This window comes from Larimichthys crocea, chromosome XXI (assembly GCF_000972845.2).
Source record: "Larimichthys crocea isolate SSNF chromosome XXI, L_crocea_2.0, whole genome shotgun sequence".
NCBI lineage: Eukaryota > Metazoa > Chordata > Actinopteri > Sciaenidae > Larimichthys > Larimichthys crocea.
Window position 1 is genome coordinate 17310074 of NC_040031.1, and position 72089 is coordinate 17382162.

The 72089-nt window shown below is 39.5% G+C and overlaps 3 protein-coding genes across 7 annotated transcripts; all 3 read right to left on the bottom strand.

Annotated features, from left to right (window-relative positions):
- Positions 1-1796: 1796 nt before the first annotated feature.
- On the bottom strand, positions 1797-13378 carry blm (BLM RecQ like helicase). 4 transcript variants are annotated; one of them, XM_027272942.1, is made up of 22 exons: positions 12997-13378; positions 10738-11507; positions 10510-10624; positions 9852-9955; positions 9613-9727; positions 9271-9519; positions 8876-9240; positions 8555-8731; positions 8332-8450; positions 8110-8223; positions 7902-8000; positions 7660-7808; positions 7441-7547; positions 7029-7189; positions 6716-6911; positions 6412-6602; positions 6162-6306; positions 5861-6060; positions 5562-5754; positions 5354-5476; positions 5084-5285; positions 1797-4982 (listed from the first exon to the last, which is right to left on the bottom strand). In XM_027272942.1, exons 1-22 carry the CDS (start codon positions 13092-13094, stop codon positions 4793-4795), a joined length of 4182 nt encoding a protein of 1393 aa, XP_027128743.1. In that variant the 5' UTR covers positions 13095-13378; the 3' UTR covers positions 1797-4792. The 4 variants fall into 4 exon arrangements, with proteins under 4 accessions (XP_027128743.1, XP_019127855.2, XP_010727693.3 ...); XM_019272310.2 differs by having other exon boundaries at positions 8876-9519; positions 10738-11356; positions 11447-11507; positions 12997-13376; XM_010729391.3 differs by having other exon boundaries at positions 5084-5282; positions 8876-9519.
- A 649-nt stretch (positions 13379-14027) lies between these two features.
- LOC104917829 (pro-cathepsin H) lies at positions 14028-17673 on the bottom strand. 2 transcript variants are annotated; one of them, XM_019272305.2, is made up of 13 exons: positions 17525-17673; positions 17127-17288; positions 16931-16962; positions 16626-16731; positions 16461-16531; positions 16260-16364; positions 15977-16063; positions 15818-15873; positions 15646-15727; positions 15473-15541; positions 15283-15389; positions 14653-14778; positions 14028-14567 (listed from the first exon to the last, which is right to left on the bottom strand). In XM_019272305.2, the coding sequence occupies exons 2-13, from the start codon at positions 17194-17196 to the stop codon at positions 14498-14500; spliced, it is 981 nt and encodes a 326-aa protein (XP_019127850.2). In that variant the 5' UTR covers positions 17197-17288; positions 17525-17673; the 3' UTR covers positions 14028-14497. The 2 variants fall into 2 exon arrangements, with proteins under 2 accessions (XP_019127850.2, XP_019127849.2); XM_019272304.2 differs by lacking the exon at positions 17525-17673 and having other exon boundaries at positions 17127-17405.
- Positions 17674-18704: 1031 nt separating this feature from the next.
- Positions 18705-41036, bottom strand: rasgrf1 (Ras protein specific guanine nucleotide releasing factor 1). Its single transcript, XM_019272303.2, has 27 exons — positions 40246-41036; positions 36897-37003; positions 36452-36599; positions 34716-34808; positions 34381-34634; positions 33194-33273; positions 32897-33090; positions 31386-31495; positions 31026-31144; positions 30313-30473; positions 28562-28625; positions 28139-28281; positions 27947-28029; positions 27611-27859; positions 25795-26165; positions 25580-25699; positions 24566-24736; positions 24269-24375; positions 22841-22953; positions 22675-22735; positions 22359-22462; positions 22175-22259; positions 21892-22089; positions 21720-21799; positions 21513-21630; positions 21358-21426; positions 18705-20545 (listed from the first exon to the last, which is right to left on the bottom strand). The coding sequence occupies exons 1-27, from the start codon at positions 40519-40521 to the stop codon at positions 20453-20455; spliced, it is 3771 nt and encodes a 1256-aa protein (XP_019127848.1). The 5' UTR covers positions 40522-41036; the 3' UTR covers positions 18705-20452.
- Between the last annotated feature and the right edge of the window lie 31053 nt (positions 41037-72089).

Consider the following 72089-nt stretch of genomic DNA (forward strand, 5'->3'; position numbering starts at 1 on the left):
TTCAAATAACACAAAGGAAAAAAATTAAAACTGAAATCTAAGAACTGAAGAATTTTAAACAGTTCCTTTTAAAGGAACAGAAGATTTTGTTGCAACGGATGAACGTTGCCTTCATTTATTATTTATTGCTTTTAAACATGTATTTGCATAAGAAAATGAGAAGATGATGATTGAAACGGTAATGAAGGAAGTTGATTTGTTATTAATAATAAAGATGGGAGTGAGTTACGTTAGAGTTGATAGGCCTACTGCTGTGAAGTATATGAGAGGCAAAGTAGTGTAATATCTTTTGATTCATCCCCATCGGAGGTTAACTAGACAAACAGCAGGTTCAGCTCATCAGGAAAAACAGAACAATCTGAAGGGAATGATAGTGAAGGAAACAGAGAGCAGACAGGGTGAGTACCAAATGCCTTTTTTTTTGAGAAGATGTCCATGACTCTTGGCAGATTTCAATTTTGTGGATTGTTTTAAGACACAATTACACAGTATACAATAGTGTACAAAGTAAACTGGTGAAGATCAAAGTTGTTTTATAACATTTTATAAGGATACAGTACAATAAACCAGTACCAATAGTGTTATGTGACCCAGTAGTGTCAGATGCGGTTAGAGAAATATTCATGACAAGCAAAGATTCACCGGCACCAATAGATGATAGTCTAGATAGATGTGCAATGGTTTTAATAATTAAGTACTTTTGAATGTGCTCATTTGTTCAGTTCTTCTGTTATTTCTCCAATTATTATTTGATTTACATTTTTTTTCATCAAGTTGAAATTCGATGAATTTCAATAATTTCTTTGTATGAAGAGTTTATGATTTATTTTGGTTTCATATCAACCTTGCTCTTAGGTTTATGTATCATACTATATGATTATTATTAGAGTAAGAATAATGATGTACTTTTTGTACAAATTAGTTTGTTTCCTAATATATATTGACAGGTTTTTCATGTATATTTTAACAGAACTGAAATGTTATTTTGTTATTGAAGATTAAATTATACCTTTTTTAGCGCTGTGTTTCAAGTAAGGTCAGAAGCATTTATGGAAATGTGGAAGGGGGGACTAAAAAACAAGGTTTTTATCCAGATCCACTTAACACATCACTCATCACTCCACCAGCAGTGAATCAGCCTTCAGTGTGTGAGCTATTCTAATGATGATTATAAACATGTAATTATACAGATCTGGAGATGTCATTATACCATTACAAATACCAAATAATCAAAAAAACAACAACAACACATTTTCACGTTTCATAACATCTTTATCTCTTTTACTTGAAGAGTTTGGAGAGGTGACTGTGAGCCTGACCGATACTGGATCGACACTAAAAACATAACGCTTGTTCTTCACACTGAAATTCATTTCAAAATATGTGAAACAAAACTAGAGTTGAAATGATTAGTAAATCAATTGATAGAGAATGCATTGGCAGCTATTTTGGTAATTAATTAATCGTCATATTTTGAGCAAATATTTTCTTGCTGGAGAAACGGAAAGCTTGTGTGAGGATTTTACGCTTTTCTCTGTTTTATATAATTGTAAATTGAATATCTTTGGGTTTTTACTGTCGCTCAGATAACAAAAAAGCTATTTTGAATACAGGTTCTGAGACATTATAATGGGCACTATTTTTCTGACAGTGACTTAATTAATCTAGAGAATAATAGGCAGACTAATTGATAAAAGGAAATTAGGAATGAACATTTAAATGGGACTGGAAACAAAACCTCTTTGGTGGAGGTAACAATGGAGTCTGCATGTCAGACTAGTTTATGTAATGTTTCTGAGATACCTCATGCACTTTTTTTTTCTGAATTATGTGTCTAAGTTTCGTCCCTTGATTTCTGATCAGCCAAATCAGAAGTATATACCAACATATCGTGTCATAAACCAATATTAGCAAATAATATCTGCCCTTAGATTTGTCGGTCAGGCTCGAGACTCTTCTGCCTCACAGCTCCAGGGAGCAATAACTGTCATGGCTGCTGGATTCTGGGTAAAATCTGTTTTTTGTATTGCGTGTCTACCTCCTGTACCAAGTGCAGGTGTAAGTGTTAGTATGTCTGTATGTAGGAATGGAAACAAGATTTAAGGGGATTGCAGTGGAGGTCTAGACAGAGAGTATTAAGAAGTCAAGTTTTTCATCTTTTTTTAAGGACTTACAGGAAGGAAAAGAGAAAGGCATGAAAAGAGAGAAAGAGGTAGAGAAGACTGAGGGATAAGACTTTCGAGAGAGGTTCAAGTGATCAGTCTGCTTCTTTGAAAGTGAGATTTAAAAAAGAAAATTGGGAATGGAAGAGACTCTAATGGCTGTACAGGGTTGCTTGTTTTTGGCCTGCTTTTTCAAATGCCACACACTCATACCAGCACCTGCAGCTGCTCCACTGAAGGCCCGATGGTGCTACTTTCTTTGTTTGCTCCTGTGTAATCCGAGCGTGTCAGTCCTTGGCTAAATTGTAGTCCTGACCACAGAGTAGCATGAACTTTGCCGTTGTGGCTGGATCCACTCCTGTAGCTCATTATCTTTCACAAACCGCAGTTATCTGTGGCGTAGGGAGCAGCACCGACATCTCCCAGCACAATGCTGGAGGGAAAATCAAATCATTAGAGCTACGTTGGCAAAAAAAAAACCTGTCGGTGTAGGACCTTATTTATATCACATGAATCATTTTTAACTCGGATACATCCAATAAATAATAGATGCAAAGATGAAGCACATTTTTTCTTAACATGGGTGGAGCAGGGTGGGTGGGTAGACTTTTTCTTTGTGTGTACATTCATACGTCATATTTATTACTTCTTTACTGACATAAAGGTCAACATGACCGACCAGTCCAGCCAGGCTGGAGTTGTTAGCAGGACATCTTTTAAAGGTCAGTCTGCAAAGGTGTTTCTCATACATCTATCAGCATTATGTAGCTTCAGTGGTCTCTCTGAACATGCAACAATTAAAAAACAAACAAACAAGGCAGCATTATTCAAGGAGCAATAATCAGCTGTGAGAGCAAAAGGACGTGATTTACAGACTTGTGTATGAAAATCCAACGATGAATAAATCAAATATATCTTTTCTGTTTCTAGAAAACCACTTACCAAATTGCTGTTGTGCTGACTCTAACAATGATGTGACCACTGAGACACTTAGTTACTGTTTTCATTCATTTATTAATAACATTTTATAGACATCCATTTTCCTTAGAGACCTCTTGTGTGGATGTTTGTTCTGCTGTTTTCTTTGCTGTTTCGTTGTTAAGTGACAGATTGTCCCCTGTGCCTGGATCCTAACTCTGCAGTTTACCAAAGTCGCAAAGATGAAAGAATGGAGAACGAAAGACACAACATCTGTAACAACTGACCTACAGACTACTCCATCCTTAAATCTCCCAGGCCGAGAGGGAAAAACATCTCTGTCTGAAACTGTTTGTAATGTACACTGGACGGCCCCGAAATCTCTGTCTTAATTTGTCTCTACGGGTGTATTTCCTGTTACAAACCTGACTTTAATTTTACATTTCAGTTTGCTGTGTCATGCTTACATATTTTGCAGTTCTTTTACCTCATGGGAGATGGCTACAGTTTTTGGCCAGATGTGTGACTTTTGATGAACGAGTAGTTTATAAATCAAAAACAGCTGCCAGTCCCTAAAAAGCAGACATTAAGGTATGACCATGCAAATATGATGTGCTGCACTGGAAGATGACACATCAATTCTTGTTTCAATTTATTAAACTGGGCAGGACACAATAACAGAAACACCCACGTGGTAAAATGTAACAAAGGTGGTGTCTAAAGAGGTGTTCTTGTTATTTTGTCTACTCCCCGTTTCCCCACATTTCATCCAGTATCCTATGAAAAAAGTCTTAAAATCCAATATATGTATGACATAATCAGGGGTTTCAAAGATTGCCGTTAGCTGTCTTTCAAACATTAAGAAAAAAAAAGGTTTTGTTGCTATTTATGTGATGAAAAACAATTGCATAACCAATTTAAATGATCAAACTTGGAGTAAATTTTATGCAATTAGCTACCCAAATTTTGTTCCTGGCCAAAATCCCAGTCACATTAATGTGGGTGATGCATGTAGAACTGAGGGGTTGGTGGATGAAAGTAGTCAGGACCGAAGATCTGCTTTTTGCTCCTCTGTCAGCTCCAAGTACACAGACCCTCACACAACCATGCATACACGTCAATAAGTGAATATGCATATCCATGTCTGGTGGTGTGTCATGTAGTCTGCATCGTTCTAGCCTGGGATTAAAGATTGCTGTTTAATTACGTTATATATACAAGTATATATATATATATAAATCCATGTGCCAAATCCAGTTCTTGTCAGTTCAGTCTGATCCATTCCGAACCCATGTTTGTACTGTAGGTAACCTTCTGTACAAGTCAGTATAAAATATTGTTTCTCTCCAATAGTCCCTTGTAACTGGTGCCATTAAATAAAAACTATTCAAACTTGAAATAAACATTGAATAAAAATGTGATGTGGCTCCCTGTGGCTTTGTGGTACAACATGAATACAGTTCAAAGGTTGTTCCTGAATGTAGAGCAGCTGAAACAATAATCATCGATAGAATTTCAAATTTTTGTCTTTAATATACAAAATCAAAAATGTACATCACATTGGTAAAGTAAACATTTTACAATTTACAACCAGTGTACAAACAATCATATTAATCTGGACAGACACCATGACAACAACTGTACAGAATATAAATATTCAATTTGCTATCATCAACTGGACTGACAATGTAGTGAAATAAGTTTGCTCAGCCCTAACTCAAATGTGAAAAGGCTGGCTTTAAGAAGGGTCGCTGGTTGGTTTGAGGGGTCGGGACAGTCAGGAAGCCCGGCCTCCGGCCTGCTGGAGCATCTCCTGCTGAGCTCCTGGACCCCCGACCTGCAGCTTTTGATCCACCTCTGGAGTTAGAGGACGACCACGATTTATTGCTGCTGTAGCCACGACTAAATCCACAACACCACAGGAAGACAGAAAAAAAAGAGGAAATAAGCTTTTAGCTTTGAAGAGAAACTACACAACGAGATGATACAGAGACACTACATACCCTTTAGAGCTGGAACTTGTGTTGTTATATCCTTTTCTCTTCTTGGAATATTTGAAGAACGGAGCTTTCTTTCTCTTTTGTCCCTGCGCAGCCTGATTATGGAAATAGGTAGAAGACTCTGTGTTGTCCTCGTCATCTTCCCATGTGCGGCCTCTTGTCGTGTCTATCCACTTGCCTCCACCATTGTCAACCTGCTCCTCTGCTATAGAGGCAATGTAGGTTAAATACCCTAATGCACAGACTTAAAAAAGGTTATTCAAAAGCTCTTACCAGGCAGCTGCCACTGAGAGTATTTCTCCAACACCTGAATGACTTCAGCTCCATACTTCTCCAGTTTGTCTTCCGTCACACCATCAATCTGTAGCAGGACTTCAGGGTCAGGAGAAAGCTTCTCTGTTCATGTCAAAAAAAAGGTTTGACAAGTTAAAATATGAGCTGTCTTTTAAAACACAGTCCGAACAACAGTTTCGGAAATTACCAGCTATCTTTTTCAAGGTGGCAGTGGAGAAGATGTTGAAATAGTGAAGGCCAAAAGCTTTCCCCAGCTGCTTGCACAGATCCGTCAGCTCCTTCAGACACTCCTGAACCTTCTCCTCTCTCTGGGAGACGTTCTTGGCCACAGCTTTATGTTTCCTGATGCTAGATGCACTCTCTGTCTCGTAGAACTCCACCTGTGATGAAGTATCAGTTAGCGTTTAATATTGTAACATTTCAATAAACGCAGACTTATATTTGTAGCTCTTCATGCTGTCATTAAGTCAGTGTAAGCCAGGTTACCTGCATGTGTCCAGACAGCACGTTCATGGCTTTGGGTCCAGCAGAGATATAAGACACAGCTTGGCCGCCGTTAGTGATGTAGAGATCCTCCACCAGGACGTTGTCCAGAACCAGTTTTTTAAAGAGGCGATCAGCATTATGCTTGGAATATGCTCCTCCCATCCCAAACATACCTGTCTGTACCCTGGCAGATTTAGACCCTGAGAAAAAGAAACGACCAGTCACAGGCAGCTCTTTTTACATACACAAATATGCAAGATTCACAGTTGCACTTTTTCAATGCAATCACACGAATACTTACCTACAAAGATATCTACCAGCATATGCAGTGTCAGTCTGTTTTGCTGAGCAGTCCTGCCGAACCTTGCTCCAACTTTCTCGCAGTTCTCCTGGACAAACCTCACGATCTTCTTCACGTCTTCGCTGACATTTCTCAGCTTGTATTGCTGCAACACAGGAACATTCAAACATTGTTGCTCGATTAGAAAACGAACGGGGTGGTTTTGACTTTGTAACGAATCAAGAAAGAAATGATGAGAGACGATTCCTACGTTGGGTTTGGCACAGTTGTCACAGGTGACGTCTGCGTGATCCTTACAGAAGCTTTTGTTGAACTTCAGCTCTCCAAAGTATGCGAGCAGCTGAATTCTTCTGCACTCCATCACGTTCTCACAGAAGTGCACCATGCTGTGAAGGTTGTTGAAATGAGTCGCCTTGGTGTGTCGGTCACCTTCTCTGTCCACTGTGATCGGGAAAAAACAAACAAACATCTGAGTCGACATCACTACAGTTTGAAAACTAAACATACTTTGAATGATTTCACAAAATAAAAACTCCCATATTTTTGCCACATACTGTTGATGATCCTTTTGATACGCTGTACGTCTGTGTACGAGTAAAAGAGAATACAGTGAGAGATCTCGCCATCTCTGCCAGCTCTCCCGGACTCCTGGTAGTAACCCTCCACTGACTTAGGCAGACTGGCATGGATCACATAGCGCACATCAGGCTTGTCGATGCCCATGCCGAAGGCTATGGTGGCACAGATGACCTGGCAAGACAAGAACACCGTGAAACAAGAGCAACGTGCGCTTTAAATCCCTCACACAGATATCCAGCGCCATTAATAAGTCCTCATATCCTATCTGTGATTCAATAGTGACCTCACCTGGCAGCCGTCCTGATTGATCCACTTGCTCTGCACATATTCTCTGTCACCGTCGCTCAGGCCTGCATGATACGACAGAGCTAATATCCCTGCTCTCTGCAGACTCTCAGCCATGGCATCGCAGTCATTACGGGACAAGCAGTAAATGATGCCAGAGTCACCTGCAACATGCAGAGATGCAAGTTAATATGGACATTCTTTCATGCATCACAAGACTGAATAATCATTTCGCAAATGCTTTTTTGACATGAGGTGCCAAATTGATGTCATCTCTGACCCATGTCCCTTCAACATTTATTCAGATACAACAGACCTCAGACTGTGTTCACATACAAGTTTAATTTTAGACAAAAGAGTTGGTCAGTGTTCTGGAAATAACCAGGATTAGAAAAAGCACTTATGAATTATTTACGTGGGTAGTGCTTCTTGATCCAGCTCATGCAGTCCTCGTCAACCTTTTTGGGTTTCTTGGGCATCACAGAGTACTTCAGGTTTGTTCTGTTGAAACTCATGGTGAACCTGAAAATATATTGAATGTGTAATGTGAAGCTGCAGTATATCTGAATTCGACAAAATTAAAAATAGAATTAATTTCAAACTTAATGTTAAGAGTCTGAGATTGAGCACTTACACCTGCGGTCGAGTCATATTCAGCTGGTTGAGGATGTCTTTCTGAACACGGGGGGTAGCAGTGGCTGTCAGGGCCATCATCGGCACGTTGGGAAACTTCTGACGCAGTTCATGCAACTTTTTGTAGTCGGGACGGAAATCGTGGCCCCACTGAAAGATTAAAAAGGTCACGGCATGATTCACGATGACTGGATGCGAAAGTAAAAGCAAACTGAAGATTGTGTATAAAACAGAGAAACGTACCTGACTGACACAATGGGCCTCATCTATGACAAACCGGCCTAAAAGGCCACGCTCATACAAGTTCTGCAGGGCGGAGATGAGCCTGTTACTTGCACTGACCTTGAGGAGAAAAGAAAAGATTCATCACACTTAAGTAAAAATAATGGAAGAATAGGAAAAACACACTTAGAGATTTCAACATTTAGAGTGCTTCTTATGTGATTCGCACCTTTTCAGGAGTGACATAGAGCAGTTTGATGATCGGGTCTTTCCTGGAGAGCTGCATATATATCCTCCCTGCTTCACTGTCACTTTTATCTCCAGACAGGCTTGTTGCTGGGATCTGAAAAGTGGAACATTACAGAATAACTCATACACCCTCTGAGCATTGCACGTTACAACAACATCACTCATACTAATCCAACTGACCAGCAGGCCTAAACATACTTACATCCAGTGTAGTGAGTTTTTGGACTTGATCTACAATGAGTGATTTGAGTGGGGAGATGACCACAGTGACTCCTGGTGACACGCAGGCAGGCAGCTGGTAACACAGGCTCTTACCCCCACCTACAAATTCATCGGTTACAGAGAAATGTGGACATATTTACTGCAGCTGACATCCTAAATGTATTGTCACGTCACATCTCAAATAAAAATGAATCACTGCTAACCTGTGGGCATCAAAATAAACGTGTCCTCTCCCTGAAGAGTTGCATTAATTGCTTCAAGTTGATTGAACCGGAACTGATGAAGACCAAAACGCTTGTGAAAGATCTTCATCATCTCCTGTGAGTAGGAGAACTCAAACCCTCTGAAGCGATCATGGGCTGGGTTTCTGAAATTTGGCTCTGCGATAGAAAAAAAAACCCCATTAAAACTGAGTCAGTAAAAATGCTCTAGAAGACCATCAACCCACTGCATGAATTCTCAAAGTCAGAGCCTGCATTTATTATTTCAGAATCACACTTTAGGAGGTCTGGAGAAAGACTTACCTGGAGAGCAGATCGTTGAAGGCTTAGGCTTAGACGCAGGTGTTGTTGGTTTCTTCTCCCATGAAGACTTGCTTGGTCCCCCCTCTTTCACCGTTGTAGACCTTTGTCCCTGCTCTGATGGTTTCTCAAAGTAATCAGGGATATCAGAGTCGTTAAAGTCATCTATATCAAAGTCGTCTAGGTAAAAGTCATCTGGTTCTATGTCTTCTGCAGCTGAGGGTTTCGCTTTGTTCTGAACGACAGTCTCTGGCTTCTTGGGCGAGAAGAAGAGATCTGAATCCTCCATTTTTGTGGTTGATTTCTTTGAGGAATCAAAATATGAATTTGTAAAGCTGTGGGTTGATGGAGAGTCACACATAATCTCATTTTCCTCATGTGCTGTCCTGCTGTGCTCACTGTGCATGGGTTTCCCACTGATAATACTATCAGAGTGATCTGAGTCGTGGTCTATAGAGATGATTGAAGACCTCCTGTTCTGAAGAGGCTTCTTGAGGTCCATAGGCAGAGAGCAGCTGGATGACATAACATTAGATGTATCACAGCTCAAAGAAGATTTTTCTTTAACACTAGGTTCAGAAATCACAGTACTGTCTGGCTGCTGTATCTTCGGTAAACAGCCACCACCAACTGCAAGAATCCACTTCCTGTTTGAGAAAGATAGATGATTTCAATCATACCGAGGTATACATAAACAATATGTATGATAACAAAGCTGCTTTCCACTCATATGTACACACCTTTGAGCCCTCTTCACCAAAAGCTCGTTTCCACAAGACAGAGCTATTAGTTCGTGTTCAGGGACTGAATCAACCAGAGCACAAATGGACTCCATGATACTGAAGAGCTGCTCATCTGTGACATGTTCAGAAGGAAAAAAAAACAAACAAAATGAATGAACATGGACAAAGAACAAAGTAATCTGATTAACAAAATGAGCACAGACTCTAGACAAATCAGAAAAAGGGTTAACACCCACTTGTTTTGTCTTTTGAGTGATGATCAGAGGGTTCATGTAGTGTTTTGATGAGTTCCCTTGGCTGCACAGGACTTTCTTTCCTTTCAGTACCAGCTGTTTTAGACCTATTTGAAATAAAAGAAAAGTTATGACCCATTTCCTTTTTTAAATTTTCATTCGAGGTGAAGTCTATTTCAAAGTCCAGGTCAAAAAAAGGATATACACTAACTGATAATATAATTGGTGTGATACTCACTAGAAACACCATGCTATCAACACTACAAAGTTTTATTCCAATATGTGTATCTTAACTCCTAAACAAAAAAACATAACCAAGGAGATTCCTGTTCACCACAGAAGTCTGGATGAAAAGCAAAGAAGCATAGTGTAATGTAGGTTTACATGCTGCTACTGGATGTTTGAATTTCCCTCTGAATCAATAAAGTTTCTATCCATCTATCTAATTTTGTGTTTCGTATATGTATATTATGTTTCATCAGCTGAGCTCAAAATTAAAATATTAAACATGTTTCTACCTAGCTACTGTCCATCGAGTGTCTGACAATGTTATAGGAGTGCAACGCAAAATCATGGAGTACTCAAGTACGATTCGACTGTGATCACAGTACTTTTGGTTATAGAAAATACACAAATATTTTTAGGGGTTCAAAGAACTGACCTTGTTTCCAGTGCAGAAGGAGTGTAAGAGATCTCATTAGGGGTCGGAGAAGGGGGGATGTAATCAAGGTCATCGTCTTCCTCTGACTTGAACTCTACCCCTTTGTTCTTATTGTCTAAAAAGGTAAAAAGATATGTTTGGTATAATTTGTTCAATGCTTTCCAGACTACCAGATCTGTCCTACAACGTACAAATAAAATACAAATGCTGCACCAAACAGCTCGTTACCTGACATTCCTTTAAAAGGCTCAAACTCGACATCATTGTCCTCTTCACTGTCGCTTATGACAGACTTCAGTCGAGCAGCAGCATGTCTTTTGGTCATTTTAACTGGAGAATCCTCAAATTCACACTCTGCTGAGTCCTGATTCAAACTAGGTCCTGCTGAAGCTGCAGCTCCATCCGCTTCATCCGTTTCCATACAGGATGGTTCACTTCCGGAAAGCCCATTCTTGCTTCCAACACTGATGTTTAAATCTGGTGTCATACGAGAGGCATTGTGTATTAGCTCCCCTTGTGTTGTCTCTTCGCTAGGAGAGGACACTGGGTTGGTGCTCTTCCGTGATTTTTCTGAACTGAAAGAGTCGTTTTTGGCTTTGACGGGAGTTTCAAAGTCATCAAAATCATCCCAGTCGTCCAGCGGGAATCCAAGAGATGCATCCAGACTTGCTGAACTGCTTCGTGTACCACTAGTAAACTGATGGACTGGAGTTGTAGTCACCTTAACAGCAGACACTGCTGACGTAGACTGGCCTGCAGGAGCATGGTTACCTGCTGACCTGACGGAGCTGCCTTTTGAGCTTACAGGGAAGAAGGTGCTGATTTTGGATTTTTGAGGTCTCTCAAGCTTGTTTGAAAATGTCAAAGGAGATTTAGTCACCAAACTGCTCTTAGGGACATTGACATTCCTGTTTGCCAAAACATTAGAGCTGATTACCTTGGTCTGGACTTCCACCTTGGTTGTACCTAATGAGGACTTCTTTTTGAAAGAAAAGGCCCTGAAAAACAAACAAGTATGACATTTATGAAAACACCATTTGATAGTTAAAAGTATATTTGACTCAGAGCAAATTAATTAAAACATGCAGAGCATCCAGAGACACATGGCTGATTTGTTTTTGTTTTTTTAGATGAGCATCCAGCTATGAATGGTACAGCAACTGGGGCAGCTGCAGTCACAGGATCTCAGGTCAGATCTGTGGTTACAAGTGATTTCAGTAGACATTATGAAATGAAATAATAACACACAATAAACAGTGGCGATTTTGCGGCCACCCCAGATCTGATAGGTAGTTGGTCAAGTTCGTCAACACGAGAAACAAGAGAAATGCTGTCAATCAATGATGACAGCCGATCAACTGATTTAGAGTCAGATTTACATTTTGAAGTTTCGCAGTAATGGTCATACTGAGGCTGTGACAGCTGATCTCTGTCCAGCGTACGTTTATGCTGAATCAAAGCCAATGTTTCAGTGTATATCTTCATCAGGAACATGCATACTGTCCAAACCACTTTTTGCACATTTTCAAAGATCACAAGGCATCCTATAGAATGCCTTTATTCAGTCACCATCATGTTTACTTTACTGAATTTAAATGCCATCTTATGATTAATTAAAAACACATCTGGCAAAGAACAAATCAAAAAAAGTTTTGGTTTGTTCTGTTGCCTGGATTTCTGTGTTTTAATACAGCCACAAGATGTCGCTTCAATTAGTAAAGCAAGCAGGTAACAATACAGGTGACACAGATGAGCTGATAATGTTATTCTATAGGATGAGTTGAGATTTTTCTAATCTAATCTAATTTGTGAAGAGATGAGGACTTTAACCCACTACAAGGAAATGGCTCTTAGAAAATTATCCTGAACACATTTTACTAAATAACCAGATATACTTTTATTTTTTTACCTGAATAGACACCTTTATTTAACACTTACGAGACAGGAAATTATGGGAGACAGAGGGTATGTGACATGCAGAAAAGGACTGGGTCGGCTGCGTATACGATAGAGATATTTCCAGTCTTAAATTGTCTTTCCACTCCTATTTTGGCTTCTATAATTAATTCTAGCACAAGATGTTTGGTGAAATTTATCTTCTACTAATAAAACTCAACTAATGCTGGTGAATACAGAGCAAGTTAAAAACAGATGTGCACATTCAATCAAGTATTTGATTTAAAATTGTAAAATATTCCTGAATGTTCAAGTAAAAGTTAAATTGTTGTTGTAACTTAAAACGTACATGGCTTTAAACTCTACTATGCCATGGCCACCCCGGTAAAATGTCCTGGATACGCCACTGACAATACATGATGTGCTGGTAGCTGCAGGCTGTGAACTCTATAGTCAGAGACACAGTAAACTGCATGAAGTACATTAGACACATACACTGTTAGATGCACACATCTCTGACAAAGCTGACACACATGCTTGTTTATGTTAGCTGGGCTGACAGCTCGGAGCTGTTAGCTGCTGCACACTCACCCCGCTTTGGGTTTAGCCTGAGACACTTTAGCTGGAGCCGCGTTGCTGTGCCTCGCCAGCTGTTCCTGCAGGTTGTTTTGTGGAAGACGAGCAGACATTGTCGGTAAGAAGCTGTGCTGTGACTGTGGAGGGTGTTAGCTGTCCCGAGCTCAGTTCACAAAGTGGCGGCAGGTTTTATTCAGCATAGCTCGAGACACAAGTGACCGGAGCCTCGCGCCTAAGTGTGATGAAGTGTTTCATCAAAGCTCGTCAAACTACAACAACGTCGTCTGCTAATTGTTACCGTTCCTTCGTTTACTTTTCTCCAGAGGTAGCCGTCTGGCTGAGACAGTATGTGGTGGTGGACAGACAACAGATTTAGCGCCCGTTCAACAAACTCCCTCTTTATTGGCCAGGGAGGCGCATGGCATGAGGATTCTGGGAAATGTAGTATTTCGGTACGCTGCCGAGACACACTGACTCATGGATCATAAAGTTATGGGAGCAGAAGAAACGTTATGTGTTTTTTTTAAGTGGTAGAGATAGTGCAAGTGGCATAATACTACTACTACTAATAATAATAACGCTGATGATAATAATAATAATTCTATATAGTTATATTCTTCTTTATCTTCTTATTTCAACATAAAATATATTTCTATTTTCAATGTTCACTGTTGCCCATAAAGTTGGAATAATTTTGTTTTTTCAATGTTCACTGTTGCCCATAAAGTTGGAATAATTTTGTTTTCAGGTACATCTATCTATCTATCTATCTATCTATCTATCTATCTATCTATCTATTGTTCTGTCTGTCTGTCTGTCTGTCTGTCTGTCTGTCTATCTATCTTAATGGTTCCAATGGTAAAAGTGCATACCCCATTTCCAAACATTTAAAAGTCTCGCAATGCGTGCACTCACAGTATATGTTTATATATGTTATATGTTGAAATTATTGCTGTACGTTAGAGAATAAGTCAAGTATTATTTAATAAAGTTATCTGTTTAAGAAAACAGATTTCTGAGCACCTTACATAATCATATCAAGAGCCAAATCAATCAAGAAAAGGGTTTATTTATTATTCCAGAAAGTTCAAAGTTTTACTGTATCAGCCACCATATCGATAATCTGTTTGAACAATATCTCAAAAATCATATTTGGCATATTGCAAATGTCTGCAAAACATTGTATAGTATAGCATAATATTGTGATAAAAGAGATTTTATTTGTGAACTACAATTATAGAATGATTAGTACTTTAGTGATCATATTTATTGATTAATGTAACTACTACTCTGTGTTGTGCTCCACACACAATTTCGTTGCCTTTGGACAATGACAATAAACTCTTGAATGGAAATGAATTGAATTGAATTGAATATATTTCATCATATTATAGTGCTTACTCCATTGTGCAAAAAAAAAATCTACAATGATCATACAAAAATCACCTTGTACAATAACAATAAAAAAAAAATTGGGATTCTGCTCCCTTCTTTGCCCTTTTGTAGTTTGCAGAAATCACACCTCTGGGAAAGATGCGCAGGCAGCGAGTCCACACATGTTAGTTCCACGCTCAATGAGGAAGTACCTGTAAGAGGAGAGCATTATTATTATCTTTCTCTGGTTGGTATACATTCAGTAAAAAAAAACATGTGATTAAATAGAAGACTTACCCCTCAATTCCCCAGCGGGGTCCCCATGAGTTCTTTACTATCCAGTAAGGGGAGCCATTCTCAGCTCCATAGCCGACTGCTAGCACAGCATGATTCACCTTGTCTGTGGTCTTGTGACATTCAGTGCTTGAAAGGTGGGAGAGAAAAAAGGTAAATTATAATACACATGACTGTTTTGTTAGAGAATGAGGAACTAAGCCACTTTCATGTCTAACAGCTTTACTGACAGATGGTTGCTTTGAAGGCATATCGCACAGACAATATGTTTTTTTAAAAGATAGATATTTCCAGTCTTAAATTTGGCTTGTCTTTCCACTCCTATTTTGGCTTCTATAATTAATTCTAGCACAAGATGTTTGGTTAAATTTATCTTCAACTAATACAATTCAACCAATGCTGGTGAATACAGAGCAAGTGGCCCTTCTAGTTAAAAATAGATGTGCACATTATAAAGTATTTGATTTAAAAATGTAAAATATTCCTGAATGTTCAAGTAAAAGTTAAATTGTTGTTGTAACTTAAAACGTTAGATGAAACAAACTATCTGCATATATCTGTGTGAATCTAGGGGCTAAGCCCATTTTTCGTTATCACTCATTTACAGTACACAAAGTGTAAACCTCTTCTTACCTGCTGTACACGCCCTTGGAGTAATGCATGAAGTCAGACGTCACCTCAAAGGCAAAACTGACCGGATTACGTGTGCCGACCGCATCCACCAACTCCATCTCATCATACTGTAACAGAAAGACTTCATCATTCCCAGGCATTCAATGAAGACATCTATCTTGAGAAAATACCACAGAGAAAGTTCACTCACCGCTGTTATGTTCACCACATTCTTCACGAAAGCAGCTGCCATTTGTGGGTTATACTTACAGTCATTGTCCTGATTCAACAAGAAAAAGTAAATATCACCAACCATGAAATATTTGAAAGTTTTAAAGTAATTTATTTTTGTTCATAATGTAGGATTGCAAATTGTTTATTTACAAAAGCTGTGTATGGGTAGTCGTCCTCTGTCATCAGTCCCTTGTTGTACATAATGTATTCAAATGCTTGACTGGGGAGGCCGCTAAGAGACAAATTAAGATCTCATTAATAAAATGCATTTATGGTCATGTAGTTACAGGGAAATTCAATCAAAAGGAAATGTGACTCTTACCCATTACATCCATGGTTATTGAAGGCCTGGGCACAGTCTACCAGCTGTTGTTCTGACTATGACAACATTAGTTAAAGATTACAGTTAACACCCTTTGGACTGCTATGAACTACATTATGCAAGAACAGCAGTTTTGGTAGAGAAGTGAGAGAAAGTCACCAGTGGGATGAGCTTCCCAGTCTTGATAGCAGTAACAGCCTCCAAACAGCCCGTTGTGGAAAAAGTCCAGCAACTACCACAACTTCCCTTTAATGCAAAAAACAATGAGACATTTTGTGAGATTGAATGCAAAGAAACAGTGTAGATATTCATTCATCTTTATCAACCCGTAATAATAGACCTGTCACGTCATGTCAGAGTATGAAAAGTACAGGTGTAACCAAAAAATAATAATAATAATAACATGTTTATATGTGTACACTTTTGTGTCATTAAATTTCACCTGATTCTTCACGGGCGTCACAAAGTTTCCTTTCTTTCTCCAGTCGATGGAGTCTGGATGTGGTGCGTTGCTGCTGAAGTAGTTCCCTTTTGTAGCAGAGCAGTTCTGCAAAGAGCAGTTGATAAAAATAAAAACAACGTCAATGGAAAAAAAAATATATCAAGCAACTATGTAAAGTACTTCCTGTATGCATGCCATTACCTGTGGCTCAGACCAAAGGAAAGACTTTTTAAATTCCCCGAATGTCATGTCTGAAAACTGGTTCAGAGCCACTGCAGGAAGAGAAACAACGCTCAGTACTTTTTTTTAATTTTTTTTTTTTATCATGGAGCATATAAAACAAATGCAATAACAAGCTGGTCCTACTTGTGAATGAGTGATTTCCTTCATTGTGTTTGTCAACCCTCCTCTTGTTCTCAGTGAATATTTGGAGTCTCTCGTAAAACTCCTGCATGCTGTATGCTCTGTTGTGCTGTACAGGATGGAGATGGCTGTTAGTTTTGTTTTTAAGATTAATTACCGGTGTAATAATTATATAATTATATAATTATAATGCTTATAAGGTTGTAATGATGTAAATCACACTTGAAGGAACAGTGATTTTTGCAGGCAACTTCCTCATAACCACATACTGTACAATGTTACAATGTTCGATAGAAAAAAAACCATACCTGTGCCATCCATGATTTGAAGTGAAACTCGTCTGAAAACAGTTCACATTGTCAACATGTATGTAATACAGATTATTCAACAATAAAAAACAGAAAGCGATTAGACGACATGTCAGGATATGAAAGTGAAAGTTACCGCGAACAATGAAAACCTTTAGAGCATTGTACAAAAAACGGACGCATCTCTGCAGTTTACCTTGTTCGGACAGGTGGAAAGCTGATGCTGCGGACAGTAAAGCAAACAAAAGCAACGTGTTCACCATCATTACAGCTTCAGTCCGTGTTAGTCCGTGGGTAAAAGAGAAGTGAAGGACACGAGAAGTCACGAGGTGAGCTGCTGCCTGATCAAATTCCCCGACTGAAAAAATAAAAGACAGCTGTAAGTGGCTCAAACAATCAGTGTGAAACATAACACCTATGAGCTAAACATATTTCCCTTCTATTGTTCAGCTTGTGGTTTGTGCTTTTCCCTCCTTGTATATCCTGAACAACTTGAATAAACTACATGCAAATTAACTTCATGCCACTTTAACTAGTTAAATCCATATCAAACCGAGTCAAATCAAGTCACACAACACGAAATATTTCACTGACTTTGGTGGAAATGTTATTTGGTTTTCTCTCTGATGCTGGACTAGTTTCCTAATAGACAATAAAGTAACTGCTCTAAGCTGCTGTTAGCTCAGGTCAGCTCAGTTTGTTAGCCAGACTGCCCAGATTGTGAACACAGGGCACTGGGAGGTCCATGGCTAAATGCTGACAGGAAGCAGTAATAATGGTCAGTGTATAGTGCATTGATATAAACCTAAATACAAGATGAAAGTCATTTTGAATGTAATCCCTCTGTGGTATAAACAATCAGATTTTTTTTTTCTTTTTACCATTTACAAATGACCCATTTTTTTTGCAATTTGTTGCCCCCTGGAGAGCACAGTTCACTTTTACACCACTGTCAATGAAGCTGGGATACATCATAGCTTACTAGGACAGAGAGATGCTGGTAAAGCTAAATACTATCAGGTTAAATGACATGATGTCAACTGAAAGATGATCTACAAAAACACTTGAGACAAAATGCCCCTGATATAAAATGGATTTATTAGCAAGAGGTAACTGGGAAACATATGTTTGTTTATTTGTCGTTATTGTCATCATCATATCTTTTCATTTGTTTTTGTTTTTTACAAAACTGAATATTTCTTAAGGTGTGGAAACATGAGGGTTGAAAGATAATTTTCATACCACTGGGTATTGCTAACAGCAAAATGTTTATTTGTTTATATACCTTATAAGAGTATGTGCATGTATAAGTGTATACAGTATAAGTATATAGTATTATTCTGTCTGTGAAGGTGTTGCATGCCTGCCATATGAGCTTCAAAAGTGTACTGTACATACATAGTAAAAATACATACAAATATTCACAGAATAAGCACTACGTTACTATATTCCTGCTAACAGAAATGGTTATAGACAGGATTACAGTATAAATGCAAAACACTTTGAAGTCTCCTACCTCTAAGTCATGGTTTCAGGACCACACTGTTATAGCGTTTTGTGTTTAAGCTTGAGATACAACTTTTTTTTTTTTTTTTAAAGGATTACACTGTTCCACATTGAGAAATATGCAGGGTTGCATGTACAAAATGTACAGCACATCTCAGGGAGGTGAATTAACAACAAAGTACAAAATACTTTCCCATGTTCATATAAAGAGCAGGTCACTCTCTCTTATACTACTACAAAAATAGTGTTTGAATGCTGCAGGCAGAGGTCATTCACATATGTTTTATCATAGTTTTTAAACAGCAATGCATATAACAGAGTGATATACAGTCACGTTCCACAATCACTGGAACAGCAAAAAGGACAGATTGTCTTTTAATTACAGAAGAGCAACAACCTTTTACTCTACACAAGTATCGCCAAACCTGAAGGTACAACACTTTCCATCACACATGATCTTTTTTTTTGTTTTGAGGTGAATGAAAAAAAAAAAAAACGAGAAACTGGAAATTTGAACGTAGGGAGAATTCACTTACTGCTGTATTTTAAGTCTAACAGTAAATTTAGTTGACTAATCTTTCACCACAGCAATCTAGAGAAACCAATGGATGTTGTTACAGATCTTATATCTGATTAGATCAAATAAACTAAGAAATTAGCATATCGCTTTAGAACAAATAAAAACATTTTTCCATTTTAGGTCAATGATGACACATACTGTGTCTTACAACAGAGGTTCCCGAAAATGTGCTACCTGGCAGCAAAAAAAAAGAAGATTGATTCAGAAAAGAAAAAAAACTGCACGATTACAAAATAACGTCTGTTCAGCGTTTGTCATCACTCTCGGTCAGCTCCCCAATGACAATATATAGATTTTTAGACATACTAGCAACATGGACCTAGATATGGCAATGCTGGTCTATCAGCTTATCCACCATTTTGATCCCTAATAGAAGGATTACATTGAAAATTTGTTCAAATATTTATGATTCCCAGAGGATGAAGACTTTAATGATCCTCTGACATTCCACATTTGTTATCATCAGGTCAAAATTTTAAATTAATCCAATACTTTGTTTTTTGATTAATTGCCTGGAAAACCTTAGTCTCAGCTTATTGAGCTAAAAAGTAAATATTAACATGCCCACACACAAGACAAAGATGTTTAGCATGCTGATGTTAGCATTTGGCAAAAAGCACAGCTGTGCCTAAGGCCTCACAGAGCTGCTAGTATGCAGTAGAAGTCTGTGAGGTATCCATCGATCATCAGCACATTCAGCATTCATTCAGTGTGAGTAGCTTTGTTTTTTGTCGAGTTTTCATCCCTGCTTTCTCCAATTGAGCTGGTGCACAATGATATAATAGAAAATAGAAAAATAGCTTGCAGTGCAATAATAATACTAATAATAATAATAATAATAAACTGTTGGGAACCCCTGACTTTAGAGTGGTGAGCAGAAATGAAGAAACAAACCCTTCTTGTTTAGGTTTGGGAAGCACAGAGAGGGTTAAGCTTCTGATACCTTGCTGTCTTGTGCACTTTTCATTCTTCCTTATCTTTAACTACAGTTATATTCTCTTTGCTCTTTTACCTGATTTGATGCAGTTACATTTTTACAATGCTACATTGGTTGCAGAGAAACTCAGTCATCGATAAAACTCAAGCAAAGAGAACAACGGCACGAGTGCTCAGAAAGTGCAAAGTCTACACAGTATGAGATGATGCAAAATAATGTCATTGGTCACTAAGAAGGCACAGTTTTGTACGACCAAAGTGACCTCTGTTATTATGCATGAAATACCATAAAGAAAACAATAAAAGAAATCCTTAAAGCAGGTGGCATCATGGCAACAGTAACAACCAAAAAATATACACTGAAAGGTTTTGTGTCATTAAACATCTACTGTACAGAAGAGCAAATATCTTAAACATGTACAACTATACAAAAGTTGATGTGTATGTTAACTGATGCGTAATATTAACAGAGAAAATAATGTGGAGGACCAACTTCCCCATCAGTTGGGCACTTTAGGCTCAATTCTGAGTGAAGCTTCGTACATGCTTTCTTCATCCAGAACAAAGCAATTATCCAGTAAATACTGGGCTGCCTGAAACATGAAAAAGAAAGTCAAGTATAAGCAGTTTTTCTTGAACTGAAATGAATCTTGAGTCTCCATCTCTAATGGAGAGCTAAAGACAGTCAATACTGTTCATTGTCTACATCAATGGTTCCCAATCTTGTGACCGATCATTGCCAGTAGTACAGTATGATTATAGAGATTATTATTTAGATTATATACGTTTTTACCTTTGTTTTTTATCTAGCAATTCACAAAAAGTACAGAAATATAAGGAAAATCATATACAGTTTTGACAAAAAGTACAGAAATATAAGGAAAATCATATACAGTTTTGTATAGCTTTGGATTTCCTGTCCTGTTAATTGTTTCACAGTTTCTCTCATTTATCTTGCAATACTTTGGTCAGGTTTTCAGGACTGCCCTCAAGAGATTACAATAAAAACATAAAAGCATATTTCTGCAACCCAGAATCTGATTTTTAAAATTATTTGTCCTCAAATCATTTAGTGAATTGCCAGAGAATTTATAGCTTCTAAAAAGTATTAAAATAAGACAAACTAAAAAAAAAAAAATAACTTATTGGTTGAACAGGCCACAACAGGTCAACATATAGGACTTGTTTAGTCTGGTTGTAGATTTACCTCCTATTTACTATATCTGATAAAGACTTATTGAGGTTAAAATTTGTCAGCATTCAGAATCTGATAAACAGTTGTCTCCTTGCTCTGCCTTAAAGTGCCGAAAAACACATTTTCTTTGATCAGTTCTTTAAGAGCACCTTAAGTTTCCCTGGACTTACTACAAAACTACTACAGTCTGCAGTTTTGGTCTTCATTTACCTTTGGTTGCAGGTCAATCTTGTATGCTGTTTGCTGAAACTGCCTGATTTCTCTGATTATGTGAGAAATCTGGAAAACACAAGAAACAGGGTGTTAAATTCTGGCTGTAAAACACACACCAAGTCTCTATTGTGACAGGACAGCGAACGTCTCACCATTCTCATCTTTGAGAAGTTGACCAAGTTGTCTTCGGTGTAGTTTGGTGTTCCCTCCTCAATGAAAGCCAAGTCGGTGAGGTACATGCCCAGATAGGGCACACAGGGAGGATCACAGCTGGTGGAGGAAAAACACACATCATTCACTTGTACTGCATGTTTGCTTTATTGATCCAGTACAAAACTATGTCCTTGAACTGAACTCACTTCTTCAAAGCCTCTCTCAGGTTTTTGAACCTCCCCTCTGATGAGACCAGCTTCTGCAGCTTGTCAATCAATGCTTTTGTCTAGAAGCAAAGGTTATCAAGAACACAATTAATGATAACCCTATGGAAGAATAAACTAAACAGGCAATATATGTGCATAGGGAGGTACACACCTGCTTGGAAACCTTAAGCCATGTCTTCTTGAGGCGGAAGACAGAGCTGCGGTTGAGGGAGGAGGTGATCTCCAGCACAGCGTTGTAGTTATGGAGACAGCGACAGATGTCAGCCACCGCCACCCATTTCTCTATGACCACTACTCGAGTGACCACATCCTCACAGCGCAGGATCTCTGTGGCAATAAGGTTACTTATCTAGCAGAGGAAAGAAAGAAATAAAGCATTCAATACTGTTTGACAATCAATAAAGGTATAGAAGATCATTTCTGGTCATACATACGTCATTGAAGTGCTTTGTTGTTCTCATGATATATGGCGTCTTCTCGTTTTTGTCATTCTTCATCCAGCCTTGTCCAAAAAATTCCCTGTTAACAGATCGACAGAAAGAAAAAATGTAACATTGCATTGGTCGGCACACTCTTCTTGACCAGAAACATGAACAGATGAGATGTGATGGCACTCACTCATATGGGATGACCTTAAACACCAGGTGGTCCAGCAGAGTGAGCTGTTCTGCAATCTCCAATGCAGAGTGGCTCTCAAAGGGTTCGGCCTTCCCTCCTTCCATCTAAGAGATACAAAACAGCCCAAAATTTATAGCAGGCAACTGGTAAATGATGTTGAAAGGCCTTTGACCTTCTTTGGGTATAGAAATATACATACAAGACCTCAGTGTTCACTTAAGTAATGCAAATCTACTTCTCAGTTAAAGTTAATATAATATTTTTGTTACAATTTTGCTTCCTGCAGCTTTAAAACTGCTCTACACTAAATACTCACCAGCTGTGTAACATCTTCAAGGGTGATCTGATTGTCACCATGATCTTCCTGAGTTAGGGTCCTGACAGAAAGTAAAAGAGAAGTTACAGCCCTGACGTATGCACAGTATAATAGATCTTCCATGTATTATATTGTAGTGCCACAATCAAACAGACCACATAAGTACCTGATAATGTTGGCAGCTGCTTTCCTCTCTTGGGTCAACAGCTCCGGGTCATGCATCACTTCCTCCAGGAAGGCAATGACTTTTGTCTTCAGCTCATTGTTACTCTCAAAGTCCTGTAGAAGGACAGACATCACAGGTTGAAAAAGTTGGCACTGGACTTTATTCTGCTATTAAGGCAGATTCAGTAAAATTACTCTTTACGCTGATGATATTCTTCTGTTTGGAAGTAATCAGCGACATATCTGGATGTAAGGTCAATATTGGTAAATCAATGGCGATGTCAATCAGTGAGCTTGATTTCGCTGATTTTGCAGATGATTCCCAATCAAGTGGTTTAGATTAAGATTTGTTTATTGAGTAATTAAGATGTCTGCTGTTTGACTAATCTATAGAAACTAACAACCCTGGATGGGTCTTTCCTGGTCTGTCATGGGGCGGATCAGTTAATCAAAATGAACTGACTTCACCCTGGATAGTGAAACTTCAGTGTTAAATATGTGAAAATCCAGGTGGCTGGCCTTTGGTGACCTAATTCAAGACGTTGCTGAAATAGATCCCTGGAACTTTCAGCAACAGTCTGGTCTTTTCTGCAACTCCAGCATCAGTCTGATCTACATAAGGAGCACTTTTTTGGGCGGTATTTGCAAATTTGTCACTTGATTAATGTGCATACTCTCCCTTCACCTATTACATTCCCCAACTGCCCTAGTAACTCTTCTTTTGGACCAGAATAACTTTTCATTTTTTCCTTCTGATTACTACATATTATTTGCTCAACCGCTTTGTATAACATCCAGCATAAATGTGAGAGAGTTTTTTTTTTGTGTGCTTGGTATAACCTATAAACAGGTGTAACCCCCCCCTCTGAAATTTAAACTGTTGGATTAATTATTGCTTTTGCCAAGAAATGCATGCATTCCGTTAAGATGGATCAATGAAACTCTTCCTTCTGCTACTTACTTGCAGTAAAAGGATACCTTGAAAAGTAATGATCAGTCATTTTATGAACATTTGGAAGCCACTTGTGAACTATCTCCCTGTAGAGAGTGTTCATTTATTGTCAAAAGTTTTTGGAACGTTTCCATTTGGTAATGGAAACTTTCACTTAGACTCATGGTCAATCAAAGGTGACACAACAAATGGTATGGATCTGAACTATGTGATGGAAAAAGGTGTTTTTCTGTCGTTGCCTGGACTTATGTCATGTTGCTCAAGTTTTGTGTTTAGTCAAAAATACATTGAGCTTTCTTTAGTTACACACACATAAAGAAATCTACACATTTTCCAGAATAGGTTTCATTGCTAAAACTGCTGACTTACAGAATAAATGTAAAAAGAGGCAATGAATCAGTATACAAATAATATTAGGATGGCAGTGTTGTGCACTGTGCTTATAAATGTGCCCTGAATCATGTTAGTATGTTTTACCGGAGAGTGTTTAGACACCCAGTGCCTCAGGACATTCAGGACTCTGTTTGTCGCTGCTCGTCTGATCACAAACTCTTTGTCTCCATTTCTCTGATCTGTTGGGAAGCCTGCAGAAAATAAATCAAGTCAGTTTTTTCATATTGTGCTTTCCCAATCATGATATATATACTATAGCTTTGGCAAGAAAGATTAAAGAATCCATAAATCAGTTCAAGCTGGTCCAGACATGGTACAGGTTTACAATTTCCGGTTTACTGAAACTAAGACCTTAGTCCTAAAGGAAGAATGGATAGATACCAGTACTGGCGAGGGACATCCGCCGATATTTTTCCTTGGTAGGTGTGCCCTCATTTGCTCCAGCTGTAGCAATTGCAAAGGCGGAGGCAGCAGACAGGGCACTGCGGTTGTTATCCAGCTCTCTACATGAGGACATCACCATGCCATTGTTGTAGGAAAACAGGGAGAACTCTACAGAGAAACATAGTAAGAATGAAAAAATTACATCAAATATCATTTATATTACCAACTAGAACTGAATTTGTATAGACTGCAGAATGGCCTGTGTGTTGTTGTGCAAATCTCCACTAGGGTGCACTACAGGCCAAGATGACTGTTTCCCTCCAGACTTTCCTTTACAAGAGGCTTTGATATTCAAGATGGTTGCAGCTAAATATAGCCACCAAATATCAGCATAACAGAGGAATCAACAGATTCTCTGCAGTCTGCTATGTTTAAATCCTGGGAACATAGACAGATTATACACAGCTAAGAGCCTACACCACGTGAACCACTCTCTGCTTGACAATTCCTGTTAATTCTTTACTTCAAACAATGGATTCTTTTATTTCTACTGTTTTGTCGTAAGATTTAGAAGTCACAGATAATCTTGGCTCGAGTAAAACAGCCTCATTACTGGGTGCGGAAGGGAAAACACACTCTTGATGTAGTTGCTATGACACAAGTTTCCCTAACACCTACTGAAGCCAAGCATGGCTTTCCCCACATGATCATAAACATCAACCAATTTAGATTTTAGAAGAATTACAGCTCAAAGCAAGCAACAAGCATGTTTTTGGGTGGATTTTGACACAAAGTGAGAGCTTTAATTTTTCTTGTAAAACAATGAATCCACGATCCTCTTTTTCAGCTACAAACTTGTATATATTATGTAGTCTGTTATTGTGGTCAAACAAAATAGTGTAAAGGGCTCAATGATGAATGTGGAACTGGTTGGAGTATAGCATCATTCTGGTGTTTTCAAGCTCAGTTATGATACTATGAAGTTGTACACATATTTAGGACATAATGTACCTGAGGAGTTTTTGCATTTGACGTTTTTCGGGGTGGTTGGTGACTTGGTGGGAGAGGCTTCTGGGTCCCCTTCATCACTCTGGTTTGGATCATTGTCACTTTCTTCTCGTACAGAGAGATCTGTGTCATAACAGAATTAAACAGATTATTTAAGACATCATTACAGAAAATCAAAGCTGTAATAATTTGCTGAGGATCGCCTGTTGTTGATTGACCTTGTTTGGTTGCTGGTGTGTCCTCCACCTTGTCCTTCTTGTCCTCCCCATCATCAGGGATTTTGCTTGCGATAGGACTGGACACATACAATTTGTTGATGTCCAAGGTGGTCTTGCTGAATGGGGACATTGATGAGTACATGCTTGCATAGCCATTTGAGGAGCAACTCAGGGCAGCCAGGTCAAGAGCTTTGCCCCCGGTGATGATGGGGATGTTCAGTGAGAGCTTGCGCCGCCGGTTTGGAGATGAATTCTTGGCAATAGCAAGAGGAGGCGGTGAGGAGAACTTTCTGCTGGCCCTGGGGGAGCTGGGAGGCTCTCCATACAGGAGTTTACTGTTCTGACTGCTGGCAAAGAATAACTCCAGGGACCTACATCAAGAGAGGATATATGCATTTGAATTTAGGACACAAGAGTATGTGTTTCTTTGATATTTAGGAACTATATTCTATGTTTTAAGAGCAAACCCAGTCAGCCCGACAACCAGAAGTCTCTTTGCAGACGCGTCTCATCGTTTTAGAGCAGGATACAAGCTGCAGTGTTGCAGAAAACCTCTCCCACTCCCTGCCACCCTCCTGGCGACCTCACAGGTTCCCATAAATAGCACAGCAAGTGATAGTGCGCATGGCCACTGCTGACACAAGCAGCCATGTGTAGGTGTCTCACAGTAACATGACAAGCGCAATGGGAGAGCATGCTGCAGGGCGTGGGCATGGGGAGCTCCCCGTGAACTGAACCCCACAGTGGAGCCCACGCTCTAGGCCCGTGGAGCAGCGAGTTAGCCCTACTGCAACACTCTGTCAATATTTCACACTATGGATCTTTTGTAGGGAGGGGAGGGTGGGGTCCTGCAGCACTTAGGTTGGTTGCCATAGAGCGACAGAGCCCAGTTGAGACACTCCTAGGCAGGCAGGAGAGACTGGACCCAATTACTGCCTTCGACCACTGAACGCACACAAAAATACACACACACACACACACACACACACACACTGATACTGAAGCATCCTAGAGCCTCTCTATCTTCCTCCACTGATCCATCTGCTGTTTCTCTGTGCTCACATTAACCAACAAAACAAACTCCCCAAATGCACACAAACACTCGAAGATCACAGGACTTAACTGTTCCAGTGCCAGTGACAGTATCGAAATGCTCAAACTCAAACACGTGTGATGCACATAACAAAATATCCCTGAAATAGCATAAACTCACGTTTCACCTTGTTCAACTTAAAATTTAAATGTGCTTCACTGGTTCGTTATCTTAACTACAGACAGCCTTTGAAAAATAATACTTCAGAAAAGCGTTATTCCAGTGACTTATATGGCACTTTCATAAAGATCTGTCTCACAATAAACACAAAAAGACACACATTTCACACATATTTTCATCAATCATGCAAATACTTTTTTTATATGAATGTCACTTGACCTCCTTTAGTGTTAATGGAAGAGTGAAGAATGATCATCTGGCTTATGAGAGCATGCATTGCCTTTATGTTTGAAGTGAAATTCCTCAGGTGAAGATGAAGGTGAAATGTTTATTCATGTGTAAAAACACAAATGTCTGCAGTTTCCTTCAAACATTGAAATTGTGGCTGCAAAGAGTTCATCCTACAAGCCCCTTGGCACATGCACATGCCTTGCATTGAGAGGACGACAAAGCTTCACATCATTATAGATCAGTCTCATCTCTATACAGTATAGTAAGGTCTGGAAGGATGCCAAACATATCAAATAAGATTTGTTTGTCTATTGTAAATGCTGTCAACAACATTGCAACATTTCAAATCTGTCCAAATGTGATGTGACTCACCGAGCAGGAATGGCACTGATGGGCTTCTTGTAGATGGTGATGAGTTTGTCTAGCACAACATCAGCAGTGGTGAACACGCGATAGGAGTGCAGGAAGGTGTTAAGGAAGTCGATGGAGAGGAACCGGAGGTCAGTCAGTCTCTCCAGCAGGCGCTCAACACTGGCGTATCGGATTTGCAAAACTTTGCAGGAGTTCATCATCTTACTGAAGCGGATGTCCACGTCGTCACAGTACAGACTTGAATCTGACCTGCTCCGAAAAAGGAAGGAACAAAGTCAGAGAGACAGAAGCTCCAAAAAGAATTACATGTTACAGTACATAAAAAAAGAAGCTTACTTGATCATCTGTGGCACTGTGACTTTTGAGTTGTCCTCAAAGGCGTTCATCATCAGCCCATTGCAGCGGATGTTGTCTATGCACTGTAGGACGGATGCAGCAGAAGTAAACAGAGAGGACATGTTAGTGACTTCTGTCTACATCCTCAGCCTCTCATCCGACTGCCGGGAACTGTGATGCATGTTGACTTGCCTGACTGATGTCACTGGTCCATGCAGACTTCTCCTGCCTTGAGGAGGCCACCAGGATGACTGTGAATGACTGGCTGTCCTTTGGCTCAGCAACAATCTTAAAGTCCAGGTGCTCCATGTCCTGACCACTCTTGTCTGATTTGGCTTTGAGGCAAACACACAAAAACATATTAGACTACATAGCTTTTTTTCTGTAAATTCATACACATAAACAGATCACTCATCATTTCATATTTATTTATATCTTTATTCATTCCACATTACGTTCTAGTGACACTGCCTCCCTTTGGAGAACTGTTTTCCAATTAATAACATCAATTATCAAATATGAATACATTTTAGCACACACTACTAAACACACACTATCACACATGGTACATATGGTGTATATTTCTGTGAGCTACTAAATGAATAAAACACTCACACTCATCATCTGTCCCCTCAGGGTCCTCCATAAGAGTGCAGTCTATAAGCGAGACTACTCCATTCTGTAAACATACAATATACATTTAATTTATTCACACCAGCCTCATGTGACTCAACATGCTGTGACATTACATAATCGTACATTTACACTACGAGGTTAAAGGTTTATCTGTAGAAACAGAAATGAAAAATAATAAATGAATGATCTCATCTTTTGAAATGTAGATTGTGAAAAAAAAGGCTCAGCAACATCTCCACTGCCCATTAACATTAAATTCTGTTGGTGGATACTGGAGATATTTGATACTTTCTGTTTTAAGTTTTCATCAGTTTGTCAAATAAACAAGAATCAGTTTTAAGGTGTGATTAACTTGAAACTTGAAAAAGTCCTTAAAAAAACAAACATATATACATTATCAATGACCCCGTGCTATCCTTAAGACTTAAGTCCTGATTCCCGGCTCCCCCAATCCAGTTGAAGTGTCCTGAATCCTGAATAGCTCCTGATCTGATGCCTGTGCCATTATGTGTGTGTGTATAGGTAAGTTTTTGGAGTGCTTTGGATATGAAGTTCCTGATGAGCAGCTGGCACATTGCATAGCAGCCTCTGCCATCAAATCAAATCAAATCAAATAAGATTTCATTTATATAGCCCAAAGTCACAAAGTACATTTGCATCGGAGGGCTTTACAATCTGTACAGGGAGTGACACCCTCTGTCCTTAGACCCTCGGTTCGAGTGAGGAAAAACTTGCCCACAAAAAACCCTTTTAACAGGGAAAAATGTGGAAGAAACCTCAGGAAGAGCCACAGAGGAGGGATCCTTCTCCCAGGATGGACAGACGTGCAATAGATGTCACGTGTACAGGACAAATCAACACAAACATACATCAGTGTATGAATTTGTGTTAATGGCTGAATAAAAGTCCGTTTATAGAGAGAGGTAATACTAAATTTGGAGAATTTGGAGCTGGAGGATTGCAGATTATAAATATTTCCACAAGCAATGTTTGACTTTATAAATATCTGAAGGATTATAAATTAATAAAACATTTTATTTAATATATCACACATATATTTTTATAATAGCAATGTATCAAATGACAATGTGAAAGGTGTTACTTATGGTGATAAACCTGCAGAAAATTACTACCTAAATCTCAGCACATACTCAGCACCAAACAGACAATAAAGGTGAACATAGTGGAGAATATAGCAGCTGAAAAGCCAGATCTTTCCTTCCTTTAGCTAAAAGAGAGTGAGTGTGCTGGGTGTCCAGAAATATGACTTCAAATTAATGATAATGTTGCTCTGTGACTGCTGGAAGACTATAGCTTTACTGTAACAATATGCAAGGACTTCAGCTGAAAGCTTTTAGGCTTTATCTTGGATCCCAAATATCAATCGCCCTTTGTAATGTTGAGTAATGTGGATTAATAATACACCCACACTACACACATCAAAGTGACATCAAGCAGCTGCCTTCAAACATATACAATGAGCCTGTGTGTGTGTGTGTGTGTGTGTGTTTGTGTGTCTGTGTGTGTGCACAGGCTTGTGTGAGTGTGTGTAGCTGCAGTGGTCATTGCCAATGATAAAAGCCACGACACCGCTAACCCTGTAGCTTTCATCTCCTGTCAGTTAATCCGTTCAATTTAGCTCAGAGATTCAGGGTTTTTGCGGAGCCGTAAGATTGCAATGTTTGAAATAAGAAGCAGCTCCACTGCTAGCTCAGCAGTGCAAGGCCCACCTTGGTTAGATGAAGCTTTCCCCCAGAACCCCTGGTGCAGATGATTAAATGCTTGGAGAAGAGAAAGCACTGCCTCTCCCCCTCCTTCTTCAGAGACAGAGAGCCCAGTCGCCCACGGGTGATCTTGCCCTTCTCGCTCATCGGCACCTGGATGAGAGACCCTGTATGTGGGAATAAAAGAGGGTGTGCGAATAGAAGGACGAAGGAGGGGGAGACAAGGAGAAAGATACATATATGAGTGGAAAAGAAGCAAAGATAGGAAGAGAAATAGAAAAAAGGACCAACAGAAGGGACAGTAGGGTGGATGCATGAATACATGTACGGTCATATGAGATACTAAGGATTAAATATAATGTTGTCCATTTCGTCATGTTTTAATGCCTGCTGGGGACATGTGACATTTACAGTCCCAGATTCATCATCAGTTTTCCCCTGAAAAGTTTAATTAGACTTAGAAATTAAAGACTATCCTCAAGAGGAGAACATGTTGATCCCCAGAGGGAGAGAGAGAGAAAGAGAGAGACGGGTCTAGTTTTGTTTAAAAACTGGGTATTTCCTCTTCAATACAGAGCTGAAGATGTGAGATCAGGCTGTCAGGAGGCAGGTAAGGAGGAATAGGAAATCCCCCTCTGCTACAATTCGGCTCTTGTGTGGAATTGGAGGTTTCTTTCGCCAGGATCTGAAGTACAACACTCCTACAAAGCAGGAGTTACCTTGTCTTACAAATGTCTGGCTGGTGTCGAGGAGAATCTCGCAGCCCTCCACAATCATGCGCTCTATTGCCAGGTTCTTCCTGATGTTTTCGGTCTCACTCACTTCGTCGTGCATGATTCTAAAGAAAAAGGGACATTTCATCATTCTCGTTTGATATTTCTAGTAGCACATAGGATCATACATGTTAAATCTTGCTGCAGTTTGTTGTTTCAGTTTAATTTACACAGTTAAATCCCTCAGAACATAGGCCAAAATTCAGAAGAGATATCTAATATATAATAAAGTTAATTACCTAATCTGGGGTTAAAACAGTAATAACAATAATAATGAAGACGTTACTCAGAATTACACAAAAGTACCTGGAAAGCTCCTCCAGTTTAGATTTGGCATAGTCCAGACTGTTTCTCTCTATATGTTCATGGGGTGTGTGGGCCAGAAGTTCATGGAGCGTAAGAATGTAGCGAGGAATCTGCAGAGACAGAACAGAAAGCAATATGAAGGGGAGCCACGCTCAATTATAAGAGCTTACATGCATTCAGAAATGTAACAACATGAAGATGCACACACAGGAATTTACATGTGCACGTACACTAATGAGAAGTAGATCAGTGGAGAGCACAATCTACACTCATCAGCAAAATTTATTATCAACACAGCACAGCCTGCAGTAGGCCCCAGCAGAGTGGACGGTCGGGAAACTGCATGCCTCGCCAGAAAGGAGCCATTATTAAAGCCTGAGCTCAAAAAAACAACCGCTTTTTTTAGACATAAACAACACTACAGGGATATTCTGAGCAAAAGCAGACAAATGCCTGCTGTTTCTGTTCTTGATCATTGCTGCTACAATATGGGACATCGCTCACAGAGCCAATAAGTGCTCAAGAAGGAGGCGGCTCTTTGAAGCCAAGTCCTGACTGAGCCATGATGGCCAGAATAGAGGCCAGAACATATTACTGAAAACATTGCTTTGGGGAGAGTGTAAATTAGTCAAATTTGGTTACGGGGTTTTTATTTAATCCTATGTGATATTTGTCATTTTGAGAAGTACACCCAAATTCACTGGTATCAACATTCATTATACAAATTGCAAACTACTGCCGATAGGTGGAACTACAGATGTATCTAAAAAGGTTTTAGAGTTAGGCACCAGGTTTTGCCAGAGGCTGCAGGCTAATAAATTAGTCTGTGACATGCTCTGATGACCATAAATGAAGCCTGAAAATGAATATTAATGGATACTGATAATGGTGGAATAGAGGTTAAGATGTGGGCCATTCACTGCTGTTAGAATATCTGGGTAACACATGTTTAAAGCAGGCCATGAACTGAATAAATATGTTTACAACCATGACATAAAGCAGTTGAGGTAATGGTAACTTAAAGTGAAACTTTTAAAATAAATTATAAATGAGCAGGCAAAAAACATCTTTGGACTTCAAAGCTAAAGCCACTAAACTACGACAAATTACAAGGACACGAAATAAACATTTCCAAAAATAGCTCAACTTGTAGATGAAAAATTCCTTTTTGATATTTGAAATTTTGGTGACGGCCATTCTCTTTCATTTACATTTGGATCAGTGTCTTTAAAAGAGAGATCTGACTTTAAATATCCAGAAAACAAAGTGACTAAATGCTTCACAGACAGCTACAACTGAGTTTCACTGGCATACTATACCCAACTAGTATTCATTTGGTGAATTATATGGCCCAAAGGTAACATTCATATATGGTGAGACAAACTTGGCCCAGCATGGCTACGAGAGCTCTGAATTAACAACAAAATATGGCTCTAGGCTGCAGCTCTGCAGCAGAGAAATGGCTCTGCCTTTATTTCTTGTGTATATATCAATGAGACAAATGAGCTCACCTGGAACATGGGGTAGGTGAGGAAGGTCTCCAGAGTCCTCTCCTCACAATCAGGCTTGGCCTCGTACTGCTTCAACAGCTTGTCAAAGTCTCGATTCTGCTTGCAGTGAGCCAGGATCTGCAGGCTGTACTGGTGGTTCCTTACAAACTCCTGGTAGATATTCAACATGGGCAGCAGGATGTCGAACAGGTCGGCTATAGAGAGATAAATACCAAGATACTGTAACGATGACAAAGGGCTTCTTCTTCTTCGCATTATGAAAAACAGTCATGAAAATTAGGAGGAGTTGTTTCTTACCCAGTACTAATGTTGGCCAGCTCGCTATTCTGGCTTTTAGACCCTGGTAAAATATCTGATGTAGGAACATGATAGTTTCACTGAAAAAAAAAAAAGATATTAGTGAAACTAAGTTTTTATCTTCTCAAACAAATAGCTTGTATTAATAATTCTGCCAACGTCCAGTGAAGATGAAGGTAAATCAAAGCCCTGAGATCAGACTGTGTGTGTATCAGAGTGTTGGTGCACAGGTTTTGAGCATGAACGGGCTTGAAAGAGTGTGTGGGTGGATTTTGAATAGGCCAATGAGGTTGCATGCAAATTACTTTCTACGTTGTACTGTCTGTGTGTCCAGCAAAGATTTGACACAAAAGTGACACGAAACTCAATCTAGAACCTTGAACCTAATATTACAGAATCCTTGTATGTCTGAATGATACAACAGACATTTTGTTTCAGTAAAGTAACAGCATCAATAACATTTTGATGCTACACTGACTTGTAAAAGGGAGTTTGGTGTCTCTGTTAATCCCACTCTGTGCCCAATAGGCCTTTTCTCACAGTATATACAGTAACTTTGTGCTCTTGGGTACGATCTCTAAGACTGAACTAAGTCACACACACAACCAAATATTAAACTTATTTTGGAGAAACTGGATTATATTTTATGGAGAAAATGGTTTTCCCTCTGTCGTTCAGCTGCTCTGCCTCAGCTCTCTGTGATCGACAGACAGCTTTTCTTGTTTGCAAAGGCAGTTGAGCCCAAAGCTAGTTAGCTCAGTCTGTGCTGCCCATACAGGGAACTCAAAGCACCAAGGCAGTGTTAGTATTTACACCCCTAGCAAAAGAGCTTTGCAACTCCAGAAGGAGGACCAGGAGGAGTTAGAGGGCTGATGCTGAACAGAGCCATTGTCATGCCAGAACAGGAGTTGGGCGAGCAGGCAATAAAGTGTGACGTGACAGAGGCTAAGGTGGAGGAAACTAAAAAACAAAAGGAAAGAGTGAATAAGCAAGAATTATATTTGAATATAATTTTGATCATAAATAATGTAAACATAACAAAAGCATGTGTACAGCTGTACATATTTACAGCAGTGGTATTGCAGCAAATCATGCAACTAGTGAAGAACTCCAGAGGGTATCTTTAAAATGATTATATTTGACAAAACAGTTAATGGAAGGGCTCTGTGAGAACGGGAGGATCTAACCTGTTGAGGAAAATACTGCTGACATCATCATGGGTGATGGGCGGTTTCTTGGAGCTGGCTGCCATGCGGAGCGGCCTCAGGAAGTTGTTCACCAGGATGTGAAGCTGCTGGACGTACTCGGCCTCTGAGTCCAACATGCTAAACACCACCTGGTTCCTCTTCCTCATGCTCTCTGCGTGTGGTGAGCGGATATAATCCTGGATGATTGTCTTCCACTTTCTCCTACAGATCCAACCTCGCAGGAAGCTCTGGACCTGGAATTTTAAGTAGTTAGTAGTCAGTTTATCAGATACTCAAAAAAAAATGTAGCAACAATTTTAAATGATGAGCTTTACTTTTTTGATTTTCTTGATTTCTGAGTCGTCATCGGTTGGGGCAGCTGCAGGGCTGGCGTGAATCTTCTCATTGTCTTTGAGTAGCCCAGAGATCTGGCAGGGAACAGCCACAAGAAAGACCAATCATTCCCACTTACACACTTCTTTTCTTCTCACTTACTGTATCAGAATGTAAACAAAGTGACTGAGTCAACAGGACAGCACCTATCCGCACTGTCAACACTGACTAAACTAGCTGTTTTCACTTGGCCGGAATCTCTGTATAAATATTTTTTTTTTTACATTGGTCATTTAAATGCATTATGTACCAAACTGTCCTGCATGTTGAGAAGAGAAAAAGAAAAAGACAGACTGGAGCTACTTTGAACTGTTTGAAGCTAAGTGTCTCCATTTACTTTGTAGACGGTGAGAGAGTTAATTGTCATTGCATTTCATAGAAGAGATGCAATATAAAGCTGTGTTCATGCATATTCAGCACATAATTTGATTTCAAGCATCACATTTGCACAATAAAGTAAAATGACTATTTGATCTGAAGAATACAGCCGGGAACGTAGACCTATTGGAGGACATTGTTTCTGAGAGGAGATGCAAAGTGGTTGGCCTGAACACGTCTCTCTCTCTCTCTCTCACTCTGGAGAATAGCGCTTCCCTTTCTGTCGTCTCACGCTACTTTATACACATATGAGACAATAGTCAACATAATCCATCATTTTCCCATTGGTTCAGCTGTTATTTGTTGTGCTGGCAGGATGAGGCAAGGATGGGGCAAATTCTGGAAAGGAATGAGTGGTAATATAGTATCGCTGTGCCGGTTCAGGAAGTCTATTTACAGCAGGTCTAAATGATTTTGTGTGTGGCTGCCACACATTTGTCTATAGATGGAAAATCCTGTAATCCTTGGCTATTGTGGTTCAGTCAGACAGAAAAAAAATCCTGGATGTTATTTGCTCTCTGAACACCCAGTTTAGCCAAATAGCCCAACAGGTCAGGGTGTAATCTGGAGTTATTATCTGCATCTACTACTCTGTAACTCTTGCTCTACCTCCTGTGTGTTATATTGCTTTCTGTCATTTAACTTCCAAAAAACATACAAAAAAACATATTATCTACCAATTAAATAATAAAAATCTAAGTTGTATATATAATAGAAGTGGGCCAGATAGTAATAAAGGTGAGTGTTAGTAATAAAAATCTAAAAAGCTTGTACTCTACCTAACTTCAGTACCTTATTTTTCCCATGTCAGGTCGCTCAAAGTGTCAGTCTTCAGTATTGAAGATAAATATAAAGTAAAAATAACATGTGTGCATCGATCAAGCGTTATTCTGAACTATGCAAGACTAATGAAACAAGGGGAATGTCTGAATATCATGACTTAAGACTCTCCTCTGTTTTATTTACATTTTGGCAAATCATCATCGGAATCATCATGAAAATTCATACTAGTTATTGAGGTTTTAGTTGTTCCTGTTCATACCGTACGGACAACAATCACATCTGAATTCAGCTCGTTGTAGTGACATGTTTAGTTGTGACTGAAGACTCTGAGGAGAAAAGGTGTGACGTTTGTCCCAAATGTCAGATGACGAGGGACAGGGGGTGTAAATATTACTGTAAAATAATTCTGATATTGTTCGAATCTATTCAGAGCGCATTATCTCTTCATATCTGAACAATGTATTCATATTTGTTTACATCCCTTCTCCTCAGTGTAAATCATCACAGTGAATATTACCTCTGACTTAAGCCTTTCAATCTCTATTTCCCCATCTTCTATCTGTTGTCGAAGTTGCTTAGCAACTGTTTTCTCCGTCTCCACAATCTGAAGCAGATGAAGATACTTCTGCATGAGAGTCTCATGCTCGTTGGCCAAGTTTCTGTAACTGTAACACATGCAAATAAACACACACACACACACACACACACACACACACACACGGTTTTGTATAGCTTGAGTAATGAATTTCACATCAGTGTATGTAGTTTCATCTCACATCAAAGCAATCAGGTTTTTCTTGTGAACAAAGCATTTTTTTCTGTCATTCCTCATATTTTAACCCCACTTACGAAACCATGGCAACAATCCCTACAGACTGAGCAGTCAAAGATTACTTACCCTCTACTGACTAATTCAACTTCTAATTGCCATGTCTGCACATTTCACTGACGTGTGCCTTTACCTGGCGTGTGATATTGCAGCCACCCATTCATCGCAGTCCTTTACATCTTCTGTTCGTAACTCGAGCGCCTTTTGGTTTTCATGGGTGAAGCTGACAGTGAAATAGTACTGAAAAAAAAACATGGAGGAGAGAGGAATTGTTCTTGTTAGAAACAACAGGACTATCATTAACCTGACATGATATATGTTCTACACAGAAAGGAGCGTTCATTATTGCATACCTTGTAGATAAATCTATTATATAGTGGCTTAACTAAAGCGTCTCCACTGCTTTTGTCTTTGTGTTTGTTCCACTGCCTCCCTGCTGCAAACATCAAGCGGGTGATTTAAAACCACACAGGGCCTGGGGAAGCCACATCTTCCTCGCCCACCAGTGCAATTGATGGAGCACAGCGAGGGAAGCCTCCCCCAGCTTGGTTCCTGCGCAATACCTGTTTCCTAGCAACTGAAGCTCAACTGAAAAGTTTAGACTATTATTATTTTAGGATTATTATTATTATTATTATTATTATTATTATTATTATTATTATTATTGTCATTATTAAGTCATTTACTGGTGCTTTATAAATTAAGCACAGGTCATTGGCTGGGACAAATTTGGCTGCTCTTTCCTCATTTGTAGGCAGCCACACTGGGTTATGAGTTTACTTTCGCGTCTTATTTTACTGATAATACTTTTTCTTTAGCTTGACTACAGTTTAGAATGCAAAATCTTAACTCGTTAGAGAGTATTGCTATTTTTTGCTTAGCAAATTTTGTCTCTATATAGCAGATATAGTGAGGAGTAGTGTCCATTTGCAGAGTGGGTACATTTTACATCTATTTATATAAGGGAAATTATATTTATTTTCATTAACACATCACGTGTTTATAAATTCAATTTTTCATTTGAATGTTAGAAATTAGCCTTCATCATTTTAATGATAAAGAGCTATATATATCATATATATCTTCTCCTAAAATAGCCATGATAAAACAATATCACAACTCCCACATGTGAAATGTCATCTCTCCGTCTTGAGGCAGACCAGACTGTAATCTTTGGCCTGCAGATGTTCAACAGGCACCTATCAACCTGCAGCTGATCATTATTCATGGCTGACTGCTCTTCCATCTTCACATTAATTAGGTATTCACCCTACCGTCAAAGAAAATCTATTTCTGGCAGAGAGGCATGCATGTTGTTGTAGTTTTCCCTCATGATCTCTGAAGAGCGCGGTGAGTGTCTGGTGTGAGGCGATGTTAAGCTCACTGTCTGCTTCCTGCTTTATGTTTATGGCTGAGTCATGCACCTTTAAAAATCATGACTGATCTTAACAGAAATATGAGATTGATACGATATTGATCATTACACAACAGGTTTCTTTTATTATTTTGATTCCCTGGAGAACCAAGTGTTGGTGATCACTTTCATTTTAATGATTTAGATTTAGTTTGGACATACAGTGCAGGGTAATCATTTTATTAGCCAGGTCTTTTGATTTACAGTACAGCTTGGACAGAATCAACCATCTCTTGCCCTGTAGCTTCTTGTGTTATTGGTTAAAGTGCTTCTGTTTCCCAGTGTGAGCAAGCGGTGTTTTCTATAAATGGACTCTGACCCCTCCAAGGTACTGCAAGGAACAAATTTAGCCCAGATAGCGCTCCTCGCATTAATAGGAGAGATGCGACACGCTACTTCTCTGCTCTCTGTTACCCCGCCTCTTCCAACTGCATAATTCTTTAGGATGCAAATATGGGTTGCCATAGAAACCTCGGGCTCAAACGCATTATCATTTTCACACTAACTGCATTTGAGGATAAATATAAGGTAGGGATTATGGTGGATTGCTAAAATGTTAAAACCATAAATCCAGATGGGGATGGGAGATTGAAGTGATATTTTCTCACTCATATTTGTCCTTGTTAAGGATGTTTATTTGTTTACAATTGAGAGGTAACTCTTCAGCAGCCCGTCATATCAGCCACATTAGTCATTTATTATTTGGGTTGCTCTCAGCGCTTTCCCTCTCTGCAAACAGGATTCACAAAACAAAGAGAATCAGATATCTTCTTTATAGTTTTATGGTGAATTTCGTCCAAGATGGCAGAGATCTATATGGATCAGGTTTGTTTACATTAATGTGTTTTTGTCAGCAGCACTGCTGACAAAAATAAACAAACAAGTCCAAATTCTTTCAGGGAGGTTTTTTGGGTGCCTTTAAAGCAACTGTGAGAGCACAACATTAGCCAGTGTGTTGCATTCTGCTTTGTCAGCGCAAAGGCAGCTGTTCACAGGAAGAGCCTGGACTCACTTTGGATTGCAGCCCTACCTACAGAGTCAGGCACAGAGCCTGGAGAGAGGAGAGGAGAGGAGAGCTGGTGGCAGTGAAGCATTATGTTCCTCGACTGTTTATTCACAATAACAACATTAACCGACCTGTTAACCCGTCTGCTCCTCATTCTCATGTTTTGAGCAGCAGGCAGTGGAGAAGTGACAATGATGAAGTGAACGCTTACATATGCAGATATGAATCCTTTTACATGCTGTCGTTCTGACAAGATACACAAGTTAAAAGACACAACTCATTGGAAGTGACAAAACATCTATAATGCAAATAAAATATCCATTTTCAGGATGAATTTATTTCATTAAAGTCTAGATTAGAGCTGACTGTCCACTGGCACCCTGCTGTTTCTTGAGCTTCAACTGTAATTTCGTGATTTCACCACAGGATGGAAACCATGAGGCATGAACAACTTTTTTTCTCTCTCTTTTTTTTTTTTTTTTTGCATGTTTTGTTGGAGGGAGCATAAGGTATATCACTCTCCGCCCTAAAACGTCAATATGATGATGACTGAAAGTCAAATGCAAAATGTGTGACCAACCAGGATGCAAATGCTCCAACCTGATAAGAAGAGGAATCTATTTACATTTTATGCACCACTGAAAACTCCCCCACCAGTAAAAATGAAAAAAAAAAAGGATCATGCTCGGGATTTGCTGCAACCTAAAGCACTGCATAGCCCATAGCCAGAGCTGCTGTAGTATCATTAGGTGTTTATATTGTTACCTCATCATTAATGCCATGCATGGATTACATAACGAGCAATACAGCAAGCTGGAACCTCGTGCTATTCTGCTGCGCTGGATTTGAGGTTATCATGCGATACCAGGAATGTGTGCATAGGAAAGGCGCTTAAAATAGAGTTCAAAGGCGTTTGCAGTTTTACATTCAGTGTTGCACCTCGTCAATATTTTAACATGAACCCTGAAAAACAATAAAGCAATGAATGACAGAGCCTGTGTGTGTGTGTGTGTGATTGTGCATGTGTGTGTTTGTATGTATGCGTGCGCACGCTCTCCATACCTGCTTTTCCAAACACTCCTTAGCTGACTGTGAAGGTTTCGGTGAAGGCGCCCTGTCGCATATGCTTCCCTCCAACAGGTATAATCCCGAGGGTCGGGAGCTGGACTCGTTCTCAAAATAAAAGAGCATATTTTGTAACAAAGCGAACCACTTTGTGTGCCATTTCGTGTTGTCAGAGCTCTTTTTGCTCAAGCACCCTCGTCTTGTACCATCCTTTTTTGCCAAAAGCCCCAGGTAGGTGACATGACCATCATTAAGTCGTATTCCCTTCTGCATTTTGATGAGGAGACTTGAGCTGCGCAAGGTGGATCGGTCGTTACATCCTTCTGAAGTCGCTCCAGTGAAGAATAAAATCAAGAAAGACTAAAGATGTTGACTTTCTGAATGCGGACCACTAGCAGCAGGCTTGTCCACTCTGTCCGACGCATTCACCGTGTTGGCATTTAAGTAAAAAGAGAGGAACAAAACGAGCTGCACAAGTCCAGCATCCTAAAATCTTTTGTCATACTCCGAGCGCTTTGAAGGTCCACATTATCCGATCGAGTAAAAAGAAAAGAAAAAAGACGGGAAAAAATGGGAGGCGATTAAAAAAAAAAAACAGTCTCGACAACGCAATGTGAGAGGGGAAGGGGTTCGGGGTTTGTCCTTTTCTCACATGAAATCTCCAGAAACCAGTAGGCTTGGTGCTGAGGTAGGCAGAGCTGGGTGAAGTCACATGACGCATGCTTGGGAAAGCAGATTTCAGGACCTTGGACAGGGACGTTTCAACAAGATGCCGCATAAGTTTCCTTAAGGATCAAGAATGATAGATACAAGAAGGAAAACGTGGAAAATGACAGAGGTTCAATAGAGAAATTGGCCGTTTAGCAAGCAGCTGAACACACGTCTCAATGTTTGGTTTAAAATTTCTTGTTCATGGCGAAGCAAACATTAATGTGGGTATTCTGAGTTTTTGAAATGGTTACATAAAACAAAAGTGGCTCAAATTGGAGTAATTTTGTGGTGCGGTTAAACTTCTGGAGGACTACATTTTCAAAACCCTAAAACCATAAAAAAATCTCACTTTTGAGGCTACAGCGTTGTTGTTTTTATGTTTGTTTGTTTTTTTACCGAGGTTTTAGCTGCATCTCATGGTCTTCATCCACCTTCATAAATAGACACCCCAAGGTCATGAATGAGAACTTTAACCATGGTTAAATAGCATTTAACAAGGACTGGACAAAATAACCCAACAGACAAATAAAAAGCACTTTATGCTCAACATACAGGACCATACCAGTGTTTTGTATGCTTTGTTCAAATACTAAAACAAGAATTTATGCAATGATATCTTATGTTTAGGTTGAGTTTAATTATAACTCCTAGTATATCATGTTTATACTGTGCTTTTCCTACTGTGATATGTTAAAATGTCTTGTGGGCTGGAAATGGTAAAGAAATAATAATTTTAAAAAAACACAATTGGCTTTAAGAAAAGATTAGCTGCAGTGTAAAGTAATAGGATAAAACTTCCAAACACACTAGCATTGGTCCTTTAATATGTGCTTTGACTGGTTAAGATCAGTTGTTGCTGCAGCTGCATTTTAAAGAGCGCAGCCAGTGACAGGAAGTAGATAGTAGAAGATAAACTGCTGTCCCATATTGGCTCCGTGGTATTTACAGTAGGACGTAGACTCAAACAAGATTCAGATACCTATCAATTTCCAATAGTAAATACCGGGTTACACAGTTGGTTTCAGAGATGTATGGTTTGTCTTCAAAATGTCTGAGGGTTCATTCAGGATGTGGTGAAGTTGCATGTACGTTTTCAGGTTTATTGAGGTTTATATGTTTTTTCCAGATGAAACAACCTGACAAACAGAAATACACTCACAGGTTATAAAAACCATAGGCTGGTCCCGTTCTTTTAATCTCACCCCTCTTCCTCTCTTGTTGATCTTGTCATTTTATTCATATTTTGTAATATAGGGTGAGACAGCAGTTAACAGGTCAATTAGTTAAAAGGGTAAATGCAAAAAAAACAACAACAACAAAAAACGACTGAATGTGCAGCGTGAGCTTGTTTGAACTGCACCATGATGTCATGTGGGATCTGACAGACGTGTGTGTCTCAGTGGTTCCAGATCTGCACTATAAAACATGCTCGAGCACACAGCCAATATGCTTCTTTGAGCACCCAATTTGTTTAAAAGGCACAGGCTGTAATCTGCTGTTGTCAGTCCTCCGGCTACTTCTCAGAGAGGAGATTTATTTATTACTCCATCTCCATTGTTATCTGTGCTCTCTCTGATCTACTCTGCCATAAATCCCTTCAGGCTATGCAGCGTCTCCCTCAACAAGCCCCCCTTTTTTCCCCCCTCTTCGATTAGTCAATCTCTAGTTAAATATTGACCCAATATTCAAAAATAAAAGTAAAGCAGGTGATCAGTGAAAGAGCACTGAGAGTGAACATCTGTTTTGTAATAAACTAAGCTATGTGTGCTGAGTAATAAATGTTGGCAAGTTTTGAATAGATTTGCATAGACACACATGTTCCTCAGTCCACCCTGCTCCATGGCTCACTGAATCCTGAGAGAGCAGCAAGATTTAAAATGATCTGTGTGTCTGAAAGTTAACACTCACTAGATGCTTTAATGTGTGTGCGCCTGCATGTGCGTGTTTAAAGTGATCTAAATCAGCAGCCCCTCAGTGACTCTTGCTGGAGAAAACTCTCACTGAGGAGGGAGGGCATGTGTTTTTTCAGTATCAGTAAAGACTGATAAAAGTGCATTTCTCTTCATAATAAAAGAGCTGTTCACTTCTCATGCATGAAGACAGCTGACCACTGTGAAGAAGATGGGACATTACTTTAAACAATCATGGTATAAAGGTGTTTTGTGTCTTCCATCTTCTGATGGTTAAGTTAAACTAGAGCTGCAATAAGCTTTTTTTAAATCATCAATTCATTTTTTTTTTAATTGACTGACTAATCGTTTAGTCTATAAAATTCAAGACAGTTGTGTCCAAAATGTCAGAGGGCTGTAGGTGTTTTGTGTCCCAGATTCTCAATTCATAACAATGTGAAACAGACAAAAGCAGCAAAACCCCACATTTTAGAAATATTTGCTATATCTTGCTTGTTGAATGACTGACCAATTTTCCAAAATTAATTTTTCTGTCACGCCCCGGTAGCTTGCCTTATAGAGCATGTGCCTTTTGTAAAAAGGCTGAGTCCTCACTGCAGTGGCCTGGGTTTGACTCCAACCCACGTCCCTTTGCTGCATGTCATCCCCTCTCTACCACTTTCCTGTTTAACTTCAGCTGCTCCTGTCTAAGGAAGGCAATAAAAGGACAAAAAAATTAAACAAAATAATAGTATTAATTTTCTATGATTGATTAATCAGCTAATTGTTTCACCACTGAGTCAAACCTTAACATAACCACACGTGGAAAACCACACTTGGTTTGAAAGAGCAATGCTTTTGGATGGTTTTTCATAAAAATATTAAATGTATTTATTTTTGTCCTGGTCATTTATTAGGAATTCTATTTTACACAAAAGAACATGTTTTTATATGTAAATAAATGAGTGAAAAATCATGTGTAAAAACAAAAATGCAAAGTGCATGTTGACCACATGTTGTTCTCCACATGTGACATTCATGACATCTGGTCAGATATGTGGAACAAGAGGAAAAAACAACTAAGAACTACAACAGTCATGCATCACTGTCAGACTTGTTTGACTTTATGATCTGCGTCCGCATGTGTCTATGCGTGTGTGTGTGTGTGTGTGTGTGTGTGTGTGTGTGTGTGTCAGATGGTGTTTTCTGTCACAGCTCGTAGTGCTGTCAGTGTTCAGCAGAGGATGCTGCTGTGGTGTCCTCGTCCTTCCCTGAGCCGCCTATGAAAAGGCTCCAGTCCTAATTACATGATCCACCAGGCTTCTAATTCGCCATACTCTTCTCAAATGACATTTACTAATTACTCCTTCCCTTTTTAGAAACAGCTTTCTGGATTTTATCCAGGCTCGCTCATGCTCATTGTCATGTAGGAACAAACAAGTTGGCTGTTGTGGCAGTCACAGCCTGTTTGATTGAAAGTGAGTAAGCAAACATACAAACAGACATCTGAAATCCCTTTAAAGCATGATGTTGTGTTAAACAATCCAGTTTATGCATAGAGGGGAATTAAATAAAAAAAGAGACAGATGTGGGGGTAAAATCTGCAATGGAGTCATGTTGAGACAAATAGCAGAATTGTCAGAGGCCACACAACTTCTTCAAAGAGGGCAGCCAAATATTTCGAAAAGTGTTTTAGCTGCTTTATCTGCACACATTTCCCCTTGATTGTAGTAACAGTTTGGAGCCACATGCAAAAAAGCCAACAGAAAAATAATAGATCCATATGAATGCTAAAGCACAAAAGCTAAAGATTTTTACCTTGCCAAGATGAATCCCAGGCTCGGTAATAGATCTGAGATCTGTTTAGGATGCCACTGCCCAGTGCATGCCGGGAAAACCTTTTAGCCAGTAGCAATAACTTCATAAAGATCTAACTTTTACATTTCTGTGGTTACAAATGTTAATAAAAACACTAATTAAGGGTCATATTTTATATTTTAAATAGTTTTTACATTGATTTACACTCTCTGGCAGTTGTAAAAAGTTTTCCAGAAGGTCGGAGGTCAAACAGCTACAAACTACAAAGCCGTTTCATGGGGTAAGTGGATAAACAGCAATCATGCAGATACAGTGTTTCCCAACTTGGCAACCCAAACCTTGCCCTTATTAATAACTGATCTATGAAGCATTAGTCTATCATTAGGCTTCATTTTCACGCTCAGGTCTTCTCAAAGTGGCACTTGAACTAAACAGAGGGGCCCTTTTGGGAGCACTTGAGCAGCTCAAGAACCCCTTGAGTGGCCCAGTGAATGAATGAATGCATAAATCTTAATTTTGGTGGATGACAACAATCTTGGAAGAGAACACCTGTGTTATTTTTTCTTTGTCATTAAATTAACATACTGCAGAGACAAATTCATTTTCTGTTTTGTTTCACAGGCCTAACTCGGTTGCGGTTCAACATGCTTTTGGGACTTTAACTGGAATGGAGGCTGACATGTCTCCAATGTGGCAGGCAGGCATTGCTCCCACGGCTGCTCCCTCTCAACTCAGGCTGATTCTCCTGTGTCAAGACCGGTTAGCTGGCCTGTCACTCACAGCTCATGAGCGGGGGAGTGAGAGAAACTGGACCCACCAGACACTGGCTGCATTATGTTTGAGCACTACAGTGATACCTTCAGATCATGTGTGTTTTAGTTACACGTTCAGTGCAGATACATTGGTTTTCCACTTGTTATCGAAGATGGCTGTGGCCATGTGCTGTTCGCTGACACTCCCATCGCTCACAACTGTTGTGTAACAGCGCAGCGATGTTCTAGGATCCCTGGGGCTCATTGAGTGAGTCTTGGTCACATGTAGGAAGTCTGGGCTTATGCACATGCAGATATCATGTCTGCCTGGTTGAACCTTCGCCAACGAGAATCAGCCAATTGCACATTGATTTGATGTCCAGTTGTGTAAAGAGACGACCCCACACCAGACTGTTTACTCAACCTACATGGTGTAACTGCATACAGTATAAACCACATTTCATCATCTCTAATGTGTCAGTATAATCCCCTTTTATCTGAAAACATGCAGCTTTTTACACCACATGCATGATTCTATATTTGCAGCCAAAGACGAAACAGTGCGTACTGTTCGAGTACTCTATTTTAAGAGCAGGACATGAATTATAAAGCGAAGTGGCCAACAATGTGTATTGCATTCCCTTTCTACTGACCTGAGTGCACTGAGAGAGAGAGAGACGCGTGGAGAGTGTCTGTGATGAGTGACCATGAGCTGCTCTTGGAGTGTTGGTGGGCTGTGTGATGGCAGAATCCCAGCTCTTGGCAGCGGCCCAGGCCATTGTGATTTGTGCTCGCTGCTGCCTACAGGGTCGCCACCTGGCTGCCGCTTCCTCCAATCTCCCTGAGTTACACAGAGTGCATCCACAGCAGGTCTGTAATTGAATTTCACACATGTCACAGTCAGCTTAACTGTGTTTTCTGCAAGGTGCATGTACCTTGAAAAATTTAATCTTGATATGCTGGAGAATTATTGAAATGAGAGAGGATATACCATCAATTCTTCTGCACACTTTAAGCTGCTGTTGCTGAATTAAATAAACGTATGGTGCCAAAATATGAAAAACTAAAATGTTTGCAGGGTGTTGACCTTGACCTGCTAAAAGTATGGCATTAGCTGGATGTAATATTAAATCTCCATACCTTACAGGGTTTTTGTCCTTGTTGCCTTTTCATAATGTTTTTACTGAAACCTCAACCAACATGAAAAAACAACCTTTTTCTTTCTTTTTTCTCATTTCTGATCTTTGGTTAGCCTTGCAGGCAAAATAGCTGTAATAATCAATACAGTATATACAAGCAATACAGTATAGGTTTGTGACCAGGGAAAGAAGGCAGGATGTATTAGTTTAAAAGTTGTCCTGGAAAGCATGAAAAAAGAATGAAAATTTGTTTCATGAGCACGAATCAAAAGATTAACTTCCGTGACGATTTTAATTAATTACTCGGTTGGAGAGGAAGGTCAGTCTGGAAGACAAGATGTTGGATGTTGGAACATGTTGAAACATGACTAACCTCCAAACTCAAGTCAAATGATCTTTCTTGGGGTACCCAGTAGCTCGCCTGGTAAACCCCCCATCTATATAGGCTAGTCTTAACCACGGTTTTAACAAAGGTTTTAAAAAATGTGTGTATTTCTTAGTGAGTCTTTACAGAATCTTTATAAACTTGGCAGTAAGACACTAACTTTCACTTTATCATGAAGTCATTTCCTTTTTTCAGAGAGACAGAGCAACATCAACATTTATTTTTAATCGTGTTTCTCGGGATCTGACGCATATATATCCAATAATAACTGAAAAATTAAAAATGTTTCACTATGTTCACCAAGTAGTCACTAACTTTGTCATGCTTCCAGAGCCGGAAAAAAAAATGGCTGCCTGATGTACCTGAAAACGACACAAATAAGAGTTTGTAGGCTGGAAAACTAAAACTGATAAAACTGATAAAATAAACTAAAAGACTGCACAGTTGCGGGTAGCTGCAGTGTTGGTAATAATGTTTATAAGTGACCCCTTTCACATTATTACCATAAATAAAACATTTAACAGTATACTTGCTTTACTTTATAACAATATCATGCTGAAAACAAGATATTTCTGCAGGCATCCCAGAGCTGCATATAGTTTAAACTCTTGGCACGGCTTTCTCAAATGGACACACTTTAATGCTGCAAATTACAAGTCACTAATCGCTGCAGTATGAACTGAAGCTGCTGTAGTGGTGTTTGCACTTCCACTTAGCCGTTTCTATCCCCTCTCCTTACTGTACAATTCTACATAAGAGACAAACGCTCGCCTCAAAGTAGGCCAATTACCAGTCACTATGAATAAAGACATTAATGCAATGTGGCAGAGCCCAAGAAGAGCCGCAAAGGCAGGGTGTCTTCCTTCAGCTAACATGAACTCAGAGGGGACACGTAAACAAGTCCCTCCATTACATAATCAGTCCCCTTTCCTTGAAGCATCTTCTCTCTCTCGTGTCTTCTCTCTGCTCTCTGGCTAAAGTAGAGACTGAAAATGGTTGATGTCGTCTAATTCCATGTTTCCTCTGGCATTCACAATGTATACTGACTTGGGTGATTCCCCGACTTTTCTTCTAGCACCACCATAAGGACCTAAATTCAGGACCCACAACAGAAGAGGGCTCCATTTCTCAGACCAGATAGATTTTTCATTTGCACAGAATGGACAGGATGATGAGGATGACAGCATTAGAGATGCGAACATAAACAAAAAAAACATGGATCCAGGAGGATCTGAAGCGAACCTGAGCCACACGATCTCCTCTCCACAATGAAAACACTTTTTGACAGAGACACTCCCATCAGCCTCAGCTGTACTTTGCATTTAGTGCTAATTGGCAAATGTTACACGCTAAGCATAGTAACAATACATGTTGGGGTTAGCATTTAGCTCAAATCACCTCTAGTAGAGCTTCACAGAGCCAATAGGGCAGCTTTAGACGTTACGTCTAGTTTATTGAAAAGACAGACAACAAATTACACTAACCTGTTTCACTGAAAACACCTGAGATCAAAATGTTGACATTACAATAATATGGACAGAGCAACTGTGACTTCAAAAAATTGCCACAGCACGTGCATGGCCCTAGCACCAGTGCGACTGTATTCACTGCCTAAATGAAATGGGCACAGGAGACAGTTGTGGCATGACGGGTGCCAGGCACAGATTTCATCTGGAAGAACAGGGGAGATTAGAGGGCCCGCAGGGGTTATTGCCAATATCGTCTCCGCAGCACTCAGTCACTCTTAAATTAAATCTAAGGATGACAGATGCTGCCAATCAGTGACGGGTTAGTGAGGTCAAATTAAGATCCATACGCTGACCTTTTCCTTGACTGCCTCCTTTCAGAGTGCCTATCATCAGGGCTATCAATAGGGACTAATGAGCCTTAATGGTCAGATCCTGGCAGAGTGCCATCGCTTAGACTACAGCCTAGTGCTCACCAGGCCGGGGCAAGGTTATACCACTGTTGACGAGTGCTCTCAATAAAAACGCTATTATCTCAGTTGTTGCAGTGCATCAACAGCTCCTTAAGCACAACCGTCCCACCCAGCATGAACCCATCTTCAAGCTTCTTCAGCGTGTGTTGGTCTCTTTCTTGTCTTAGCTGACGGTGCAGATTCAAAGGACAGGGCTGGAGGTATTGTTGTTTTTGCTATTGTCAACAAATTCTGTGAAAAGACTAAAACCAACCAAACATCCTCTGTGTCTATCAATCTGAAAAAACAATTTAAAATACATCAGTGAGCCACCCTGTTGCATTGGGTGACATGTTCCTTTATTACAATGAACCTGGGCATTGTAGTTTATTGTAAAGTATAAATTTCACATGCACCATCCTGCTGTCATAAATGCTCAGTGATGTACAAAATGTGTATTTATTTCTCTTTGAATTTGAAAGAGTCCCCTACAAATGCACACTGTTTCCTTCATTTTGAGTGACATCAGTGACATCATTTTAATTACTGACCACTTTTTGTGAATCAAACTACATATTTGTGACCGTTTTCAATTACTTATGTCTTTAGGTGTAGGCCTGAGAGCCACATAGAGGCCTGGTAAGTCAGAAAACCTTTGTGGTCACTGCAATTAAATTCATTCCATTTTACATCCTGTGTATCGTGTCGTTGGCGTTGGCGATGACCTTCTTGTGCCAAAATCCACCGAGTTAAAATTGTACCTGCCACAATCATCGACCTGCCATCTCTGATTTATATTTGTTTATCAAACTGTTGCCCTTTCCATTCGGCTGCTGATGAGATACAGATCATTAGGTCTTCAATTTGTCATTTGTCAGTGGTTTTTTAGGCCATGTGTAAGAAACAATAAGGTAAAACAGAGGTTTTTATTAAGATGACACAATAGTGTGAATTACGTCTTTTGCTCTTTCCTCCTCCTCGCCTTCATTACCTTTGTGTTTCTCCTGGTTTTAGCAGCTGTAATCATGGATGTGGAAACTGCCTTGTGCTCCTTCACTGCAGACTGGTTATCTTTAGCTTTTATTTGCACTTCAAAATACATGTTATGAACAAATTTGGACACTTGGTTGAGCTTTTATGCATCGTAATACAAATGTGCAGGCTTGCCAAGGCTTGCATAGAGTGATTGAGCCATGAACTGTGAAAATGTCAACCCCTATTAATAACAATAGTGGATCAAGTATGCTAGATCTCCACTTCGTCCTGTATATTTAGATTATCAACATTAGATGTCTATTTATGTCACATAGTGAGTGATTTTTTTTTTCTGATTGTGGCCTTCAGCCCTGGGATTAATAAGCTTCTCTCGGTCTGCCTCGGTTAGACTCAAGGATACAAAGCCACACAAGGAAGCCGAGCAGCAGCCGCCTGCAGTGCATGACAACAGCTCCATATCTGATAGAAGTCAATGTGAGGGTGTAATTCTTCTAAAAAAAATCATTTAAATGTAATGTTTTCATACACAAATGAGAGAATAATACAATTATTTTTGATCAATTAATGAATCATTTGATCTACAAAACATTAAAATCGTAGTTTCCCAGAGCTCAAGGTGATGTCTTTAAATTGTTTGTCAGGGTCCAAAACACAAATATATTCAGTTTATTAGATAATGCAAAGCAGCAAATCATCAGAACTAAGAATCTATGTGTTATTTAACTTTAAATCATTATTGGATTATCAAAATAAATACATTTTCTGTTGATCTGCTAAGTGATTAATCACTTAGGGGGGGTAGGGCTTTGGATGTAATTATGTGTGTGTTAGTGGCACTGATCACTTGAGGCAGAAAAACGATAAAGCCTGTCACTGTACTGATCACTGCGAAGCAAGAAAGGAAAATTGATTAAATTATTTTGAAGTATTTTTGCTAGACACATCCTGAAAACAAGTGCCAACACCACCAACAGACAAGAGTCTTATCACATCTTGCCAGGTCAGATCTTTTCAGCTTTTCAGCTTGGATTTCTTCCAACAGCGTTGAAGCAAAGCAATGCCATCTCGGTTAACTGAAGATCTCCTAGCAGTGGACGCATGCATCTATTTATTTCAGCCTACATTGTGCACACCCTGCCTGAGGGATAATTATATTTGCACAGTCCAGAGATCCTCCGTTGTCGCTCGTTTGAGAGACCTCCCCGATACAATGGCAGAAAATATGAAAAGAAAATATGTTAGGATTTGAAAATGAAGCCTTTTATTGCGATCTGCTTGTGTCTGTAACGAACACACAGAGATCACAGGGAAAGTTTAAAAAGTGCTCAACGCCTGAGCGTATTTACTCATAGCTCTAGCTTTAATCTTCAAGGGTGTTTTGTAGCGTGTCTGACGTGGAAACACACACTAACACTCACATGCGCTTACACATGCAGGACCATGTAAGATACTAAGGAGCAGAAAGAGACACAGAGAGGGAAGAACAGTTGACTTCCTCTGTCGTTACTCACACCTGCAGTAGGATGCAATCTCCATAGCAACAGGACTTGGCAACACTGTGCAGAGTTGATATTTGAGGTTGTGATCTTTAATACCTCCTTTCTCTCCCTTTTTACTGCAGTATTTTGTGGAAATGCATTTGTGTGTGTGTGTGTGTGTGTGTGTGTGTGTGTGTGTGTTTCCCCCCCACCTTCACCCTTAATGTGGTTGTTTCAACACTATCAAGAAATTAGCCCTCAGATGTCATCTGGAAAAGATCATTAAAGTGAAACAATACCGAGGAACAAACTGATGTATTCATTTCTTATTCTTCATTATTCCTCGACGTAAAAGGCATTAAGATATGTAACTCAAATTTGCATGTGCTGGTTATATGATGTCATTTACCTAGTTAACCATTTAAAGTCATATTCATACTTTGACAGTCAAAAGTGTGTGTGCAATATAATCTACAATAAAGTACGCAGCACAGTCAGTTTATCTGGACTTTGACTGCTGAATTAACAGTAAACGTGACCCTTCATATCAGCTGAAAACAGCTGAATGTAATGTCTGTTCTATTAAGACCTGAACGTCATTTCTGCTGTACTGTTACACAGCATTTCATAACAGATACTGTATGCTGCATTTATTGTATAAGCCTTTAAGGATCAGGTCTCCTGATAATTATATTATTATTATTTGCATTGGGAAAATCGTTTAAAAAACACTCCAAGCAGGTTACTTCACAAGTTAAATCTGCATGGCTAGAATACTTCTAAAAAGTATACATATTATGTATCATTATTTGCTCTGAGCAGTACATAGTGTGTCCTCTGATGTAAGCATGTCCAAAACCTTTGTGACTTACCTTAGCTTATTAGATAATTGATAATACAGGCACCTTAAAGGAGGTCACTACAAAACAGGCATTGTCTCTGAAAATGAGATGTGACGCTGTTCTGATGAACAACATTTATAACACATGCACACATAAAAGCATCTGTTATTCACCAATGATGAATGTAAAAGCTCAGTCGAGAGCCTCAGGGGTGGTTATCTTATTTCACAATGACCTTGGATGTCCACTTGTGTTGAATTTGTTTGCTGCTCACTTTGTTTCCTTTATCCCTCTTAAATATTCATCTAGTAGCCTGCATTTGCTTCTCTCAAGAAGTGCAGCCTCATCATGTGCTAATAATGAGCCTGGTGGCCACACAGCCCCAGTCTTGGCTGATGGTTGACTTGACACTACCATCTAGTGGTCATGCAATAGGAGCAACCAATAAACAGGGTGAACTATTAGTATTGCTAATATTTTATTATTACCATCTCGTTTTGCATTTATAAGGAGTATCTAACCTGTTAGTTGTAAGCAGATGTAGCACATTTTTATTGTACATGTATTTGGATAATTCTTCTAATGAAGCATCCATAACTGGTGCGTGAACTGTTGATGAGTTCATTAACAGTTTATACACTAGTCACGGAGGCTTAAATATCTGTTTGTGTCTGTGTTTGTTGACAACAATTGTGCCTTTAGTTTTACAACTAGATTAAGATCAATAACAAACCATTCATTAAATGCTCATACACTGCTTATAAATGCTTAGTAGGGGGATTCAAATGAGGTAGTATTGGAGTTCATTGAATGAAAGAACATTTCTAAAGAAAAACTTGCAATTAAATGATAGTGTATAGATGATAGGGATCTTTTTAAAAGAGTTTCCTGGACGTGTTTCTCTGTTCTTCAATCCATAAGGCAAGTCTTCATTGGTGATCCTTTACAAACAAACTGACAAACATACAAACATAAGAGACAACAGCAACACACCATCATCAGGGATATCCCTCCACCTCCTCCTACTATCCGCCCTCATCTTGCCTTTGGGCTTCAGTTTAGATTCACTCACTGTGTGACGAGTCAGTTTTAACTGCGCATAATATCTATATTATGATTTGGCCATAATTTATCGACAGGATCAGCATTTTAATGTGAAAATATTTGCAAAATGAAAGAAATGAGAAACACAGTTCACTGTGAGTAAAGATTTTGGAGATTTTGGACATGTACTGGGCACAAAAATAACAGTATGATTATCAAACCTTGCCTGTGTTAACCTGCTATAACTAATGAACGCATTATTCCTCCTCTGTTTCTTGGGTCTTTAAAAGCATACCATTCCCTGTAACAGCCATTTTGTTGTCATGTACACAGATAGAAAAAAAGAAAAAAAGGTTGGAAAACAAAAAGAAAACATCATCTGTGTCCATAGCAACTGAGTCAAGTTTAGTGCTGCCAAAAATGGTTTAGGCAAAAGTCTTCTCAGAGATGTGAGATATGTGTATTAGTTGCCAACGCTGTGCATGGAACAAACAGCTTCCAGTGAACAAATCTTTCACATTCAGTAGTACAGTATTGTCACAATCAAATGCATTTAACAGCATCTCACCTGATACAAACACTCAAAATGCAATATATATGTATATTAGTATATAGTGTTAGGTTAACATTACGACACCAAAGACATGCAAAAATCCATCCACAGATTTAACGTTCATCAATCAACTCTGTTGCATAATACTGAGGAATGGATAAACGCCTGCTGTACAGTCTCCTGCTAGTGCTCAGTCAGAGAAAATAGGCCTTTTCCCCCTGAAAACAGAGCAAGGCATCCTCAGGAAGCCTCTAATCCCCTTTAGAAATCTTAGTCAACTACTATAAATAGAAAGCATCCATGGTGCCCTCTGCTGGAGATTAATTTGAGTGACTGACGTGCACTGTACTGTATTTTGGAGCATCAAGCAATGCTGCAGGATTGTTTGCAGATTGGTGATATGTTGGATTTTATGTGCACACGACTACCCTGCCTATTTCTTCCTCAGACACAGCTTGTTTCACCATAAAGACATTTTCTCACATGCATGCCTGCATTATCCTGCAGTCAGCCAATCCCCAAGCTCTCTCTCAGGGCGTCATTAGTGGGAATTACCTGCTCTCCCTAGGAAAAGCCTAATCAAGCCTCCACTAAACTGATTGCCTCTTTTGTTTGCAGACAAAATAGTGCAGAGGAAATCCCCCTGTCTTTGGCTAATCATCTATCGTTATTTAACAACTGCAATCATGACCCAAGAGAACGCAGTGGGGGTCCAAGGTCACTCTAGGCTCCCTCCGTTGGGATGCACCTCTTGTTGAGGAGGAGGCATGGAAGGTAAATGGTGAAAGGTGGTGGTGGTTGGATGTGAAAGCACAGAAGAAAGAAAGGAAAGAAAGCTAATTTATTTCACCAAATGTGGTGGGTAGCATGGTGGGTAGCTTTTGGTCTTTGCTTTTGAAGAATGTGATGAGGAAAAAAATACCACAAAGTCCAACAGGACTAAAAACAAACAGAGATTACATTACATTCTACAATCTACTATAGCTAGCTACAAAATTGATCATCATAGTTTTAAGTTTTTTAGTTTTATATGTAAGTTTGACTGATGATCTTTGCACGGCAAAGCTGCAAGCCTTCCAGCGATATGTGATAATGTGTGTGCTGACCCCTTGTTCATACAATCTGATCCATCGTCCCCAGGGCGGGTCACTGACAGGACAGAGAGGGTCTCAGTCTTATCAGTGTTGGGAGGACTCAACAAAACCACAACCTTTGAAAACTGTTGTCAACCTTCTATATCACATTTGCATCTCATAGGACAAACTAGAGTGGATGTTGTTGTCGATCGATTCAGTGCTGTGTGTTTGGGTGTGTGTGAGAGTGGAACAGAAAAGGTAAAACCAGACTGGTGTGAGTCTGTGGGAGACAGAAAGACAGAGAAGAGAAAGAAAAGGAATTTATGTGTGTGTTTGTTTGTATAGACGACCCCGCCCCAGCCTACACTGAATTGTGTGTGTGTGATGGCCTCGGTGCTGCTGATGGTGGGAATGCAGTGCGGCTAATCCCAGAGGAGAGCAGAGCACTGCAGAGGAGATGCTTGGCAGATCTCCCCTCATCCGTGTGACTGCTGTTGGCGGCTGGTGTGGAGAAGAAATCCGGAACTGGATCAGAAAGCGAGCCAGCCGTGTTTAATTTGCACGGGACTTTTCACACCGAGGGGAGGAACTATAGGCAGACATAACCAGCAACCAAAGCATACAGAGACGTCTGCTGTCCTTCCTCTGCCCACTGCGTATCCAAGAGTGACTATAGATAACAGAAGGGTCAAAGCATGTCACGGCACTGGATGTCAAATGTGTTAGTGCATCCTGTTTGATTCCACCACAAGAATTAGATGGTTGCTTCTGATACTGACACACAAAAGCAACTTTTTGCTCCTTTTTTAAGATAACTGAGACACACAAAAGCAACTTTTTGCTCCTTTTTTAAGATAACTGATATGTTCTGATATCTATATTGAATAATAAACCTAATTATTTATTCCTTAGTCATCCAGCTATTTGGATGTAATCAGATTCTCGTTGTAGTTTCTACTAATATTAATCCCTAATTGATATAAATATTATAAAGAATTTTATGATATAAAGATGCTGACATGGTAGGATTAATGGATTACTGATTACTTGTCCACAATGCATCCAGCGTTTCTGATTATAAAGTGACTATCACTACAGTGAAATGTAGTTATGATGTAGGTTTAAATTAATGTTATCAAATGCTTTGCAGCGCTTTAGGAAGAAAAAAACAGGTTATTCAGCTGAAAAAAGAAAAAAAAGAGAAAAATATTTAATGGCTTTTCTTAACAGATGTAATTTGTTGCAAAATTTAGATTTTTATTTCATTTTTCATTAGTTAAAATAGTTACTTTTCTGCTTTTCTGCTTCATCTTGATCTTCATCTTTTTTTTTTTTTACAGTTTTACCCTTGTTTTATGGGAGAGCACTCTGTGACACTGTTTTTATAAAGTGTAATAAAGGTATCACTATTATCATCCTTTCCTGGGATAAACTTAGTCCCCTTGTATCACAATGACTGACAAACCACAGACCAGGGAGTGAAAAGATAATCTCAGTACTCATTTTCAACCAGTAAGAGACAGGACAGCACTGGGGATGAGGTGGGGCCAGGACGGCATAAAACCGCTCATGGGACCTGTCCTCAAAGTTACTCAGCCTGTTGGATGCAGATGAATGGTAAATGGACACTGAGCTGCGGAGGCAAGAGTGGACAGAGACTGCAGCTGGACGGCATTTTGGTTTCGATGATGAAGTGATGCAGTGATCAGATTCCTTTGAGGACATTCCTGTTGTTAAATTGTGGACAAAAAACAAACCTTTCCTAAACGTTTCGGACGACCAGTTTGTGGTGATAATATGAAGACTAAGTGAGACTTTTAAAAATACGTTTTTGTTTTTCCATGACCTTTGCTAAGGTCAGTTTATGTTTTTCACTATTGCTTTATTAGAAAATGCTGTTCAGGTTATAATGTTGTCGAGCACATCTCCTTATCACTTTTCCAGCCCAGCTATCTATCAAATGTTTGTTGGACGGAGAACTGATAAGGGTATGTGTCTGACACTTTCCATCACTCATAACTGGACATAATATGCTGCCACTTGGAAAAGGAAAAGTTCATGATATGAACCAGTGACAGGGTCATTAGGACAGCATCAGGAAAGACTCTGCTGTTTATGGACATCAAACTATTTTAAAACCAATCAGAGTCCCACTGCTAAAACGTCAAAAAACAAAACTGTTATTGAATTTGATAGTTTCCACCTAACAGATTCCTAACAGAACAAATTCTTCATACAGCACTGGTATATATGTAGTAGAGTCTTATTTTGTTTTAATAGTATGTTATTTTTTTTATATCAAGTGGAGATTTTCATTGTTTCTTGTTTAATGTCAGTGTATGTTATGGCGGCAAGCATCCAGTTTATCAGGCTTGACATGCGCTTCTTTCTATGGCCGATTTCATTTCCATGTACTATGTAGACATGTAACACTCTTTAACATTTCAGCACACACTCTCAACACAAAACTAAGCATGTTTTTAAGGTAAACATAAAAATCTGAAAGACTATCTGTCCATGTCTGTCTCCTAATGTGTCTTGTAATCGGAATCGGAAATACAAAAAAACACTATGCCTTCATTCAAAAAGATGAGACAGAGATCACATCTTTCTACAAACTCTGTGTTAACCATATAAAGTCCTTACTCCAATTTTCACTAGTTCACGCAGCTCAAACGTCACTGAAGAAAGAAGAAGAAAGTGTTTTCAGACCTCGTGAAGTAGCTGCAACATTTCTTTTGTACTTCAATAACTATGAAATGGGGAAAAAAGTCCTCATCTTCTTCAAACACAAATTCTTTCTTCTCGAAACACAAATCTAACCATTCGTGTAACATAGCAATATTTCTGTTTGAATATTTTAGTGATGGTCAGTTCAGTGAACATCAAACAGTTTGCTAGCACTTCCAGCCAAACATTGAAGATTGACTCAGTGTCATGTTTGCATTAAGGACACAAATACAGCAGTTTAACCCATCACTCAGGCTCATGTCATGTTGGTTGTCTTTCCTGAATTTTTTTTGCAACATTAAAACGAGTCATGTTTCATTTTTAACGATCAAACAATTCATTTATGCTCATGTGCTTTGGTGGAAGGGAATATGTAACAGCACAGATGTTATAGGAATTATCGGAGTAATTAACAGTGGAATTAACAGTCCAGATGATGTTGAAATGCAGATTATAGAGACTGCAGCAGCAGCAGTCGACACAAGAGGGAACTGTACCACTACTTTCTGCAGAGCAGCTTGCTGGTTGTCAGATACAGGTGGATTGGATGTTGTACACACAGGACATGATACACCCAAAGCTCCTATAATGACATCCCTAAGAAGAGTGAATGCAATCAACTTAGATTAGACAAATCTAATACAATGACCATCAATCATATCAAATATACAAGGTCAGCCAATGTCACCTAAAGTTGATCCGTGGAGCGGGCAGACTTTAGGCTCAGAGATTATTAACCTGTGCTTTAAGCATCCTCACCTGTCAAGTAAAGGACCCTCCAGCTTTGTTCGGCCTGATTTGTTTGTCAAATCTTTGTTACTCCTTCATGGGCAGACATAGCTTTTCTAATAATAGCTCTTATAATCATATTTACAATAAGGCCAGTGGGATATTATGAGCAGCTTGGGGGGGGAAATCTGGGTAATTATTTGAAAAGATAAAATGCAGGACTGTTTCTGAGTAAGTGTAACGAAAAGATTAACTAATAGCACAAACAAAGATATTTAAAGATAATGCAGTGACACAAAACAATGATGCTGCTTTGAAGTCCTTCTTTTGGCTCCATTATTTATTGTAGTTTAGTAGCAATTATGACTCTGTTTATATTTGAATAACACTAATAGATGCATTTATGGCAACTTGAATTGTTCAGTTACCCAATTTTTTTATTTTTTTATTTTTTTTTACCAAACATCTCAGTAAAGAGACAGACGGAGCTATTAAAAACCAATTAAGGAATGAACTCATCTTTAAAAAGGTGATGCCATTTCTAAACGCCACCGTCATGATTAATAGTTGAATGTTACATAATGTCCTTTCTAACAGAACCCATGAAAACATGACGTAAAAAAGCCATGCTGAAACTGGAAAGCTTTGGCTCATTTTTCCTTATTCTCCTGGTAACTATGGAAACTATGTGTTTTAATTAAGAACTTGATTTTTGATTGCTGACACGGAGTGGGATTTATTTATGATTTTTAACGCTTTCAGAGATGTATATTTCTAAAAACAAACTTGTTTACTGACACCGATGTCTGTCAGCAAAGGTCGCACAGAGTTTATTTGTGAAAGTGCTCATCACAGGAGGAAGGATCTTCTCTTAGAGTGTAGGTAAATCAGCAATAATAACAGTTTAACTAAATAACAGCGCAGCAGCCCTCTCTGTGTCTCATACTACTGGCTTTCCATCCACGTGTATTCTGCATGTTGTATTGTGGCTGCATGTGCATGTTTCTAATTAAAGACTGACCATTTGATGACGATACGAGGAAAGGTATTGGAAGAGAGGTATTCTGTGATCTGAGATAGTCAATACATCTAAAGCTCTCTCTTTAATTAGACACAAAGACGAAAACCCATCACCATGACGACACAATAGAAAGACAGAGGCGAAGGAAGGCGGGTTGGTGTGCATCTCTGGAAGCAGAAAGGGCACTGCATATCACCATACATTTAGCTATAATTTTGTGCTATGATCTCTGCGTCCTATTAATATCTGCTGCTAATTTATTTTGACACGACCTTCAAATCAGCTGCGACCACATCGTGACACAAGATGTCCTTGTGAATGGATGGCAGCTCCGCACTGGTCAAAATATAGTACGGTTAATGAGATGTGATTATGTTCAGGATATTGAGGAGATGAAAAATGGCCTGCTCATGATTTTTTTAAGAAGGACAAGAGGGGAGAGATGAAGCGCACCTTCAAATTGAGTGGGTAACACATTCCTATCATCTCAAGCTAACAGCAGACCACCCACTGATGCTTGGAGCTCCCCACCACAATCTGTTGCCATGTGCTAAGTGTTTAACCAGGCATCCACTGCCTCCAAAACTGTGCCACAAAACCAGTCTTTTCAGACCTGCATCATCGGCACACCAGCCAACCACAGGGGACATACTGAATGACAGATCTCATTGAAACAATCCCGGGGTGGGTTCAGGACACCCGGAGAAGGAGCCCAGCAATTAATTTTTGGAGAGCAGCACTGCGCCTGTTGGGACTGGTTTGTATCCATCTGCTTGGTATGGAGCTCAGCAGTTACTATGGCTTGACACGCGGCAAATCGACTGCTGCAACTAATTGCTGTGAGCTCTTACGTCAGAGTGTTACTCACAGGAGGAATCTATGACACTGAGATAACGCTGCAGGGCTGTGACTATACAACAACAGTTTTTAAAAAATCAGGGTCAATCCAGAGTGCCTTTCCATTGTGTATACATCTCATGCAAATAATTAGAAGGATACACATGAGACCAAGAATGAAGCCTTAAATTCATTCAGTTGAATCACCATTGAAGGCTCATCTAACTCCATATTAAATTCTGTACATCGTTAAAGTTGTTTTCTAACAAATTAAATTTTCGAATTCCAGAGTGGGTCCCAGCTGCTCTGTGACACTATGTTTGCATTTTTCCTCCTTCATATGCCAGGAGGATGCTGACAAGACCTGGGAGGGTGGCTTGTGAGCAGTCTGCCAGTGACATCTTCATGCCTCTACACGTCAGCTTTGACAGGAAGTCTGGCAACATGCTAATAAGAGATGTGCTGCACGAGCATATTTTTGCCAAATGTTCATATTTCATACGTTTGCCACCAAGCAGTAAATTATAACAAGGCAAAGAAGGCAGATTTACACCCGAAGATGAGCCACCGCACAAGCAGAGGGCTCTTGAAAAGGCTCTTTCAGTTTTACCTCCCAACGGCTATCTGGATTTTAATTTTTAAAAACACTTCCACTCCATTGTGTTTCAGTCTAAGTAAGCGCAAAGAGCCTCCCCTCCAGGAACCATGGCCTTTGCCATTCACCTTATTGACCTTTTACAAACCAAAAGCAGGAATCAATCCTTTTCAGTGCAAGAGTAACAAATGTACAAATCCCAGTATCCTTTAACGTCCCCAAAAATCAATCAAGACTGATGCAGCTCATCAAGAAAGTGACATGTGTTTAGTTGCTTCTAATGCACTACTTGTAGTCTGGCTTAACCTCTCTATGGCACTGTAATCTCTGTGTTACGTTTAAAGACAGCTCACAGGGGAGGAAGAGTTCACTTGAAGACTGCTGGAAAAACGCCTGGTATTTGGAAGAAACTACAGCCTTGTAAAGGAAACTAGTGAGCATATGCAGACTTGCCAGTGTGAATAAAGTTGGGTTTAAAGTCTAATGTGAGAAACCATTTACCATCATTATTCCATTTATTAGGAAATATTAAATAAATAGTTCAGCATGTTAGGAAACATGTATTATCATTTTCTTATTGGGTTAAATGACATGACATGGCTCTCATATATGTACCCGAATTTGTATGGATTAAACAAACAAGATATGAAAAGTTAATGAGTGAACTAGTTTCATATTTACTGTAGAGACATGGTTATCAATTTTCCCTCAAACATGGGCATCTCTGGTTCAGCTCTGTCCTGGTTTGAATCCGACCTCACAGGGCGCTCATTCAGCGTATCCCGGCTTGGACAGTTGTCGACATCTCACCACCTCACCACAGGAGTGCCCCAGGGCTCAGTGATGGAGCCTATTCTCTTTACTATTTACACCACCTCTCTGGATTTGTTCACATGGCTTTTCCTATCATCGCTATGCAGACGACACTCAGCTCAGTCTGTTATTTCCTCCCGATGACCCCTTGGTCTCCACACGGATCTCTGAATGCTTCTCAGATATATCTACATGGGTGAAGGCTCACCACCTCCATCTGAACCTTTCTAGAACTGAACTGCTGGTTCTTCATGCCAAACAACATGACATCAACATCAAAACTGACGCCCCTACCAGTGTAGCAAGAAACTTCATGATTGATGACCAGCTAACCTTCTCTAATCATGTTGCCTCAGTTTCCTGGTCATGCCGCTTTGCACTTCACAGAATGAGAAAAATCACACCTTACTTAACTCAACATGCTACCCAGCTCCTGACACAGGCTGTGGTCATCTCATGACAGGCCACTCAGCCTGCACAGTGCAACCTTCTCAGATGATCCAGAACACGGCAGTACACCTGGTTTTCAATCAGCTCAGAAGGGCACATGTTACCCAGCTGCTCATCAAGCTCCACTGGCTACCCGTAGCAGCCCGCATTAAATTCAAATCGCTAATGTTCTCCTACAAAGTAGTCTGCGGTTCTGCGCCCACCTACTTGAATGCCCTTATACAGGCATATGTTAGACAGACTCTTCTTGTCTGTTGTGCCCCATTGGTGGAACATGCTACAAGTTCCTACCAGAGCAGGGGTGTCCTTTTCTATCTTTAAAAACCTCCTGAAGACCCAGCTCTTCAGAGACTACCTCCTCTCCTAACACTACCAACAACTGGAGATGATACCCCCCTCTACAACTGTCACAATACTTGCTGCACTAACATGTTCTAGTTGCACTGTACCTTGATTTTTTCGATTGTAAGTCGCTTTGGATAAAAGTGTCAGCTAAATGACTAAATGTAAATGGAGATGGCACGAAGTATTACCTTTTGAGATTCACTTTCAAGAACTGAGATTCAAATGAAAAGAAAACACTATTTTCATTTAATTTGATTTTTTTTGGACGTTGTCGTCAACAAGAACAGTAATACTAGAATTCACGTGATGACATATGTAAGAGTGCATTGACTAGATCAATGATGGTTAATGATATGTTGTATTATCTTTTCCTTAATGTTGGACTTTTGAAGTGCAGCAATCTTCTGGTTATTTGCCTGTCACATTTGAAAAAGACTATCCTTGTGTAAACTGTCTTCAGATGACTCTTTGTGTGTGAGAGAGGTGTAATAACAGCTATGGCAAGCTAACACATCATTATAAAACAAAAGATGCTTGATAAGATGAATGATTTTTTTTTTCTATTTGGAGATTATCACCATGACAATTGACTCCAATGCCATAAGTGTTTTTCTATTTCAGAGCCTGCATGTGCTGCAGAGCTGCTGTTTTCAGAAACCGTTTGCATTGTGAGCCTGCTTGGTGGTCTCGGCTGGATGTGTGGTGCAGCGTGGTGGTCATCTCCCCTCAGAGACATGATCAGAGCGCTGCTTCTCTCTAATGATGCTATTCTGGGCTGACTCACCTCCCAGCTGACAGACAGTGCTTTATTAGTTTCTTCAGGATAAACGTCTGCCTTTCCACCCCTTCCAAAGCCACATCTCAAGGGTCACTGGCGGCACCGTCCTTTATTTGGTTTATTTATAAACCCTGTCCCTGTGCCTCGCTGAGCTTCTCCACACACCTGGCTGTGCATGGCTGATCGCATTGATCGAACCAAACCTCTACTTACAATGTGTGCTCAACAACAACAACAAAAACAACAACAACAACAACAACAACAATGTGCCTTCAACACCTCATCTCCAATGTCTTGTCTTCATTTTTAAATGTCATCACAACAAACATCAATCATATCTATGTTGTCAAATGTCAGTGGCACAATGAGGCACTGTTGAGATAAAGGTACAGCGGATGAATAAATGTTTAGACAGTTCTGAAATGTATTGTGCATGTGACATTATCAAAACAAAAATCTTGATTAGTCTTTTTCAGCAAAAACCTGACATGTAACATGAAAGAACACTGCAAAATGCATGATTCAAAAGCAATATCCGAATATTAATTTGTTGAAGTGACACCAAGAAAATTAATAGTTTGTACTTTTTAGCTTTTTTTGCTGCAGGGAAGCTTGTCTAAATCATTTGGGAGATCAGGAAAGGACCTTTTAACAATTTTTTATTCCAGATTTACATTTTATTTTATTTTTACCTTGTGAGTAGGGCTGCCATGAAATCCCACTTTCACTACACGATAACTGAAGCCAAAGGAATTCACATTAGCCATTTTCGTGATAAGGAAAATTAGATTAATTCATTCATTTAATTTAAAGAATCATCATTATTAACTTCTATTCATCATTATTAATTCATTCTAGTCATTTGTGTCTTTTCTGGCAAATTAATTACACTCAATATACAGATGTAGGGAGGTGCAGAGAGTTAGTGTGAACCACAAAGCGAGAATGGAAAGAAACAGGAATTATGAGGCGCTGGTCTATATGTGTAACTGAACACAATATCAATATATCATTTTTTAAATATCACGATTATCATCAATATCAGTATATTGCAACACCCCTACCTGTGAGATTTACTACAAAAATGAAAGTCTTGCATTTTTGGGACTGTACTTCCAGGAAAAGTAACAGCATCAGTCATTTTGTTTATGTTTGTTTTTGTTCATGACTAAATCCTATAACCGGTGTAATAATTTAGACCTTTTGCAGAAAGACAATCAGATGACGATATTACAGGGTTAGGGTTAGTGACAAAGGGAGTAGAGATAAGTCAAACTAATTTTTCCTTAAGCTTAACAAATTAGTAATTTTAATGACTTGTCATTATCATTCTCTAACCCTAAAGTAATATTTGTGCCAAATGGTGTCATTTCTGGCTGCAGCACGAGGCTGTTTTCAGCCATAAAGATCTAAATAACCACTGTGCAATACCTGCTCAGCAGCAAACAGCAGTCAGACACACTTGGTGGAGCATTTAGCAGCTAAACAGATAGCAACTTTAAACCAAAAGAGAATACATTTTGGATATTCATCAGGCCGTCAGAAACATTTGTCAAAATAAATCAGTGCTTCTCCGTAAATGCTGGATGTGCAAAATAAGCAAAAGAAAGATTAAGGCTGATTACACAGCATTAATTACAAAAACTGATTCTGGAGAAACTTGCAAAATTAAATTATATGAACAGAAAAAAGTAAAAGTATAGCAAAAGACGCCGAGAAAATCACTCCAGTGTATCTGCACATTCACAAGCTGCTTTTGTTTATTTTTTTCTTTGGATGACCTCATTCAGTTCAGTCCATAGTCCCATATGGATCGTGTTCTCTAGTCGGCTGTCCTAGATTGGGAATCACATTAATCATCCATAAAAATACACAAAGACATTACTCTTGTCAGTGTTACTCCTGTAGGTGTGAAAAGTTCAGTATTTGTTCTCCTGCATTCGGTAGAAAAAACCTGACAGTGTACTTGCGAGGTAATTAACGATAAATATTTATTAGAGTAATGAACTTAGCAGAGTAGTGGTTTGCCTATCTTACTTATATGTTCTTCTTATAGCTTTACCAGTTGTGGATAATCATACACAAATGATGTAGTGCTGCATAAAACCTTATTGTGTGTAATATATAATATTTGTGATATTTAAGAATATTCTGTTGCCTTAATACAAGCATTGTGTGTGCAACAGAGAAAAGTAAATGTGAATAGGATGATCACAGAATGAGTAGCTCGTTAGCAAGAATTTATTTATTTATTTATTTATTTATTTATTTATTTATTTATTTATTTATTTGTTGGCTAGTTTACATTGGGAACGTTTCAGTTGAGGCATTTGGGCTTTAAAAGAGCAATTAGATCAATGGCATCAGTGAGAGCAGCGGGAGGACCAGGAACTCAGCATGGCTACTTACATATTTATTTAGGGCACATCCCCTCCATCTGTGCCAGTATCAACAGTGACACTGTAAAACACAGAAACAGCCACATCTCCTCATGACTGTGGAGGTGCAACATTCATGATACAACAGATTTCTATCTGGCACAAACTTGCGTTAACATTTGCCAATTTTTTTGTCAAAATAGTGAATGTGTGAAGTGGAATAGTTAAGATCACAGCAGCTGAGGATGAAGATAGCCTCCAAGTTCTGCAGCAGCAGCAGCAGCAGCATGGATGTAGAGCAAGTAGCATTTGATAAATTGCAGGTTTGGAGCTGTGTTTTCGCAGTGCAACTGCAGAGCGTGTAACTGATTTCACAGTGATGACCTAAAATCTTCCTCCCCGATATCTACTAAACAATTTGGTTGCAAAGACGTACATGTTAACATGTTGATGTGTCCATGCTTGTGCAGACAGTTTAGATCAGAAACAAACAACAAAGAACATGTAAGGTCTAAATAAATGACTCAGTTCTGTATCTTCTGTGACGACTAACGTCTTAAATGCTGCATCATTTACGAGGAAACTTATTGTCCTCTTGTGCGGATCAAATTTGTTGCCGTGGTATCACAGATGCCACAGATTATGCTTTATGACCATTTTGTCAAGGCGCACACGGACAATGAAATGCAGCGCAAATCTTTTCATCACGATAACTAAATCAGGTTCCCACTCCATAAAGCATTAAGTGTGCCCCACTGAATATAGAGCAGGTGTGAGGACAACACATAGATAATGTGCTGCCAGAGCGGACAATAAGTCAATAAAAAAGAAAAAAAGAATGTCAATGTGTAGTGTTCGTGTATTTGTAGAAGATATAGATTTCGTCACAATGAGCTGTTTGATGACACTCTTAACATAAACATAAACGTAGATATTGACACACACAGACTCAATAAAAGACACATTGTTCAAGCCTCATCTTAGGAGGAGGCACAACAGGAGAGAACATGATAAACATGAGTCACCACAATGTGATACTGACACAATCATGTCATGGAAAACATCCCAGCAGCACTCTGAGTGTCTCCAAGTCCACTGGAAGTGTGAAATTATAAATGTGGCTTAAAAGGAAAAGAGGATTGGCAATCCTTGAGACTAAGACCCTGACAATTGGTATGAAGATTCAAATCTGAATTTAGTGAATCATCAACATAAATATTAATAATATCAATGAGCTCAGAAAAGAAAGATAATTTCAAGAACAATGTGTCAGAGCAGGAACTTCATTTAAAATTGAGCTTTAAATTGAACAGATAGGAAGTCTTTATCTGGACAGAGGGGTGTACGTTTGAAAACCTTTCTAACCAAGACACAATGCCATCAACCTACCGCACAAGATATTGTTCTCAAAATGTGCCAATTGGAGCTCTGTCACCCCTTAGACTTTAGAGCCAAACCAATCTGACTCCTCTTCACACAAATGTTGGGAGAGCCCAGTGTAATGAAAAGGGTCTACACCAGTTCATCCTCCATCTGCTCAAAGACTGAGTCATCTTAAAGAACTCAGAAGAAGAAAGCTGCACAAATCAATATTTGTTATATTAACAATGAATCATTGTGCAATGTGAAAAAAATGTGCATGTAACTCTGTAGTTCATGTCAACTGTATGAAGCCTTTTCCCCTAATTTGGATCATTGTTTACTAATGAGCATTCTTGTTCATTCTCAGGATATGATGCAGACCAAAAACTGTAAAAAAAAACACAAAAAAAAACAAAAGAAAAGAAATGAATGATAATGTCAGTCATTGTTTGTTGGATTTGGAGAGTTTGAAAATATGTCCCTATGAGGGGATAATATGTCAGTGTTGTGTTTTCATTCCCCAAGTGGCCAAAAAATCAATTAATGTAGCTTTAATGGTGAAAGCAATAATGGGTTTCAGAGATTTCAGTGTGGTACTTCACATATGATTAGTCTGCCATCAGACCACTCGCATCCAGTCTACACAAAGGTTGTAGTGTCTTAAAAAACGATCCATATATTCTGGGTCATGTGTATTGTGACTTTCATGTTTTGAGATGAAAGAGATGAATACAAATATGTAATAGAATTTTTAACCCTGTTAAATTAAATCAATTAGGGCAAGATACATGTCACATCACTGCACTACAGTAATAGGTGAATAGTGTTTATGGATCAAGCTTAATTAGCCTTTTAAAATGACAATGTATGAACACAAGATTTTTAGTTAAAGCTCAACTACTCATGGCTATTTTACGTGAGAGATTTTGGTATTTTGTGCTTTCGCACTCATTTCAAAGCGGTAATATTGGACAAATGTCCATGTACCAATCAGTCTTAGAATATCTTTGAATGTTACTTATTTTGTTAAATACTTAAAAATTAAAACCAGTAGTTTAGGAGTTTATCATCTGTAGTTTGATGTGTAACAAATAGATGGTTAGTAACCAGGGTGGCTGTGGCTCAGGAGGTAGAGCGGGTCATCCACTAATCAGATGTTCGATCCCCGGCTTCTCCAGGTTGCATGTCGAATGGTCCTTGTGCAAGATACTGAACCCCAAATTGCTCCAGAAGGCTGATGAGCGGTTGGCACTTGGAGTGGTCGGAAGACTAGAAAGGCGCTACATAATTACAGTTCATTTACCATGATACCAATCAAACACTGGTCTATTTGAGTACAATAGATTTCACTATATTTTCTTTACATCAGCTGCTTTCTCAGCTCTCTTGCTGCTTTATGATTGTTGCGCACCTTCTGACCTGCTGAACAAGAACTCAAAGCGCTTGGCTGAAATAATAACCTCAAACAGGAAGATGCGGCAATTTTAATACCGTACTTCTTACCTGCATGTTATTTGGACAGACATAGGATTTAAGCTGTCAAAGCAGGCACTCTTACTCAAAACCCTCCTCTGTTATTACTTGCAATTAATGACATTTCGGTGCACTCCTGCTTTTAAAGTGACTGTAAATGGCATAGAATAAATGGTATTGTTCTTTTTTGATTGAATCCCAGACTGCTGTGTCTACTTAGAGAGGTGATCTCCCTGTGGGATGTGGAGTGCTGTGAGGCAAAGATAACTGGTTCTTATCTTGATCTGCTCAGTCAGGTATGAGAGCTCCTGGCCCAGGGAGACACTTGCAGGGATCTCAGTGCAGTGGGCCTTACGAGCACACTGGGAACCAGGATGTAGATGAATCTTCCCTCCCTTTAACTGAGCTCTGTGTATTTTAATTATGTCTATTATCTTCCTCGCAGCAAGTATTTTTGCCAACAGGCTAGCAGCCAGATCACTGTGGTGGTGTATTATTGTCATGCCTATTTTGAGTTGAAATCAGACAGGAAGAAGGGATTAAAAACCGGGTGAGTTGTGATTCAAGCAGAGAGAGCCCTCGCTCGCTATACCTCCTGTTGGAAATGCTGATACGAATCCTGCCTGGTCTGTGTGCGCAAACAGCAGGACACAAACACAGGCACCTCAGCCAATTGTGTCAGCTAAACCGCTCAGATTTAGAGAGTAAGCGAATACGTGAGAGATACGCAGGTGATACTATGTTTTTAACACCGGGATGCTGATTTATTGCTTTTCAAGGCCAGTCTTGTCTGCCAGTACATGTGGCCATTTGACATAAAAAAAAAGCATATTAAAGATGAGGTAACCTTTCTCTACATCAATCCAGATCAATGCCTGCTTATTGACATGGCTATGACTGACTAAATGGTGATGTCATACCATCAATCTGGACCCAAGCTAGGGTGCGGCTCTAGGGATGGCGGTTCGTTGGTCAAGACTCAGATAGCTCAACAACTCAAATTTGCACAGACCATCTTGAAAAGATAAATCCGTCTGACTTTGTTGACGTCCCCATTAGCATTTCGCTCAGGACAGCCTCACAGAGCCTTGACTGTCTTGTTTAACGACCTACAGAATTTTTAGTCTCAAACCGGATGCAAACGAGGAAACCAGAAAGTGTGTGCAAGAATGGTTCATCTCTGAGGGGTTGGAATGCATTGAGTGTGGCAGCTTTCATTGTCTTCCAGCTCCTTTCTTTTAGCACCAAGCAATAATTACTGACTTGTGTTTGTCCTTTGGTACCTGCCAGCTCTTCCCACCTCTTAATGGAGCTGATCAGACCCAGCTGCAAGACACTTGTGCCGTCTTTCACCTGCAATGTTTTCTTGTCGGGAACCTGAAGAACAATCAGCTCCACTGCATCATAAAAGCTCTATTATTGTTAGAGTAAGATAGTCTTATGTTATGATGCCACATTTATTTCAATTTATTAGAGAAGATGTATAAATAGATGTATAATTCAGCTATACTATAGGTTGATGAGGTTCAGATTCAGTTGCAATTAGAGATTAATTATGGATATACTCAGTGGAGCATGATTCAGTTTTAAATTAATAGGTGGCAGGTATCCTGCCTTGCAGCCATGTTTATGAAGCTTCAGATCTATTGTTAGTTCTGTCACCTCGAGAGGACTCATTTTGCAGAGGCCGGGCTGATCCTGTTTGGTCCTGTCATGTCTGATTGTGCAGATGAGCCCTGACATCCTCAAGGATGGACAGGAATGATTTGACGTCACCGACAACAACAGACACAAAAAAAGCTCTTTCTCCACCTTGTGCTGAAGAGGAGGTGTATTTTGGTCAGAGTGCCTCATGGTGTCAAAGACGTCACAGTCTCATGGGTGTGAACCGCGAGCAGAGTGAAGTTCTCTGAACTCACTGTCAGAACATCTACTCATCCACACTGATGTACCCACATGCTCTGACAGATACAGCTCTGAAATAGTCTGTGATGAATTCGCAGCGCGTCACATCAACACATCTACCTTATTCTGCACATCTGTAACTAATACAGATAGAAAACACTATACGAGCAGTTATTAAAAGGTTTAAATGAACAAAGTCTTTAATCTAAATAGATATATACAGGTATCCCTGGACGTATATTGATGGCTGTGTACTTTCTCTGTAGTGTTTCATTAGATAACTTATTTGATAGCAGGGAGAGTTTCAGCTCTCCGCTCGATGGGGGGCAGACACATTGGTAAGCTTTTGATTTGGTGGTGTGAACAGAGGTGTGACAGATCCTACCAAAACATCAATTTTGCCAGTAATTACTTCTGTAGTTAGTGAGGCAGCTGTACACAATCTTAAACTCGGCCTGAAACTACACAAGATAAATTGTCGAAACAGTTGTCGATTTAGGGGGCAGGAGGAAACATGATCATGAAACAAAAGGGAAGAAAAGTGGGAGCGCAATGCTGTCATGTGTGGATATATCTTGACTGCTTGATTACTGACAGGCCATTAAAGCGCCTCCTATTCCAATATCCAATTAAAAGGCTCCACAACAACCCTTAATAAGTGGGGTGTAGAGTTGATAAGCAACCAATTCTGAAGCTTCAAACCCTCCGCTTCATTAAGAGGATGGTGAACTAAAACAAAAAATTCAACATGGAGGACATCAAAGTGCCCACTCTGCAAAATGAGTAACAAACTCCTTATTAGATATGCACCAATCTCCTAGGATACAGCTGACATACACAATGATCACCCAGCAAAACTGTTGCCTGTATAATGCTCTTGAATAATGCTCTTGAATAATGCTCTCCTCAATTACAGCTCGCCAGAAGGGCAGGTGTTGGTTTGCACTGCGAGATGTGAAAGAACTGAGGGAGTGATGAGGAAGACGGAGGCAGAGGAGGAATGGAACCATTTCAAGATTTCAAATATGAGAAAGTAGCACTTCTCAATATGAAAAGATCAAAGTGTTTGAAAATGTGTTATACTTCACGGGACATAATCATGAGTGGATGACGGGAATAAAAAAAATAAAAAAACAACAACACTATGTGAGGGGTGGCAGGTTTTTAAGCTGCACTGGAGGCATTTTTCCTAAATCTGCCGAGGTAGGAGGGAGTCATGGAGCAGTCCGGTGCAAAGCTGCAGCAGGGTTCGTGCCAGTTCATTGCTGTCGCAGCCCACACATTCACTTGATACAATCGCACAGACACCAAATGCCATGAGAATGTCAAAGTCGGTGTTTAAAGAGATAACCAGGGGTGTCGTTTAGCTCAGTTGGTAGAGCAACTGCCCCATGTACAAAGGCTTAGTCCTTGCTGTGGCGGCCCAGGGTTCAAATCCGACCTGCAGCTCTTTCCCTGCATGTTATTCCCCATCTCTCTCTCCCCAGATTCCTATCACTCTTCAAGCTGTCACTGCCAAATAAAGCTCAAAGAGGCCAAAAAAATATCTTAAAAAACCAGTAACAGAGGAGGAAACAAACATAAACAGCACCACAACAACAGAGGATATCCACTTTGGAAAAATCAACTTCTTCAAGATGGAAAAGGTGGGCGGTAATATAAAAAAGAGATCTCCCTTATGACTTTCAATTGTATACAAACAGCTTGTGTGTTTTTTTTTTTTGGTATAAAAAATATCCTGTTGTATGACAGCAGAGGATTTCATATGACAGAAAATTCACACCGGATCTACCGGACAGTGTCCACGTTTCTGGGCTCAATTCA

Excerpts from the sequence above, each read along its gene's own strand:
- blm (XM_019272308.2), bottom strand. The coding sequence starts at position 13,094 with ATGTCTGCTCGTCTTCCACAAAACAACCTGCAGGAACAGCTGGCGAGG. Across the intron at positions 8,001-8,109 it reads TCTATGTCACTCCTGAAAAG|GTCAGTGCAAGTAACAGGCT; the intron begins GTGCGAATCACA and ends TTTCTCCTCAAG. Across the intron at positions 6,603-6,715 it reads TATCAAAAGGATCATCAACA|TGGACAGAGAAGGTGACCGA; the intron begins GTATGTGGCAAA and ends TCCCGATCACAG.
- LOC104917829 (XM_019272304.2), bottom strand. The coding sequence starts at position 17,340 with ATGTTTCACACTGATTGTTTGAGCCACTTACAGCTGTCTTTTATTTTT. Across the intron at positions 15,542-15,645 it reads ACTACCCATACACAGCTTTT|GACAATGACTGTAAGTATAA; the intron begins GTAAATAAACAA and ends TTGTTGAATCAG. Across the intron at positions 14,779-15,282 it reads TCCAAGGGCGTGTACAGCAG|CACTGAATGTCACAAGACCA; the intron begins GTAAGAAGAGGT and ends CCACCTTTCAAG.
- rasgrf1 (XM_019272303.2), bottom strand. The coding sequence starts at position 40,521 with ATGCAGAAGGGAATACGACTTAATGATGGTCATGTCACCTACCTGGGG. Across the intron at positions 33,274-34,380 it reads AGCAGTATTTTCCTCAACAG|TGAAACTATCATGTTCCTAC; the intron begins GTTAGATCCTCC and ends TTTTTTTTTCAG. Across the intron at positions 21,631-21,719 it reads CTGAGAGAGGCTTTGAAGAA|CTGTGATCCTCCCTGTGTGC; the intron begins GTGAGTTCAGTT and ends TTCCTCCACCAG.